Genomic DNA, 72089 nt, shown 5'->3' with positions numbered 1-72089 from the left:
GAACTTCACGTTAGATTATTGATAAATAAAATCATTCAGCCAAAAAAATAAGTCAGATTACGTAATTTTAATGATTATTTGTCTATTGGAAACTGTGGTTTTGCCTCTTTGTTTTATTCCTCAGAAATTTGGAGTTTTCATTTGGTTAATGATTGTGAAATCTAGTCGGGGGTACAGAGTAGTTTATTACTCTTGTATCACTTAATCGGCTTCTAGTTGGTGAAACTAGTTCTCTAGTTGTCCAAGAGAATGGCTTTTCCCAATCTAAGGAAATTCGAGTGTGGAGAGACTTACAGTTTAAAATAAAATTTAACTTACAGTTGAATTCGGTGATGGCGAATTCACCTTCTACCTTGTCAGGACCTGACACCAGTTAATCAAATTTATATTAGCGGATTAACACGCGATTGAATATGATATGGATTTGATTCATAGAGTTATCAAGAGACATTTCTTTAACAATAATAGAGCAAAAATTTAATAAACTAAAATAAACAACATCATACAAAAATGGAAATAGTTAAAGACAATCGATTTAGATAATGAATAAATCAAAATATACGCGCCGAGAGAGAGAGCTCACATATTTATGATAAACATACAACCTCTTTAGATGACTTTATCTTCTTAATTTGTTGATTTTACTTCATTTGTCCAGTTCTCTGAGTTCTGTTCATGGAGAGGTCTTGATAGGCACAATATAAAACATATCTTCCGTATTTCTAACTAAACTTAATTTAACATGGAAAAATTATGTCTATGTTCGTTGGCTTTAGCATACGATACTACTCCTGACTAAGGGTGTTCGGAGTTTGAATAGGAGTTTGAATGAACTACATTTTCCCTTCGTGGGATCTTCTGGCGTACTCTCAGAATTCTGCAAAACTTTGACTATATCTCATGATTTGTGACCAATCAGCTTATTGGTCTTCACTCACGTGAACGGATGAAAAAGGGGAATTATTGAGGGGTCGGCAATTCACAGTGTGGTGAGATTTCTAATACATAAGGGGAAAACAAAGGATGATTCAGTTTCCGTTAAAGAAAGTGGTTCTTTTATCAGTTTTCCCACCTTATAAAACTGTTAATTTCACACCAAAATGAAAGAGTAGTTTTCTACAATAATTTAATTTTATTTTAAAATTGTTAACTAGACCCAGGGGCTATTCGGGTCTCACATGATGATGGTGTACAGATTGAATTCATTAAAAACATATTTTGTTTACCTCGTTGTACAGCAGGTTATTTATTCATGGTGAAACGTGCCTATTAAACTTATATTTAGTAGGATAGGAAACTGAATTATCAGGAATTCTAATTTCGATAACTATCGTTTGATGACGTTTGTCTGAAATTTCTATTTGGTAAAAATTCTATAGATTGAACACTTTATCTTATTGGCACTTGTAACGATCACGATATTAATTTTATAAGTGATAATTTAGATATGATGGATTGGTCTTTTCTTTTCGTTGTCATCATTTTTGGTAATTTTTTATGTGGCATAAATGGAAAAAAGTGCATGTAATTGTTTGTATAAGGATTTAAATGATAGTTTTTTTGATAATTCCTTATATAATGAAGTTTCTCTTTTTATATTGTTTTTTTTTACAGGCTAGGTGTAATTCATTTTAAATAATTTCTTGAGACACTTGTTGTTAGTGTTGTATTATTGATACTGATATGTTTTTATAGGTAAGGAATATTCTTATTAATAAATTATCATATCTATTTATTTATTGGTATTATTTTTCTTATTTTATTCACAGGCGATCCCAAAATTTAAATATGAAATCTTATTTTTAACCTTAACCTAAAATTTAAGTTAAATATATGGGAGTAATTTATCACTGTATATTTTCGTCTGTGATTTAATGTTCGAAGTGTTTAAGTGTTCATAATAAATAAAATATAGTTTATATATATTTTAGTTTGGGTTTCGTCTCCGATACACTGATTTAATTTCAGAAGTAGAGTTTAAACGATTTTTTCGTTTGAAGACTTAATATATATTTTTAAAGTCTTCTACATCATCACACATTTTAAACTCTAATGTCAGGCCGAAGTATGATGTGTTCACCTAAAGTTTCGTATTGCAACAATGATAGAATACAAGTGATGGATTCTGATCCAATTGTTTCGCTCGTTAAACATTGCAATCCGATCAATTGCTCGTCTTTACTTATACTCAATGATTCCCGGATGTTAGTGAAATTTAAATCGTAATTTATATTGGTGAATCTATAGAGAGAATCATAACCATCACAATCAGTTACTCCAATAAAATAAACGTCTTCAGTATTTGCGTTCATTACATCAAGGAAATCGATAATGCATGAAACAGCTTCTCTTATATCGTATAAATCATTCGAAAATTTTTCGTAAAGTGTGAGAATAAGATAAATCTTACAATTTTTCGCTACACTCCAATCGTTCAAAAATTCACTTTCGCAAATTATCCAATTTCCGTCATCGTTCTCGGAAAAATTTACATATAATTCTTTAAATTCATACAACTTCAATAGTTCTTGAGTTAAACGAATATCCCACCATATATCGGATATAAATTTTGCGTGAGAACAAAATTGTTCCCAATTTCTCTTCAGTTTGATTTCTTTGTGAGCGCGAAGCATAAATCGCGCATCGTATCTACAATTCTCCACATATTTTAAGATGGGTTTGGGTAAAAAATCATCTTCATATAATCCAAGTAAAAATAATAATTCCATATCAAAAATACGATATCCGAGTGAATATACTGATGTATATATACGACATACCGATAAAGCGGACAGAAATTCGCCGAATGTGCGATGTACAAAGCTGTATCTAATGATATTATCGCACTTAGAAAAGCAATCGACAGTAAGAATGTCCAGTCCAATGATGAAATTTCGTTCATCGTCATTCGGAAATAAAGCCGTTAAATCATCTGATGTGATATGAGTTGACGATTTCTTTACTAAATCAAGCAGCAAACTTTCTCCCACGAAATATTTCCCTCTTTTAAACTTGCCTTTTTGATTAGTTTTTCTCACGTAACGTTCAGTTATAAGAGTAAATATTTTGATGTATAAATCAGCCATAGTTTCGAGCTTTACCATTTCTCCATTCTCATGTAGGCAACACAACATATGCAGCATCAGAGGACATTCTGATATTTCTCTGTAAAAGTCGTTTTGTTTCAGTGCAGAACAGAGTTCGTCGGCTTTACTTTTGTGTTCTTTAAACATTATTCGAATGTATTTTTCTTGATTTTGAGGCGAAAACCCTTTTATCGAAAACCTCATTTTTACCTCTTCTCTGATTTCTTCCGTTGCTTGAGGTCGACTCGTAACAACAATCGTCATTCGACGAGAAATATCGTAAGATTCTTCTCTTATAAATTTTAAAATTTTAGATTTATCTACGATCTCATCGAAACCATCCAAAATCACCAAAATATTCCGCTGCCTATCTTGTAGTTTCCAATCTTTATCAGTTGTGAGTATTCACGCATGTCATCGAGTAATGCATCTTTCACACTTTTATCGCGTAATTCTCTTAAAATTACAATAAAAGTTAACTGAAAATGTTGGAGATAATCCGTGGATGCCCAGTCGTACGCAATGATCTTGCACAGAGTGGATTTGCCATAACCCGGATCTCCAGTAACTAAAATAGTTTGATGTCCATCTTGTTCAGTCGAAAATATCTCGTGTAAACTTATATTGTCTCCGTTTTCCTTCCCAAATAAATCCGACTTTTCTACTGTTAATTCTACAAAGTAATCCTTTAGTGGAAAATCGTTCCTTTTACCTTCCCATAAGAAAGATCTCATGTAGGAAAAACAAGTCTTGTATTTCTCCTTCATCTTCTGGCAGCAAATGTCGAATATTTCTGTAATTTAATAATAATAATAGTAATTTATCGAAAATCCTGTTAGTAAAGTTTATAATAGTTGAGTATTAGAAATTACACAAGAATTTCATTTGTGTTTATAATGTAACGTCACTGAATGAAGAAGTGTGGTGTTTAGGCAAGTCAGCTCGCGTGATGTTGAATGTTAAGTTGAAAAATACATTCTGACCTAAAGCACTTTTAAAATTCGTGTAAAAACTCACGATCGCTTGAAGTTGTTTGACTGTCAGATGTAAATTTACATAAAATGTATTACGCTTTGAATAATCATTGAAATACCTCGATCAAATAAGTGTATTTAACTGAGTCCAAACTCTACAAACTCTATAGTTTCGGGGACGATCAACAAGAATTACTTGCTGCTAGCATTTAAAAAATTGAAAAAATATAATAGTAATTCTGTTTTCTCGTGCTTTCTGTCATATTAAAATCCATATTATGGATTCAAATTTTTATTATAGTGAAGATCTTTTTGCCGTTCCTTCCCAACTCCGTCTCGTTGAGTTGTTTTCTTGTGTTTCACAACTCGATGTAATGAATCAGGTTCGTTGGAAAGCACACCTCCACACTCAAATTGAATATATTTACAGTTTATTTACAGTAGTAGAAAGTACAAGTTAGAAAAGTAGTAGAAAGTACAAGTTAGAAAGATATGTACAAGATGACCATGCATGGTGAATTCACGTGCCAGATTAGCGTCTGGGAACTAATAACCTTTGGAGAGACCTCAGTCAGCTTGTGGAGTCGGCTCAACTGCACGGTCGGTCTGGTCTCAGCACTAACCGGTCCCTGAGAAGATCAACAGAGGAGAACACTCTCTCTTCACGCTCAGCGGGCTTCCCAAGTGCCTGAGACAACCGTGTATTAGTCTCTTGCCCTTCTTTCCTTGACTCTCGTTCGCCCCGCAATTTAAGGGATTTTGGAACGGGAACTTCCGACCAATCACAACCCTTTTTTATGCCCGAACAGCTTACACTCAGGTCCGCCGTCATCCGACAAGAGTGAAGCTTACACAAACGTCCGCCACTTGTTTACGTTCGTTTGTTTACAATATGGTAAACGTACTACCGTCTGACTGCAGGTGGGTCCAATTAACAAAGCCGGCGCTTTCTTTGTTTCCCCTTGTTTACAAGTCAATACCTTACAAGTGGTATTACCCGACCGCACGTGGGTCCAATTGACAAGGTCGCGCCTCTTTTGTTCCCACTCTGCTAAAACGTCACTACTTTACAATTACATTTTTAATTCTCGTCTCATATCACGTAAACTGGCAGTTTTTGTCACAGTCGACCGACTTAATTTTCAAAAAAAATTCAGTTCTCTACGTAACTGCAACTTCAATTAAGAATAGAATGAACAGAATTTTACTCGCAATATAGGTCCACAGCCCAACGTGACAATTCCGATCGCTTTATTGTACAGTAATGGAGTATACCAGGAGGATGATCTATATTCCCTCTTAAAAAACAATCTTTGAAGCAACAGCGAACCACATATCTTGGCGATCCGACATACAGGAATAGTAGAATTAAGCATGTTCTCCTTGCAGTACGGTAAACAGATCGTGTGTTGTTGATGCAATCTATTTTAACATTCCAAATAATAAAAACGGGTGAAGCAATGCCTTAAGGATCTAATGGATAATTCGTTTGTCTCTTTGTTTTGTTAAGTTATAACAACGCGACACTTGAGCAATCTGCCTAAAAAGATGCCTTCAGGAAGGATTTTTGAAGGGTAACTAGCTCTTATTTAAGTCTTAAAGACGTGGAGAAAACCCGAAAAACTCCACGTGGCCAGTCCGTCCGAGTGCGGAGCGAAACCACGATAGAACTCACACGGCCGATTGCAGAGACAGAGTTTACATTAAACGACGTTTACACATTGGCTCTTACTTACTTCGCTATTACTCCCCTGTTTTAGGAGTCGTTGGGCCAATCGGATTATTTCTTCGTGACGTCAGAAATGGTCGAGTGAGTCTAGAAAATAGGTCAAATAACTTGTTTCTAATCGCTGTCTACAAGACAGCGATTAGAAACAAGTTATTTGACCTATTTTCTAGACTCACTCGACCATTTCTGACGTCACGAAGAAATAATCCGATTGGCCCAACGACTCCTAAAACAGGGGAGTAATAGCGAAGTAAGTAAGAGCCAATGTGTAAACGTCGTTTAATGTAAACTCTGTCTCTGCAATCGGTTGACAGTGTTTAGGAACAGAAACCGCTTGACGGCCCGTACTTCGGCTATGGACATTCAATTTCATTCGCAAAATCTACAGATGCCAGACAACGTGTGCAAAGTCTTTGTGCAGTTTGTTTCCACGATCATCATAGACAACAAACAGCCGGTAAGTTCTTCGGGCGTGTGATACAGATGCGGATATTGCGCTCCATAAACTGTCGAAAAAATTAGTATATTGAGTCACCCACGGCCTACCACGCTAGTACGTTGTGTTAATACATACATCGATTGGTGAAGACGGTTTTCTTATAACACTTTTTCGTAGAAGTGTGAATTTTTATACTTTTATAATACGCCAAGATTACATTATTCCAATAGTCATTTTGAATCAACGTCTCAATTACTCTGTCAGCGACTATTTTGCCGTATATCCTGTATCGAAAAGAGCTTATAGAATACTGCTTGTAGGATAATTCAACTTTATCTATTTTGCATGTAGAATCACCAGCATTGAAGCCTCTTGTGTATTGTATTTTTAAAGTTTTGTGAGTATATGTGACTCGTTTACTCTTTATAAAAACATTGTTTTGGTAAAAAGGAAGTAATGTGCAATTGTAACTTTTTAAGCTTTTAATACTCTAAATACTTTTGATATTCATAAATTTAAAATGGATATTTATTGCATAACCAAATCATGAATAAAAGATTAGTAAAAGATACTTATTGTAATTTATTTTACATAAGGAACTAATACAGAAATAAACCTGAGTTTTGTAATTATAAATTAATTTAAAAAAAATACACTTGTTACAAATACTTTATCAAGCTGAAATATTTACTATTTTCTATTATTTTAGTTTCGAAATTTCGTACGCTACTTTTAAACACAAAAAACCGGGATTTTATATAATCTAAACAACAAAAATTTCAATTGTTTTCATTAAGCTTATATTCTGTATAAAACAGAGATGTCCAACCCACGGCCCACTTAATGTTTTTATGCGGTCCACTGCACCATACTTTTTTAAGGTACAATTTCATTCATTTTGGTAAAATATGTTGTAAAAGTTATTCTTGTTTCACTGGATACACTTTGATGTCGTGATGTCGTAATTGCATCTGGAAAATTGTTATATCTAGAAAGCTGTTACGCATTTGGGGTAGTACTTACGGTTGTGAACAATTCTTTTCGTCCATAAAAACCATCAAAACTGCCGACAAAAAATGGGTTGAGGGATTTTCATTTAACTTACATTTTTAAAATCAACTGTAAACCCATAAAACCAGATATTGACAATATTATAAAAAAGGGCGATGTTAAAATTCGCATTGAATTATTATTTCTTGTGAATGAGTATAATTTCTTTATTTACTGTCAATAATACAGTATTTTTTGTAATTATACATGTTCGTTATTAAAATTCGATATTCACATTTTGGACTTTTTAAAAGCAAATATTTATATAAGGTTCCTTTTCTGTCCCACTGAATACTGGACGTAAATTTTTAATTCGGTCCAGAAGGTGTGACAACCGTAGTGTAAAGCAGTTTATGTACTTAAGTATGGTTATTGTGATAAATTAATTACAAGTATTTAACCTCGACATAAACAATACTAAAATTATAAATGTAATAATGTTTGTTTAGTATGTTCATTGTAAAAACACGCACTTACCGTCTCTTTCTTCGTCTTCTTCCTTTAAGCAACTTGCTTTCGTTTGTTCACAATGAATCTCAAAATGGTTTTCAATTTTTGGTTCACAGTGAACACGTTTACAGTTCATCAGTATCGTAGGTGTTTGATTACAATTTTCAACTGAAATTAATATTCTATCAATATTTTATTTTTATCTAATTATTTTGTAAGTTTAACTTAAATGTATATAAATAACAATGAAAATTGTGCATGTATATCTGTATGTAATACGAATAACTTTTGTGTTCGAAATACTTTCGATAAAGAATTATCGGCGTTAAAAATATAAGACAGAAAAGTATTTACCGTTTAGAAGTTCCTTAAACATCCTTAAACAGGCATCTTGCCTCAGTCCATCTGTTGCCTGTAATTAAATATTATATTTATTACCCTCTTTAAAGTACTCTACAGAACAGTGTATAAAAAATAAATTAAGAACATAAACTGTATTTTATATTAATGCATCACTCTAACGTTATGAGGGCACACGATCTGAGTTAGAATGTCTAAAATTAATTATAATCGCTTCACTGTTTTATTGTGGGGCTATCTATTATAATGCATGAAACAAGATTAAATACAACGTAACATCGTATTTTGGACCCGTAACATCTTAACTATCACCGTTTGAAATGACATTTAATTTTCCATATAAACAAATAAAATTTGGTATATGCCAACAGTATATCATTGTTTACGGTAAACCAGGGTTAGATGATGACAAAACGTTTAGCAACCTGTAAGTGTAAAAATAATCTTTATTTGAAAAATCTAAAAAAACTCTGTCTTCCTAATATAACAAATAAACAACATCGAGCACAGTAATAATTAGTACTGTTTTTTTCGAAAATAATACACATATATTTCTCTAAATTACCGTCTTAACCACAGAATGTAGTCACGCATTTTTTGTCAAGCATGGCTTTTAAATAACAGAATATACCGATATGTGGCGATAATTTTCATTGATACTATGGGTTCGGTTAACAAACTAGACAATGGTTCAATTGTGAATGTTACGGGGAGAAGTGTTTGTAGGGATGTGTTGTAATGAAACCGTTGAAATCGTCTAAATAGCGAAATTCGTGCTTTTTTGTGCCGCGCGAACCGAAGTACTCGGTGTCTTTCTATCTTTTCGCCACGCCTCTGCAAACACCAGCGTTACGTTGTCGTCTATCTTGTCCATCCATTTGTTTCCGAATTTAATTAAAATTCGTTCCGATTGACAGACTAATACCTACCTGGCGCCGAGGACAGCTTATCACACTCCAAACCGGGTCAGACGGAGCGTGTAATTTGTGGTATACCTGGCTCTAAGTATCTAGTAATACTGTAAAAATAAATATCGTAACTATATTAAGAATCCGTTGATTCAAGCTCCCAAGTTTCACGTCAGATGAAGGCGTGCTCCCGAGCATTCGAAATCTAACCGCCCTAGCGTAAATCAGGGTTCGATGTATAAAATACATCGAACCCTGATTTACGCTACGTTGTGCAGTACTTTAGAAAATTTTCTAACGTAAAACAATACGGTTATTTTAGTTTCTTGAGCAAAATTAAAGAAAGTCTTTCATTCATTACGAAATTATAGATGTGTCACAAATCAATTATCCAGAGTTTACATTTAAATAAAATGCAATTTGCCGACTTACTTTTGCAACTTGTTTGTAATGAACGGGAGAAACTTCGACACTTTTCTTCACACTTGAAACTACTTCTTCTGCCATTTTCGTAATTCAACGTAAATAGTTTCTGTTTGTAATTTGATAGAATTTTTGGTTTCACTTCAATTTCATGGAAATATAATTTTAAACTAAACATATAACTATTAACCTTAAATATAACACTTGAATTTAACTACGCACACAAGTCTTTACATACAAGATTTAGTAGTCGTCGTTTCCTGCATCGATAATCAATACTTACAAGATATAAATATACGTTTTATACACAGTAATGTCTTGGAAATTAGCATTTGTCAGGAAGTCGGTGTACTTAAAATTTATTATTTTATGCAAAAAGAAAATAAAGTTACATTTAACGCTCACGTTTTATAGACGTGCATTATAATAACAATATTTCGCATTAAGGCTTTGTACAACGTTGAGGCTTCCAGTTATTAGCCAAATCTACATAATCGTTGGAATATGAAAACCCGGTAATAGCCAAAAATCATTATGCAGTAAAAAAATTATAGGAGCAAAAAAATGCAATTAATACTGCACATATTATCATAAAATTTCTTTATCTGGAAATTCCATACAAGTTATAATTATTTAATTACATCTATAGATTTACCATTGATTAAACTTAGCAACAGAAAGAAATATATTTGGTATTTCGTCGGAATGTATAGTACCGTAGATTGCCCCATTATATACGAGCTTATAAGAGTAGCAGTACAGACAATTCGATGTTTTCAAAATTTTGCAGACAGGCATACTTCGAGGGCCTTCAAAATTATGATAAAGCTAATTGGATTGTAATGGTCCTTGAGGTTTTGGTGTTCCAAAGACAGTATATACTGCAAAAACTTCTCGACTGCAGCTAATTTTCAAATTGCTTTGAGCTCTGGCTTTTATTACTGTCGCTACTCATAAAACATTTTTTTTTCTCATAGTGCAAATACTTTAAAATGTTCTATTACACAATTATGCAATATTTCATAATAATGAGCACTGTGAGACCCGAAAGGCCCTGGGTCTAATTTAATAATTTTTATTAATAATGTTAAAATATTGTCACAAAATATTACTTCATTTTTGGTGAGAAAACTAATGTTATGGACGTGGGAAAGATAGATAGCAGATGTTACTTCCTTTGAGGGAAGTCCGTACATCCTCTGTTTTTCCCTTATCCGCTAAAAATCTCGCTCAGATGAGAACTATCTACCCCTCTTTGATTCCCCTTTCATCCGTTCACATGAACGAGTTTCTAGCCGATGATTGGTCGTAAATCCTGAGATATAAGGGAAATTTGTCCGAATTCCGGGAGTTCAGCGACAGATCTGGAAGCGTCCAAACTCCACACATTTTTCCTCCTAATTAACAACGCCCTTAGTCGAGTCACTTAGAATAAGTCCAGAGTCTGCACTTAGAAAATATACTTTGATTTTGTGCACATATTGAACTCCCTTGGAAAGAAGTAAATGAACTTTAATTCCGAAGTGTCCCTAGCCTACAGAGAAGAAGACGAACAACTACTGAAACAGGTTGTATGTTTTATAACGATTTTGTGAGCTCTCTCTCTCGATCGCGCCTTGGGTATAATATAAGTATAGCTATCTCTCGATTTGTATATTATTTGTAGTAGTTCTGTCTCTCGTTCGTCCACATTTTTGTATGAGTTTATTATCTTGTTTTATTAAATTTATTATTTCGTTTTTAATTAAAATGTCTCTTAATTTTGTGTCCGAATCGGATCTCACTCGCGTGTTTGTCCGCGGAACATAATTGACAAACTGGTGTCAGCCCTGACGAGCATCTGGACTTCACAGTTCAGATCTACTAGCGATTATCGCTCTCCTATGAAATATTTGAAATCAGATCTAGTGATCTGCATCGTAGAGAACTAGTCTTATCGACTAGCTGCCTAGTAAGTGATACAGGCGTAAAAACCTACCCTGTACCCCAGGCTAAGATCTCACAGCACTAAGCGTCTTTATCTTCGGAATCATTAGTCACTTATTCCTGAAGAATTATTTGTAGGAAGTCAGGCATAGTGAATAATTCAGGGTGAGACAATTCGAAAGTTGTTATAAAACCATCGTTATGTAGCAACAGATTATTGCTATGTATGCTTGCAATAATCAAACAACTGAGATAGAAGTTTGGATACTTTCAGTTACGGCGTGATTTTAGTACTTGTAAAATATTGAAGAGTTTAGTAGAATACAGCCACACATTTTACAGACGAAACCGTTCTAGCCCTTTATATTCCTAATGCTAAACTTTACTGAATATTCGGTGAAAGTGTGAAAGCTAACTGATTACAACTTTGTCTTCCGATTGAAACATACTCGGGATTTTCTGTTCGATAATCTTAATCTTAATTTTCTGCATTTATATGACGTAAAGTCTGCCACTGAGATTTAGTTTTTAAATTGTGTAAATAATAATAGCTTATCGCAACGATAATATTTATTAAATTGTATAAATGCCTTATAATTAATTAATGATATTTATTTTGATTTAAAATCATTGTTATTTTAATTTATAGGCGAATATTCTCTTGTTGTGAGTTACTTTTACACGTTTGTGAACGAAGGTCGCGTATTGATGTGTAGATTTATGAGAGAACATAGAGAAATGACTACATACTATTTACCCGCAGGCTTTGGTGCATACTATATCAAGAGAATATGATTTGCCACATGCCATAAAAGTTTGAAGACTGAGATATGACGTGATTTTAATGCTTGTAAAATCCTTAAGATTTTGTAGAACACAATCAGTCATTTTACACCTGAATACGTTCAACTCAAAGTACATAAATGTTATTATATTATATAAAATAATTTAGAATAATATAGAATATTATATAAAAGCATTTACAGTAGACCCACCCTATAACACTAGATAATTCCGTGTTATATGAATTCCATGTTGTACGAGTCACTTAGATTTTACAAATATGTAAGCCGTTCACGACCCGGCACAAAAGCATTTTAACCCGTTTTAACAAAAGCAAAAAGAAAACACATGTTTTATGCTCAATTTAAAAAAATGTATACAGTAGATCCCCCTATAAAAGCGTTTCCTATAGTTATGATTCCTATAAAAATTGTGGCATTATCCGTAAACAATGGTAAAAATAACTCCTATAATACGTAAAACGTCATCGGGCAGCCGAACTACTTACCCGCCGTTCGTAGCGCCACGCTACGGAGAGATTTCTATCGTCTGGACAGTATTATATAAATTATATATAAATTAGGTACTGTACATATAATTATATATTAATTATATATAAATTAGGTACTGTATATATAATTATATATTAACTTAATTTATTGTAACTTTATTATAATTAAATATATATTTTTCGCCGTCTAGCGTCACGCTACGGCGAGTTAGGCGACCTATCGTCTGTTTAGTACTGTAATTTTATACATTTCTTGTGAAAGAAACATTTCTTATTTAACGGCCATAAAAATTATTTATATTAATGATGTCTCCAAAGGTCAACGAAGTTTTCGCAGAAAAATAATATCAGAAATCGCGTCTGCGGTTTGATGTGCTGTTCCGCGTCGAAACCAAGCTTTAGCAACGGGCGTAGTCGAACGGTACACACTCGGTAAGCAATCCTACAATTTTTTGTTTATAACGTAGTTTATACGGATTATTTTCAAAAAAATATACGTATTTTGGAAATGTTAAGTCGAATTAGTCTAGAATCGATTAATTTTATGAAAGAAAACCTTTCAAACAGCCGTAGTCCGTAAACTATGATTCCTACAAAATTGATTCATAAAGAACGGAACGTATCTACCGTCTTATAGGGGGATCTACTGTATTTCATAATTCAAGTTGCTGACTCGCGGCTCTGTAAGTATTATTTTGGTAAATATAATTTCTAAAATGGCTCTTTACGGAAAAAAGGTTGGCGACCCCTGCCCTACACCGTCAGTGACAAGCAGTTAACTAATTGCCCCTGGCAGTCGGTTTCTCACAAAAACACAGATTCCCTATCATCAATTGTCACGGCCCGCCACTGATATTTTAACCTTGCTACTTACTAACTGCTACCTTGACAGCATTTTTAGAAAATATAACTTAACTTAATAATTGTATATAAGCTGAAAGCATGCTGAAACGTTTATTTTTGTATTGCTTTTAGTCAATACAAGTATGTGTTATCGATATAATTATCATACATTAGGAAACTCTTCGTTCTTTTCACTATTGCTTTATTAATATTAAAACTAGTATTTGTGTTTGGTACTGTTAACTAAATAAATTTTGTTTCTTTTTTTAATCAATAAAAAAATTATTCTAATTATATTAGAAAACGTATAAAAAACCTCTATATTATAAGTATCGTTAGGAATTTACTTACAATATTTTACATATTGTAAGTAAATTTTTCAGTTCACAGAATTATACAAACTGTATATAACTATTTTTTCAATAGCAAACTACTAATATTTTTTATGAACAATACACACCCTTCTATTATTAATTATCTGCATTTTCTTCGGTAGTTTGGATACAAAATTTTCTTATGCTGTACTATAAAAGTATAGAGTACAAATTCACACTCTTTAACCTTATTTCCAGTGATTTGTAAAGTTTATAAAACGTAACTCGTTGGAATTTTACCATATTAATTACAAAAACCAATTCTCCATTAATTTCCAAAATGTATAATATATATGCCACTAATTACTTTTCTGCTTTATTGTTTACACTATATACTGACTAAAACTAACTTTTTCATTATTTTCCCTCAGAGAGTGGAATTTCCAAAAATCCGTTCCTAATGTGAATTTTATGGCATATCCTACAAAAACTCAGTCAAAAACGAAAAAAACGCATCTAAAATAGTACAATGGACGCTAAGTTTTTTTAGGATAAGCCTTAATTCTCTCCCTCTTCCCCGCCGAGGAATTTAAAAAAATCCCTTCTTATTGTACTGTACATTCGCGTGACATACCCTAAGTCTGTACCAAATTTGAACTTTTAACTCTTAACTGTTTGGGCTCTGCGCTTATTAATATTATCATTATTATTAAACTATCTGGATAATAAGATACTCATAAAGTTTTGTTCTTCATAATCATGCTTTATAATTACTTGATATATACTTAAACACCTACCTATATTTTATGCCTTTTCGGTAAGTACAACGTGTGGCTTACTGTATTGTTTAATTCGCATTTAGTATTTTTACTGACAACTTTTTAAATAATTTAAATAATCGCACACAGAGAAAAGATTTTTATATGTTTCATTACACAAGTATACAATATTTCATACAAATAATACATTCACTATAATTTATAAATAATTTACTAATTATTAAATATCTTACTTTTCCGAAGAGAAGATTCGTGCCACATCCGAATTTTGTATCAACATTTCGTACAATTAACCATTACAGCGTATTGAATGGATTGATATGTATCGCCTCACTCAAGCAGCTCGTAACTGCATCGAAGTCATCGATAAATTAAGTGATATCACTTAGCGATATTGAAAGTATTTAATTATTTCAACAAACATAAATTTTCAGGTGTGTTGAAATAATTAGGTGCAGTTGCCGAAAAAAAGGTAGATTGCAAGTATCTTCGATTAGAGAAGAAATAATAGCAGTTACTCGATAACCGGTATCATCAAAACGACAGTGATTAATACAGGTATACATGTATTAATCACTCTCTGTCAAACCAGCAGTTGGACATCTCGTCCTAACCGTAGTAACAGCAGACAAACACTACATCTAGACATTAAAGAGGATATACTTTAATGCAATTTTAAAATGTTTCGCTGTTAATAGCTGTTATCTCTGGACAAAGTTCTCTAACAATATCATCTGATAATAATAGATAAGCTATAAGCATGATAAAATGTTAGTATTTTGAATCGGTTTCATATTTACAAAAGTGTATTTAAAAAATTATGTATTGTATTTATTAAATTAAATTGTTTCATTTTTAGTAGAAAAAAATAAAAGTAAACATTTTTTTAATTCATTCATTTCACTTTTCTATTTGGTAAATCAAATTATAAGATATAAAAGAAAACGATAAATGTATTGTTTCAGTAGTTTTTAATTAATAATGTGTGTAATTTTCCATTTAGTATGTTAAGAATTATCATAGATTAGTGAAATTCCTTTAAAAAGTTTTAAGGAATTTCACTAATCCATGTGAAATAAGATTTAAAATCTCTTACACAGAACTATATGAAAGTATCACGTACAAATTTCCGTGCTCTTTAAAGTTATTTGAAGTGATTTGTAACCTTTATATAACATAAATCGTTGAATTTGTTTTCATATTTACGACACGCAACATATTAATTTTGCTATAGTAGCGGTTCTATATATATTTTTTGTTTTATTACAGAGAAATGAGACAAGTTTTTATATGTTTATGGCACTCATTTGTAAGAAAACTTTAATCAAATGACACGATTGGTGAACTTTACAGTTTTTTTCTACCTGCAGTTCGAGGCATTTTCTTCTTCCTTCTGTTATGTATTGGGCATTTTTATTTTAAATTCCAACGTAATAGACATTTCTCATCGATTGTGTAAAAGGAAATAAATAGTTTCAATCATATCAATTCTTTCTTTATTGTGGTTTACCTAAAGTATCAAGGTTCTTATTACTAACTCTGATACGAATTTAACCAAATCTATCTTTAATTCTATAAAATATAATTTAAGAAGACATCGAAAGAAAATCAATGATTGTTACTGATAAGGAGAGACGTTTCAAGAACGAAACAATTGCTTCCTTTGTTTGTTTTATTTGTTCTTCTTTGTCATCTTCTGTCACGAACGTGCAATGTCTTTCCTTAAATTCCGTTACTCGCGCTCAGTGGCATGGGCATTGTTAAATTGACCCACAGTATCTATGGAACAAAGACGAAGACCCCACTACAAATTACATTTTCAGATTTTTCTTGGCAACTAATAAAAATTCAACATTTTACCGAAATTGCTAGATGAAATTTTGAAAACTAGCGAAATTCTTTCGGCCATATAAAAGAGATTCGTAACCTTTTTACACAAATAAATATATGAATCTTACATTTGCTTTTCTTTGCCTGATTGTAATTAACACGGAATAACACAAACGTGATCATTGAGGAAACACGCAGTTGTATCAATTAAAATAGGGATTCAAACCGAAATGATTGTCATAAGAGTGACAAGTATTTAGTGAAAAAATTCGAAGAAAGTGCATACATAAAAATTTCTTTATTCGATTTTTTAAAAGTACATAAGTTGCCTGTAATTAAATAATATATTAATTACACCCATTAAACTATTCTAAAGTACAGTTTATACAAAGTTAAATTAACAGTATAAAGTCTATTTAATATTAACGCACCACTATAACGTTATGAAGTCACTCAATTTGAGTACTATTGACTGAAATTCTTCATCCCTTTATTGTTTTATTATGGCGGCTATCAATATATTCATACAAAACGAAGGAAACTTAAACATAATTATTGTTATATCTTTCTCTTGTTATTGTTAAAAAGCCAAAAATTAACATCAATAAAAATTTAAGCGTTAATATTTAACATTATTATAATGGAGTTAATAATATTATCAACAGCAATAATAATGAGAATATTAGTAATAATAATTAGAAAGATTAATTAAATAGAAGTAAACGGGGATATTTTGGATCAGGAACTTGCCGGCTAACAGCTTTTACTGAAGCCATATTATCGTTGACATACGAGAACTGAGTAAAAGCCAAAAATCAATTTACAAAGTCAAAAGTTTTATAAAAGAAACAAAATATAGGCTTAATTAATACTGTATTTAATACGGTAACATTCTCTCTGGTGCAGGTTTATCACTTTCATCAACAATGGAAGTGCTGAGTAACAATGGGAGTGCTAAGTAACAATGGAAGTGCTGAGTAACAATGAAGGTGCTGAGTGATAATGGAAGTGCTAAGTAATAATGGAAGTGTCAACAATGGACGTGTCAACAATGGAAGTGTTACGTAACAATGGAATTTGTAAGAGAAAGTGACGTGCAAGACACAGATGCAGTTTTTTTTTTTGTTTTTGCGGGAAATCGAACATTTTTAACCATCTAAAAATTCTGTAATTAGTGTGGAAATAATTTATTAATTTTCAAATATTCGAACTTTATAAATTAGTTTCAAAAGTCTTAAAAATACTTTAATCAATACATTTTTAAAAATATCAGAAATATCTTACTTTTTCGAAGTGAAGTAAATTCGTAAATTCGTAATTCACATTCCAGTTTTGTGTTAACGTCTCATACAATTGATAAACATGGCATATCAAATATACGTGTCACTCCACTCGACGTCATCACTTCAGTGATATTACTTTACGATATTGAAAGTATCTTCGATTAGGCAATCCAACAGTAGTTACTCGATAACCGGTAACGTTACTCCAAAAATATAGTAACTAGAAAAATACCTGTATTAGTCACTGCTCATCTCGTTCTAATCGTAGTAACTGCAAGCAAACACTACGCCCAGACATTAAATGAAGTAGTTTTACGCAATTCTGAAAGGAAACTGTATTTTAACTTTAAATTTTTGTATTGGTTTCATAGTCAAAAATAGTGTGTGTTATCAATATTATTATCATACGTTAAGAAACTCTTCGTTCTTTTTAGTGTTTGTTTATTAATATTAAAACTAACATTTATCTTCGGTACTGTTGTAATTATTGATAAATACTTACTTTTTTTAATCGATAAATAAAAGAGAAAACTATTCTGATTATATTAGAAAACGTATAATAAAAACTCTATATTTTATATACTGTATGCAATTTCCTAACGGTGTTTTCAGTTCACAAAATTATAGAAAATGTATATATAACTATTTTTTCAATAGGAAACTACTAATATTTTTTACCAACAATACACATTTTTCGATTATTAATTTTCTGCTTTTTCTTTGTTAGTTCGGGTACAATTTTCACAGCTTTCACCACGAAATGAAAATACAATTTTCTTATGTTGTACTATATTAAAATATAGCGTACAGATTTAAGCTTATTTCCAGTGATTTATAACTTTTATTGAACGTAACTCGTTGAATTTTACCATATTAATTACAAATACCAATTCTTTATAATTTGATATTGGTATGGTAACGGATATACCTTGTATATAATTTTTATTTTATAAAAGACAAATCGAGAGAATTTTTTAAGTGTTTATGGCCCTTATTTATGAAAAAATGTCAACCAAGACACATGTATGAGTAAACTTTATACTTTCTTCCATTTGCATTTTCATGTATTTTATTCATTGTTTTGGTCTTTATTTGATCACTGCTTAATTACTTAGATGAACGTTTATCTGTCGTAACATTAAAAAGAAACACGGCGCATTATTTGACCAAAAAAAAAACGACTGTATAAAACATTGTAACACCGAAATATTTTCGACAAGAACGATTTAAAGAATAAGAGTTACCCTGTGTACCGTATAAAAAAATCAATTATTTTACTTTTTATCTTAGTTACAATCTTACTAAAGTGTTTTAGCCGACGACCNGTGGTGTTACGTAACAATGGAATTTGTAAGAGAAAGTGACGTGCAAGACACAGATGCAGTTTTTTTTTTTGTTTTTGCGGGAAATCGAACATTTTTAACCATCTAAAAATTCTGTAATTAGTGTGGAAATAATTTATTAATTTTCAAATATTCGAACTTTATAAATTAGTTTCAAAAGTCTTAAAAATACTTTAATCAATACATTTTTAAAAATATCAGAAATATCTTACTTTTTCGAAGTGAAGTAAATTCGTAAATTCGTAATTCACATTCCAGTTTTGTGTTAACGTCTCATACAATTGATAAACATGGCATATCAAATATACGTGTCACTCCACTCGACGTCATCACTTCAGTGATATTACTTTACGATATTGAAAGTATCTTCGATTAGGCAATCCAACAGTAGTTACTCGATAACCGGTAACGTTACTCCAAAAATATAGTAACTAGAAAAATACCTGTATTAGTCACTCCTCATCTCGTTCTAATCGTAGTAACTGCAAGCAAACACTACGCCCAGACATTAAATGAAGTAGTTTTACGCAATTCTGAAAGGAAACTGTATTTTAACTTTAAATTTTTGTATTGGTTTCATAGTCAAAAATAGTGTGTGTTATCAATATTATTATCATACGTTAAGAAACTCTTCGTTCTTTTTAGTGTTTGTTTATTAATATTAAAACTAACATTTATCTTCGGTACTGTTGTAATTATTGATAAATACTTACTTTTTTTAATCGATAAATAAAAGAGAAAACTATTCTGATTATATTAGAAAACGTATAATAAAAACTCTATATTTTATATACTGTATGCAATTTCCTAACGGTGTTTTCAGTTCACAAAATTATAGAAAATGTATATATAACTATTTTTTCAATAGGAAACTACTAATATTTTTTACCAACAATACACATTTTTCGATTATTAATTTTCTGCTTTTTCTTTGTTAGTTCGGGTACAATTTTCACAGCTTTCACCACGAAATGAAAATACAATTTTCTTATGTTGTACTATATTAAAATATAGCGTACAGATTTAAGCTTATTTCCAGTGATTTATAACTTTTATTGAACGTAACTCGTTGAATTTTACCATATTAATTACAAATACCAATTCTTTATAATTTGATATTGGTATGGTAACGGATATACCTTGTATATAATTTTTATTTTATAAAAGACAAATCGAGAGAATTTTTTAAGTGTTTATGGCCCTTATTTATGAAAAAATGTCAACCAAGACACATGTATGAGTAAACTTTATACTTTCTTCCATTTGCATTTTCATGTATTTTATTCATTGTTTTGGTCTTTATTTGATCACTGCTTAATTACTTAGATGAACGTTTATCTGTCGTAACATTAAAAAGAAACACGGCGCATTATTTGACCAAAAAAAAACGACTGTATAAAACATTGTAACACCGAAATATTTTCGACAAGAACGATTTAAAGAATAAGAGTTACCCTGTGTACCGTATAAAAAAATCAATTATTTTACTTTTTATCTTAGTTACAATCTTACTAAAGTGTTTTAGCCGACGACCCACAAAGTTTAATAATTTAGTTTGTGTGGGCAGCATCTGTCAGTATTATCATCGGTACTAATATTTTTTTTTATATATATATAGGTAAGTCTTTAATATTAAGGCAGTTAATCAGAAAATAAAATCGTATTCACCGAGTTTCAGGAAAGGAGAGACTATAATAGGAATGTATTGCTTTCCGGTGATTTTAATGCTAGGATCGGATTGGAGAGTATAATCTCTGAGGCATTTTGTAATTGTTTTTGGTATTGTTTGTCTTAAGCAGAGGAATTTCAAACACTTACTTATTTACTTTTGTTTAAGGAAGCAGCTTCATTTATGTGACGATTTAAATATGATTATTGTTTATGGGAAATGTATAAGTGATGAAGCGGGTGAATATTCTTTTATCTCTAATCGTGGTTATTCTGTTATTGATTTAGTCATACTTCCTCCGTTAATTTTGAAAGATGTTGTTTATCTTACAACAGATTGTTCTTGGCTTCCGATCATCGTCCGTTGATTTTACGACAGGCCAGTGGCAACGAAACGTTGGTTTCTTTGTAGAAAAGGCAGAGGATTAATAGAATAATTTGGGACGAATTTAAAAAGCATGAATCGAGGTTGTCTGTAAAAGAAATATGTGTTTCGAACAGTTTTGATTCAATAAAAGATCTGAGCAATTTTCTTTTTAATTTGGCTTGTACATTAAGTTGGGATTTAATACTAGAAGACACAAGGATTGTTTTTCGTGGTTCGATTCAGATTGTAAGATGTTAATTTGTGCTAGGAATGGAGCATGGGGATAATTCAGGAAGAGCAATGATTCTAACGATCGTTTTCATTTTGTAATGTTACGAAGTTTGATAGAGCGATTTTGCATTGCGAAAAAATTATATCCTGGTAATATTCAGAATTGTTTTAGTAAAGATAATAAGCTTTACTGGAGTTATTTCCGACATGTTAAGAAAGTTTATTTTTATTTCCTTCCTATTAGTCAGTGGTTTCATCACTTTTTTAATTTATTTGGTTGTTTAAATCCTTATTTTGAGGATATTTCGATTTTTCATCATCGTGGGAATTGGTATGATAAACTTTTCGACAATGAATTTACTACAGGTGAGCTTAATTAATGATGCTTTGGCAAAATATAAGTCAAACAAAACTCTAGGTTTTGATGGGATCCAAATGGAATTTTGGAATATTAAGATGTTCGGACCACATCTTTTAAGTCTTTTTGAAAGATTTTTTATTCTGAGAAAATACCGGTGTATCGGAAGACAAGTATTTTAATTCTGATATTTAAGAATGGAAAAAGAGATGTACTGGTAATTATAAAGGAATCTGTGATTATCTTCTGTTTTGAAAATTTTTGTACTATTTTGTATGGAAGATTGACTCGATAGTTATGAATTAAAAATATATTGTATGAAATTTAGCAAGGATTCTGGACTAGTCATTCTACATTGGATAACGTTGTTTTATACACGATTATTCAAAAAACTTTATTTAAGAAAACGTAAGAAGACGTATGCCTCGTTGTTAATTTATCTTCCGCGTTTGATAGGGTTTGTAGGAATTTGTTATGGTCAATAGGTGTTGTGTTATGGTTTCAGTTATAAATTTGTATCTTTACTCGTTGTTATGTACATAAACTACTCGCTTATGGTGAGAGTTGATGGTAACTGTTCGCCGTTAATGTTTTCTAAGATTGGTGTTAAGCAGGGTTGTATTTTAAGCACAATCTTTTTTAGCGTTTTTTTTAACAATATTTTCGGTGTTATTAACTCTCCCGGTGATGGTATAGAAATAGGTTTCCAAATTAAAATACTTGCTTATGCAGATAATATTGTAATTTTATCTGATGTTCTGGTTGGGCTTTACAGATTATATATTCACAATTTATGTAGATAAAAATGGTTTAAAACTAAATTTGAATATGTCCAAGGTTGTTGTTTATCGTACAGGTGGTAAGAATGCGAAAACAGATAAATAGTGTTGTAGTAATATCGTGTTTGAACCAGCCGCTTCCTCCCGAGTGTTTTCCGTGTTTTATATATATGTATATATGTATGTATGTATGTTACTCTACAGTATATATACTTATCTTTAGAAAGAGTGTTCCAATTAAAGAATGTTTTAGAGGAGATGAAAGCACAAAATAATTATAATTCTGAAAAAATAATATTACATTGCGTACTAATTTTAGTACGGAATCAGTAATTAATCAGTGCAAAATAATTTCAGACCGGTATCCGACGATGTTGAAGAACTGTACAGAAGTTCACGTTGGGCCAAAAATTGAAATTCATTCCGCAAAATCGAAAGCTAGTCCCTCAAAGAAAGAAGGGGAAGAAAGAGATGGCAAGTGCGTGTCTTTACAATAAACATATAAAAGAATCATCATCACCATTATAATTTTTGTATGCTTAATTACGATATTAAATACTTAAGTACATAAAGTGCCTTATACCAGGATTGTCACAACTTATTGTGAAATTAGAAATTTACGTATATTCAGCAAGCTACATCGATACCTATAAATATATAAATACTAGCAGGTGGGCAAAAGTAACGATAACTAAGATAAAGATTATTACGTTACAGTCAACCTTACCCGTTTTCACAAAATGCAAGAATTGGATCCCCTTGTTTCCAGACTAATTAAAAAACTTTTAGATGGGTGTAAAAATATGTTCGATTTCCCGCAAAAACGAAAAAAAACTGCATCTGCGTATTGCACGTCGCTTTCTCTTAACAATTCCATTGTTACTTAACACTTCCATTGTTACTTAGCACTTCAATCGTTACTTAACACTTCCATTGTTACTTAACACTTCCATTGTTGATGGAAGTGTTAAGCCTTAATCCTGTCCCTCTCCCCCGTGGGGAGTAATTTCGAAAAATCCCTTCTTAGTATACGTTCTCCTAACGTACCCTAACTGTGTACCAAATTTCGACCTTCAACTCCTAACCGTTCGGGCTCGTATCCATAATGTATATAGAAGTTTTAATCCTGTCTCTCTCCCCGGGAGGGATTTTCGAAAAATCCCTTCTTAATGTGCGTTTTCGTGACATACCCTATCTGTGTACCAAATTTCGACTTTCAACTCCTAACCGTTTGGGCTCTGCGTTTTTTATTATTATTATCATTATCATCAACCCGTCTCGATTATATATTAGATACGCTTTTGAAAAACCCCTAAAAGTAAATATCAAATTTCAATATATATAATTATATACAGTAGACCCCCCTATGATGCTTAAATACGTTCCACGCTAATCGAATTTTACGTTGTAGGAATGATTAAATACATGAACCAATCGCAGCTCGATAGGTGTGAACTTTACGGATTAAGGCTGTTTGAAAGGTTTTCTTCTATAAAATTAACCGATTCTAGACTAATTCCACTCAACATTTCCAAAACACGTATAATTTTTTGGGAATAATCTGTATAAACTATGCTATAAACAAAAAATTATAGGATTACTTACCGAGTGTGCACCATTCGACTACGCCCGTTGTTCAAAGCTTGTCATCGTCGCGGAACAGCACACGAAACGGCGGCCGCGATTTCTGATAAATAATTTTTCGCAGAAAAATAACTTGACCTTTGGAGACATCATTAATATAAATAATTTTTATGGCCGTTGAATAAGAAGTGTTACTTTCACAAGAAATGTATAAAATTAGTGCTGTATTAGACTTACGGTACCTAATTTACATACTGTACAGACAATAATAAACTCAACTTACAATTAGACAACTTACCCTAGACTAAAATCTCCGTAGCATAGCGCTACGTATATATTTAATTATAATAAAGTTACAATAAGTTAATATATAATTATGTATACAGTACCTAATTTATATATAATTAATATATAATTATATGTACAGTACCTAATTTATATATAATTTATATATAATACTATACAGACAATACCAACTCAATTTAGCCGCTCTGTAGCGTGGGGCAGGGTCAGAGGGAAGTAGTTCGGCTGCTCATCCATTATTGGTCCAGACTCTATCAATCTTGTCGCGAAACGAGTCGGCGAAGACGTTTTAGGAGATGCTTTATACGAATGTTGCTACAATTTTTTCGCTACGTTATAGGAATTGTCGTTATAGGAACGCACGTTATAGGGGGGTCGACTGTATATTGAAATTTGATACACAATTTCAAAAAATACTGTATTATTGACAGTAAAAAAATTTTACTCACTCAAAATAAAAAAAATTGAATGCGATATTTGACATCGCCTTTCTTTCATAATATTGTCGATATGTGCATTTGTGGTACTACTATTAATTTTAACTATGTTACTTAAATGAGAATCACTCAACCTATTTCGACTGTTTCCATGGTTTTTTTTTTTTAATCCATTACAGTACAGTATTACTCCACATGCCTAACAGTTTTATGGATAAAACAATTTTCTATAACCAGTTACGTCATTACGACATCAAAGTGTATCCAGTGAAACAAGAATAATATTTACGACATACCTTACCAAAAATGAAAGAAAATGTACCTTAAAAATTTAGGGTGCATTGGGCCGCATATAATATAAGCAAATTGATTAATGTTAAAATCATAAGATTACCAAATACATGTGTTGGATATTTACCTGGAATTATCCTCACTTCACATTTTCACATGAGATCAACTGTTCTCTCAAGAAGCAGTCCCAAGTTTATTATACCTGCAACTGAAACAATATTTTCCAAGATGGAATTAGAAAAATTGCAAGAGAGTTTAAATACTACGGAGAAACCTGAGAAGAATAAGGAGAATTCTAAGAAGCAAAAGGATGATGATATTAAAGAAGCAGAAAAATCCTACGAGCAAATGAAGAAGGATTTGGATAGATTATTGAAAGAGAACGAAGATCTTTCAAATTCATACACTCCAACCATTTCAACCACGACCTTATGGATCATCCTTGGAAGTATAGGAATATTAATCCTACTCGTCTACGTATATTATACAATCAAGCATCGTTGTTGAAAAAAGAAATTAAAAAGGAGAATGAAGAAAATGACACAACAAGACATTCCACTTCAAGAAATTTTTCAAAGAAATAATTCAGTGGAAGAAGAAGAACCAAAATTGGTCGAACCTGTTGAAAACTCAACTGAACAGGCTTCAAGCTTGACTCAGACAAACAAGCATTTTGTTCGCACATATCAACTTTATTTCCAATTTGTTTTTTCGAGATGATAATTTCATTTTTGATTAAAAATTTTTTTTTATTATATAATGGTCGATTTTGTCTACATATATCTTTAGTTTGTAAGTTAGCTTTACTAGCGATAACATAAAGTTTATATAAAAGAATGTATACCCCACTCAAATTGATAATCCAAGATGACTGATTAAAATAAAGATAATATTATATAGAATAGTCTAGATGTAAGACTTAGTGTAGTAATATAAGAGAGAGAGAGACATAAATCGAAATGTAATAATTGTCTGCATACTACCTACTTTGAAAATACTTTGATTTCCATGAATATTGATAAAACAATTTAATAAATTAACATGAACTTGTGTGATTCCACAAGACATTGAATGGAAGAAAAGAAAGTGCATCAAGTGAAGAAAGAATACACATTTCATCATTTTAAACTGCACAGTGAACTTTGAACTTTTAGAAGGTGCTTTTTGAAACAAGAAGACATCATGTGATCTTCTAATATACCTGAAATTGCTACAACTATAAGAAGTCAGCCAAAAGATGTGCTGCCGTGCATTCGAAACCAGTGACAAACTATGTCCACTTTTGCTGTCGATTCAAGACGAAGAAACATATGTTATTTTGTTTATTTTAATACTACTAATGTGATGAATTGTTTATTATATTCTATCAATGTATTTTAATTTTGAAATTGATTTCTATTGTATAATTTTAAGATTTTTGATTTGTGTAATACAATTTTTCAGAGAGAGAGAGAGAGAGAGTCAATTGAACTTCTGTATTACTGTGAAAAATCACGCCTCATTTAATTTTAGTGTGATTTTTGAAGATAAGGGAGTAATGTGAGATCCGAATAGGCCCCGGGTCTAAATTAATATTTTCAAAATAATATTAAATATTTTGTTATAAAATATTCTTTTGTTTGGGTGAGAAAAATAACGTTTTAGAGTGGGAAAAATAGATAACAGATGCTACTTCCTTCTAGGGAAGTTAGAACATCCTCTATTTTTCCGTTATCTGCGAAAAATCTTGCTTTGATGGTAAATGTTTACCCCTCACATATTCCCTTTTCCGTCCGTTCCCACGGAAGAATCTTTGTATAATGATTGGTCGTCGATCGTCAGATATAGCAGAAATTTATCAGAATTCAGAAAGTTCATTAACAGACCTGGAAGAGTCAGGACTCCATTCATATTTCTCCTGATGGCCAACGCCCTTAGACAAGTCGCATAGCATAATTTCAGAGTTAGCACTGAGAAGATATACTTTAATTTTGTGCACAATTCGACCTCCTATGGAATGAAGTTTGAGAACTATATAAACGAAGTGCCTTTGCCAACCGATGAAAAAGACGAACGACAACTAAACCAGGTTGTATGTTTAATAACGTTTTTGTATACTCTCTCTCTCGATCGTGTATGGGTTAAATATAAGTCCATATATCTCTCGACTTATAGGTTGTAATTTGTATTCATTATCTCTTACTACGATATATTTGTACTATTTTTATTGGTTTATGTTTAATTAAATTTATTCTTGTTTATTTGTTAAAGAATGTCTCCTTCAGAGTCTCTGAATCAGATCTCTAAACCAATCACACGCGTGTTTGTCCACGGATCGAATAATTGACAAACTGGTGTCGGGAACCTGACAATTTGGATAGAGACTTCATAGTCTTTAATCCTACCGCCTTCCTATGTAAGTTTTCAAGATCAGATCTAGTGATCTGAAACTTAAGAGATCAGATTTTGGATAATATGTGCCGATTAAGTGGTACCCACAATCCTAGCGGATTAGTACCCCAGCTACTCTCACAGTAGCATTAAAACGACGTTTATGTGTGTAGATAATTTTCTTATGGATATAAATTATTATGTTAAACGATTAATTGTTCATTTGAAATGCTGTAAAAATGATATCTTAATGTATAATAGCCGACTAACAATAGATCCTGAAAAAAATATGTAATGACTGTATTATGCTGGTACAGAAAACTTAGGAACATGTATGTCCTCATTGTGTTAAATTTATAGTTAGTAAGGACAAGTATTTCGTAAAGTTACTAACTTAAAAACATTTTGTTATTATAACTTGCTTTTCAAATACTGATTATTATTCTATATTTTATTTCGTGTTATTTTTAGTAAGTTATTTACATCTTAAATAATATCAGTGATTTTTGATGCTTTTAAACCATCTGTAACGTACTCATGTAAATTAATATATGGTTCTTGTAATTTTATTCTATTGTAAGTAAATCTAATGAATAATTATTCGATTTAAACTAAAAATGCAATTTCCCAATTGTCCTAACTTCCTATTATGAGCAAATGCAAACCTTGAAACTTGTCCAAACGGAAAACTTGAAAATTTCGAACCTGAAGCATTTTATAATAATTAAAATGTTTTGCTAAAAATAATAGAAATACGTATTAATTAAAAATCGACTGTTTCTAAAGAATATTAAAAATTACAATTAAATTCCTTTAAACTTTCAATAATAATAAAGAAATGCCGGTTCTATTCTTGAAATAAAAAATGTTTAATCGTTTTGTTGGTACAGCATTATTTTAATTTATAAAGTAAATATTTTCTTCGAAATAAATATATTTGAAAAATGCTGTGTTTGATTAATTAAACAGAGAAATTTTATACTATTCCTACAAATAATAAGTGAAACATGAATTAAGACTAAAACGCAGACATTTTACATTTCAAAACAAGTTTGCGTGATAAAATACGATTAGGGAAAATCAAGTGCTGTTTCTACTAGAAGATAATTTAAAAACAATGGAGTAGAAAATTTTTCTCACGTTAGTTTTCAATAATAGATTATAGCACTTATATATAATATAATATAATATAGCACACATATTTAAATATTCAAAAAAACCATGCGAAAACATGGTTTCTTTTGAATATTTAAATATGAAAATCTAGGAACGAGTTGATTATTTTTTTTCCAACACTTGCTGGCGTCATTTTATTATTCAATCTTTTATATTTTTATTTAATATAAATGGCAAAAGGGTTAATTTTGACGGTAGCAATGGGTTTTATTAAAAATTGTAAATCCTGATGACAATAGAAATAGTCTTTAAGTTCGACCCGACCGGAAATACGCACGACCCCCATTGTCTTCCAATTCTTTCGATCTTTAACACCCGAAACTTAACAGCACCAATCTCCTAATAAATATACATTCTTGCAAAATTTCAGAAATTTTTGACAGAAAATGAGAGTTATTCACCTGTAAACAGGGTAAACAATGCTGTGTCTTCCACACACACTAATATGCATACATACAGAAATAAAAAACATACATTTTGCACTTCTCGACGATTCAAGGTGTCACGATTCAAAAAATGTAAAAATTCTTTGGGGGTCATTTTTTGACAGACTGCCGTACTTTCTCTCTGTTGTATATAACAGCCGGAAAAGTAAAATACTTATTAATTTACTTATCGGTAATAACGGTCGAAGTTTTCCTCATTTATCAATGAACATATGTGTCGAAGAAAACAATAGAAGTTTAACTTGTACGACTTTTCTATTATTATTTTCTCTTTAATATTACAAGCATTCGCATTTTTGTCATTTATTACTTATATATAGTTGTGTAGGATAATTAAGTAGTTTACCTGAAATTATATTAAATAGAAATTGTTTAAATTTGAATTCTCTCTCTCATAAGTCTTTAATTTCGTGACTGAGAGATATCATTCGACTTCCTGATGAAGCAATATTTTCACTTTCCTGTTGGCGTTGTTTAATAACGTAAATGTACTGCGCTTGCTTTCGTGAATTGTTTATCTGTTTACTTAGCAAATATTATTTGATATCGAATAACTTTGGAAACGTACAAAGTAGGCGACGTCATTTAAAATGCATTGATTATTGTGTATATTTTTACAAAATCTCTCGGCCTGATCGATGATTTCATTTAATTTTTATTTATCTTACTGAAAAAACCACAAACTACTTAGAATTGCTATATTTATTTTTTTGATTGATAAATACGAATGCAAAAGAAAAATTACTCACCCTTAAGGGTAATTGTATGGAGGAAAAACGATGCTTTCCATAATTATAATTCATATTTTCATGCAATCCCTAAAATTAATTAAATGTTTAGTTATTTCCTTAAATGTTTTTTTTTCTTTTTTTGTATATATGATATCACTTTTTCTCGCCATTAACTAAACCTCACTACTTACTTATAGACGTGAAATTTTGCAGATCGGTTTTTATATTAAGGAAATCGACGGTATTAAATTTTGGTGGGCTCCTTCAGAGTCTCTGAATCAGATCTCTAAACCAATCACACGCGTGTTTGTCCACGGATCGAATAATTGACAAACTGGTGTCCGGAACCTGACAATTTGGATAGAGACTTCATAGTCTTTAATCCTACCGCCTTCCTATGTAAGTTTTCAAGATCAGATCTAGTGATCTGAAACTTAAGAGATCAGATTTTGGATAATATGTGCCGATTAAGTGNGGAGGGTAAAACTTCATAAAATTATTTGTTATTAGCGTTTAAAGTTTATTATAAAACTCATTTTAGCTTTGAAAATGTGACTTTTGCCATTTTATAATACTTGAGAATATTAAAAATTTTTAAATAAAACACCATTAATAGAAAAACACAAAGCAAGTTGCAAATGTTTCCGGGAAAGTTAATTAATAATACTGTTTGCATTTTCTGCAGAAATATTCGAATATTTTTGATTAAAAATAAAAATTTTAAATAATTAGATTGTATTTTTTTCTGAATATCGGTTTAAATAGTTTGATGCTCTACGAAAAATAGATTTAAGAAAAACTTTTACAAAAACAAACAAAAATTTAAAAATTTTCTATACGTATAGATTTTATTTTTAACTCGAAAGACAATTAATAATGTGAAGGTTGCAGATAGCGTGGTAGAATTCGGAGAACAACGTTATCAGTTCAAATCAAGACAACTGCTGATAAGACGTAAAAGTTTTCCGTGAATTTCGAAATGATTTTTGCTGACGTCGTTGTCGTTTTGCCAAAAAATATGCATACAATTTCCACTGAGAAATTAAATTTATTTGGAAACTTTTAAAGGTGCTAATTTCATGATTAATAAACATTAATAGTTCTGTTTTATTATGAACGATATAAATAGGAAAGTGCGTTTTATATAAACCGTAATATTTACACCGACACACAAGAATAATTAAATACATTTATTTTCGTATAATACTTGATTAATATTCTTATTCATCAATATATTCACTAAAAAAAATTATAATAATTCATATCAAAGTGTTATTAGATCGATGTGTGTATTCTAGACGTTTCAAACAGGTTTAATGAATAAATTCTAAATATAAAATATAATTACTGTACGAATGAAATAACTATTGTTGTTCATCAATATATTCACTAAAAAAAATTATAATAATTCATATCAAAGTGTTATTAGATCGATATGTGTATTCTAGACGTTTCAAACAGGTTTAATGAATAAATTCTAAATATAAAATATAATTACTGTACGAATGAAATAACTATTGTTGTAGATAATGTTTAAAGATACAATTCGTTCGTCTTTGTGGATGATCGCTGCAATATTTTAATAATTCTGAGTTAAATTTATTAATATTAAATTTATAAGAATCGTAGCAATTACGAACTTGCGAAATTGCTTTCGNAATATACAATTTTGTATGTATACATTAATATATGCTTATGATTTGTAGCTATCCATATTTTTATTTTATTTTCAATTAGATGATTTGTATATTAAATTTTTATTAACAAGCACACTGTTAATATGAAATATGAAGACATGTTAATTAGTTTGAGAGCATAATATATTCTCAGAACAAAATGAAATGCATAGCAAGTGATGCTATATTAACCAACTTACCATTTATACTATACTTGTCAAGTGTAATTAATTAACATAAACTTCAGTAAAGCATAATGTATACGATAGAAATGTTTTTATAAAAATAAAATTGCAAAATCTTTTAACGATTGTACTATAAATAAAAAAAAGTGCCCATTCGCATGTTGTGATTCGCTTCTGTCGCCCCCAATTTGTTGTTTGCTTCGCTATCTCAACAAAAATACTATCGGAATTTTTTTGTATGTATTAGAACGGGTTGTAAAAAGAGTATTTATAAAAAAAGTTCCGCAACTAATTGGATAAGTCTTCAGGCTGTTATGAGTTTTTATTTAAAAATTACTATTACGTTATTATGCAAAATAAATAAAATTGTTTGTGGTGCTATTTGTTGTTATATTTTGTTATAAAACTTTTTATATTTTCAATGAATACAAAATGATAAAAACCTTACTTTTGGAGATAACGGTAAATTTTATGTAAAGGTATAAATAATAACGAATAAAATCTCTATTGCATCCCGACCCTCTGGAGATATAACACACGACGTGCTAGTGGCCAATATTTGCTATTTATGGTGAAATTTCTTAACAGTACAACACCGGTTTAACTGCAGTGTATGTCCGTATAATACATTTAGACAATAGCGTAACATCGTCTTTAAATCGATAAACACAGCCTTATGTTTTTGCCTTAAAAAAAACTTGCCTCCGACTCATCTGGTCAGAAATTCTCCTTCTCCTGACTCCGACTCTGACTCCACATCCCCGCTTACAGTATTGGAACTTTAGTATTAAAGTATTAAAAAATTGTACTTTTCTAAAAGCCTGGATTATTATCTCAATATGTTAAAAGGCGAGGTTGAGGATCCGAAAAATTATTGTCCTATTTACTTGGTTCCTGTAATTGAGAAAATGTTCTCATTCTTATTAAATAAAATATTAGAAGAATGTATAATTAAATATGAGGTTTTGTGTCCGGATCAGGCAGGTTTTCCGTTCGGCCAATATTGTCACGATCAAATATTTATATTAAACCCACTACTGATACAGTTAACATTGCACAATAGAGAGAAAAACTTTGTGCTGCTTTCGTGGACATTCGGTCTGTCAATCATAAATTTTTATGGGTTCTACTAGAAAGTATGAGTATAAATAAGCAGTTTCTTGGTCTTGTTATTGATGTATATTTTAAAGCCACTGCAAAAGTGAAAACATTATCTGAAACAACTGATTCGTTTGGTGTCGACATAAGAGTTTTGTTAGGTGAAATTCTGAGCTCACAGCTATTTAATTTGTATGCTAGTAGTGTGATAGTTCGACTTACTAAATCTAATGTCTCTGGACTTTCTGGTCTAATTCTGCACTAATGCAACAAAAAAGATGTAATCCTAGAAAAATTTTGTCGTTACTACGGGTTAACTATATACATGTTTCAAAAACAAAGATAATTGTATTCAAAAAGGGAGGTCAAACTTATGCCATAGAAAGAAGATTCTTTAATAAACAATCTATGCACGTGGCTTCAAATTATGTATACTTGAGAGTTTTATTTTCGACTTCTGGACAGTTTTTAAAGATTAAAAATTTTAGTACACGAAAAGCTACAATAGCACTGGGTTCTATGTGGTCTAATCTCTCACGATCAAAAGTTAACTCTATTTATACTTATATAAAAATTTAATTAGATGATTTCAACCGTGTTACATTATATCGCTCCTATGTGGGCAATCACTTACTATCATAAACTGGAAATCGTTTTTGCTTTATATTTTAGAAAAATTTTCATGTTATATACTAATAAAATTCCAGCGTAGATGTTTCGATTAGAGTTTGGAGTTTCTAGAATATCGGTAATTACAATAAGAGTAATAATAATTCTTTAAATATGTGTCTTAAAATTAGTTAAAAAAGCTACGTTAAATTCAATGTCAAACGATTACACACATAATTGGACGTCGGCATAGGAAAATCTATTAGATCGACTTGGTTTTCCTTTTCTATCTCAGGTTCCTCGTTTGAGAAATGTTATCAGTCGTTAATTATATAACCATTCTGTGAACAAAGTAAAGAAGAAGATTGGGCTATGTTAGTAAAGAATAAGCACTTTCAATTATATTGTAGCATTAAAACGACGTTTATGTGTGAAGATTATTTTCTTATGGATATAAATTATTATGTAAAACGATTAATTTTTCATTTGAAATGCTGTGAAAATTATACCTTAACGTATAATAGCCGATTAACAATAGATCCTGAAAAAAATATGTAATGATTATATTATGCAGGTACAGGAAACTTAGGAACATGTATTTCTTCATTGTGTTAAATTTATAGTTAGTAAGGGCAAGTATTTCGTAAAGTTACTAACTTAAAAAAAATTTTGTTATTATAACTTGCTTTTCAAATACTGATTATTATTCTACATTTTATTTCGTGTTATTTTTACTAAATTATTTACTTCTTAATTAATATCAGTAATTTTTGTTGCTTTTAAACCCCTTGTAACATACTCATATAAATTAATATACGGTTTTTGTAATTACATTCTATTGTAAGTATATCTAATAAATATCATTTATAAGGCAGGATTTAATTGATAAACGATAAATAAATAATTATTCGATTTAAACAAAAGAAAGCAAATTTACAACCATCCTAACTTCCTTCTGTGAGCGGATGCAAACCTTGAAACTTGTCCAAAGGGAAAACTTCAAATTTTCGAACCTGAAGCATTTTATAATAATTAAAATGTTTTGCTAAAAATAATAGAAATANTACTACCTACTTTGAAAATACTTTGATTTCCATGAATATTGATAAAACAATTTAATAAATTAACATGAACTTGTGTGATTCCACAAGACATTGAATGGAAGAAAAGAAAGTGCATCAAGTGAAGAAAGAATACACATTTCATCATTTTAAACTGCACAGTGAACTTTGAACTTTTAGAAGGTGCTTTTTGAAACAAGAAGACATCATGTGATCTTCTAATATACCTGAAATTGCTACAACTATAAGAAGTCAGCCAAAAGATGTGCTGCCGTGCATTCGAAACCAGTGACAAACTATGTCCACTTTTGCTGTCGATTCAAGACGAAGAAACATATGTTATTTTGTTTATTTTAATACTACTAATGTGATGAATTGTTTATTATATTCTATCAATGTATTTTAATTTTGAAATTGATTTCTATTGTATAATTTTAAGATTTTTGATTTGTGTAATACAATTTTTCAGAGAGAGAGAGAGAGAGAGTCAATTGAACTTCTGTATTACTGTGAAAAATCACGCCTCATTTAATTTTAGTGTGATTTTTGAAGATAAGGGAGTAATGTGAGATCCGAATAGGCCCCGGGTCTAAATTAATATTTTCAAAATAATATTAAATATTTTGTTATAAAATATTCTTTTGTTTGGGTGAGAAAAATAACGTTTTAGAGTGGGAAAAATAGATAACAGATGCTACTTCCTTCTAGGGAAGTTAGAACATCCTCTATTTTTCCGTTATCTGCGAAAAATCTTGCTTTGATGGTAAATGTTTACCCCTCACATATTCCCTTTTCCGTCCGTTCCCACGGAAGAATCTTTGTATAATGATTGGTCGTCGATCGTCAGATATAGCAGAAATTTATCAGAATTCAGAAAGTTCATTAACAGACCTGGAAGAGTCAGGACTCCATTCATATTTCTCCTGATGGCCAACGCCCTTAGACAAGTCGCATAGCATAATTTCAGAGTTAGCACTGAGAAGATATACTTTAATTTTGTGCACAATTCGACCTCCTATGGAATGAAGTTTGAGAACTATATAAACGAAGTGCCTTTGCCAACCGATGAAAAAGACGAACGACAACTAAACCAGGTTGTATGTTTAATAACGTTTTTGTAAACTCTCTCTCTCGATCGTGTATGGGTTAAATATAAGTCCATATATCTCTCGACTTATAGGTTGTAATTTGTATTCATTATCTCTTACTACGATATATTTGTACTATTTTTATTGGTTTATGTTTAATTAAATTTATTCTTGTTTATTTGTTAAAGAATGTCTCCTTCAGAGTCTCTGAATCAGATCTCTAAACCAATCACACGCGTGTTTGTCCACGGATCGAATAATTGACAAACTGGTGTCGGGAACCTGACAATTTGGATAGAGACTTCATAGTCTTTAATCCTACCGCCTTCCTATGTAAGTTTTCAAGATCAGATCTAGTGATCTGAAACTTAAGAGATCAGATTTTGGATAATATGTGCCGATTAAGTGGTACCCACAATCCTAGCGGATTAGTACCCCAGCTACTCTCACAGTAGCATTAAAACGACGTTTATGTGTGTAGATAATTTTCTTATGGATATAAATTATTATGTTAAACGATTAATTGTTCATTTGAAATGCTGTAAAAATGATATCTTAATGTATAATAGCCGACTAACAATAGATCCTGAAAAAAATATGTAATGACTGTATTATGCTGGTACAGAAAACTTAGGAACATGTATGTCCTCATTGTGTTAAATTTATAGTTAGTAAGGACAAGTATTTCGTAAAGTTACTAACTTAAAAACATTTTGTTATTATAACTTGCTTTTCAAATACTGATTATTATTCTATATTTTATTTCGTGTTATTTTTAGTAAGTTATTTACATCTTAAATAATATCAGTGATTTTTGATGCTTTTAAACCATCTGTAACGTACTCATGTAAATTAATATATGGTTCTTGTAATTTTATTCTATTGTAAGTAAATCTAATGAATAATTATTCGATTTAAACTAAAAATGCAATTTCCCAATTGTCCTAACTTCCTATTATGAGCAAATGCAAACCTTGAAACTTGTCCAAACGGAAAACTTGAAAATTTCGAACCTGAAGCATTTTATAATAATTAAAATGTTTTGCTAAAAATAATAGAAATACGTATTAATTAAAAATCGACTGTTTCTAAAGAATATTAAAAATTACAATTAAATTCCTTTAAACTTTCAATAATAATAAAGAAATGCCGGTTCTATTCTTGAAATAAAAAATGTTTAATCGTTTTGTTGGTACAGCATTATTTTAATTTATAAAGTAAATATTTTCTTCGAAATAAATATATTTGAAAAATGGTTATTTAGGAACGAGTTGATTATCTTTCTTTGCACCATTTTCTGGCGTTAAAACATTTGCTATATTTTTATATAATATAAAATGGTTAGTTTTGACGGTATCGATGGGTTTTATTAAAAATTGTAAATCCTAATAAGAAAAAAAATCATCTTTTAGTTCGACCCGAACGGAAATACACACGACCCTCGTTATCTTCCAACTCTTTGGACCTTTAACACCAGAAACTGAACAGCACCAATCTCCTAATAAATATACATCCTTGCAAAATTTCAAAAATTTTCGACAAAAAACGAAAGTTATTAACCTGTAAATGACCAATATTGTGTCTTCCACACACCCTAATATGCATACATACAGAAATAACCCATGACTTTTTGACTTCTCGACGTTTCAAAGTTTCCCGATTCCAAAAACGTAAGATCTTTAGGGTCATTTTTTAACCAATTCCATACTTTCTCTCTGTTGTATATAACAGCCGGAAAAGTAAAATAGTTATTAATTAATTTACTTATCAGTAATAACGATCGGTATTTTTCCCGTTTATCAATCAACATGTTTCTTTAAGAAAACAATAGAAATTTAGCTTGTAACACTGGCTTAGGTATGTGCGATTAGCAGTGGGCCACTGGGCTCATCCTAAATGACCACTTACTCTGCGACAGGTTGGTAAAACCCGTTCTCGGCTTGTCGGATGGCTAGGAGGGCAAAAAATTGAGCGGGGAGTGCGTCGGTAAGTCGGCAGATGTCCTTCAGAGACAGGAGACAGGTTTAAAAACTGAACAAGCATTTATTTATATAACTAAGCTAGGATACATAGGTTAAATGCGATTAAATAACTTCACTATACAAAACCTCTAATAGTCTGAGAGAGAGTTCACAAAGTTCTAAAAGTACAAATACCTCTATGCGGATATGTCTAATATGTGTTCGTTGAATAGGTTCGTTAATGGCGATGGAAGTTCAAATGGCTGTGGTTGGTCGTATGTCCTTTCGGTCCGGAGTATGAAAACAAATATGGCACATCTACCAAGTATAACTTCCGAGGGATCGCTCGGAGCTTCCGGGGACTCGAGCCTTTATACGTTATTCGTGGGAAATGAGTCACGTGATCGACTTCTGTTGACACTTACGGAGCATTCCGATCAATTAAGTGTCAACTTTCCCACCTTAATGTGAAACAATCGGTGACCTCCGATATACTTCTCACCAAGAGTGGGTTTTTCCTCGGAGTTGTTTACAAAGTTTTTAAATAGTATTTTCTTGTTTCTGTAAATGTAGTCTAATGGACAAATTAACAGAAACCTGACAGAAGATCATACACTATTCAAGATAAAGTTCTACATATTATCAGCAATTATCTGAACTATAAAATAGCTGAAACTGTTCTTTGAGTCTTATCATCTGATTTTCAACTGAAAAATAAATAATGGTTCTTAATAAAATTAAAGACAAAACTGTCCAAAAAAGGATCACAATTTATTTAATTTTTTGTGTTCCAAGACTAACACTTTCTCTTTCTTTGTAGGAAACCGACTGCCTTTATTCATAAACGTGAAATTTTTCGGAATGGTTTTTATATTAAGGAAATCAACGGTATTAAGTTTTGGTGGGTACAGGTTGAAGGAAAAGCGTATATTAAGAAGTCACCTCAAAAAGGGTAAAAATTCGTAAACTTATTTGTTATTAGCGTTTAAAGTTTATTATAAAAGTCATTTTAACCTCGAAAATGTGACTTTTGCCATTTTATAATACTTGAGAATATTAAAAATTTTTAAATAAAAGACCGTTAATAGAAAAAGGCAAACCAAGTTGTAAATATTTCCGGGAAAGTTAATTAATAATTCTAATGCTCTTTGCATTTTCTGCAGAAATATTCTGATATTTTTGAGTAAAAATAAAAATTTTAAATAATTAGATTTTTTTATTATCTGTTTGCATGCTCTACGAAAAAAAAAACAATTAAAAAAAAACTTTTACCTGTAGATATTATTTTTAACTCGATAGACCATTAATAATGTGAAAGTTGCAGATAGCGTGATAGAATTCGTGGAACAACGTTATTAGTTAAAATTCGAGACAACGGCTGATAATACGTGAAAGTTTTCCGTGAATTTCAAAATGATTTTTGCTGACGACATTGTCGTTTTGCCAAAAAATATGAATAAAATTTCCACTGAGAAATTAAATTTATTTGGAAATTTTTAAAGGCATTATTTTCGTGATTAATAAAGGTTAAGAGTTCTGTTTCATTATGAACGATGTTAATAAGAATGCGTGTTTTATATCAACCGTAATATTTACTCCAATGCACGAGAACAATTAAATACATTTATTTTCGTATAATGCTTGATTAATATTTGTATTCATCAATTTATTCACAGAAAAAATTTATAATAATTCATATCAAAGTGTTATTAGATCGATATGTGTATTCTAGACGTTTCAAACAGGTTTAATGAATAAATTCTAAATATAAAATATAATTACTGTACGAATGAAACAACTATTATTGTAGATTATGTTTAAAGATAACGATTCGTTCGTTTTTGTGGATGATCGCTGCAATATTTTAATAATTTTGAGTTAAATTAATTAATATTAAAATTTTAAGAATCGTCGCAATTACAATCTTGTGAAATTGCTTTCGTAAAATAATTTAATTAAATTTACATAAAACTCTTATTTAATTACGTGATTAATTTTTCGATAATTACAGGTAAAGCCCGTATAACACGGGAGTTACGTTCCAAAAAATTGCCGTGTTATGCAAATCCGTGTTATACGAAACAAAGAACTAATGCGAAAAGGGGGTTGGGTTCTAAAAATTAAAAAAAAACATGCTGTTAAATCCCTTTTTAAATCGGATTTATTACTCATTTTTTTCTTAGGTAAAATACTTAATTATTGTGAGATTAGCAGTAGGTCAGGGGTTAATTCCCAAATGACCACTTATTCTGCGACTGGTTTGTAAAACCCGATCTCGAGGTCGTAGGATAGTTTTTTATCGAGTGGCGAGGGAGGTGAGTAAGTCGGCAGGCGTCCTTGAAGCAATGATAGACAGGTTTAACAAAGTAAGAAAGCATTTATTGAATAACTAAATCTAAGTTACAGGAGGTAAAATTAATACTAAAATTAAATGCGGTTATATTAAAATATTTACAGAATATGGCGACGAATTTCGTAACTATGTCACTGACCTAATTTCTAGTTCGAGAGAGAGCACTTTGACAAAATCTAAAGACTCTAAAGACCCTAAATACCTCTCGGTTAAAGGGAGAATTGGCGAACGTCGTCTGTATTGAAGGGTGTGGTGTCTTCTCCGACGGGATCACCGTCCTTGGCATGGAGACCGATGAGCACAAGTACCAGGAATGACTTCCGTGTGCGGACTCACGCTGAACTTCCGTTGTAATGCCCTTTTATATCCTTGTCGCCAGAAAGCTGCCACGTGATTGACTTTTATTGACGATGACAGTGCATTTTTTCAAACCTAAGTGTAAACTTTCCCAGCTAATTGTTATTACAATCGGTGAACTCCGGTCTAGTTTCAAATTCTTCGGGTTTTTTTCCGAAGATATTTACAATTGATATAAAATTTGGATTTTTAAAAGTCCCGTAAAAATCTGCTGGCTCACATTATTATTTAAGTAAATATTTTACCAGAGAATTATTCATCCTGTATGACGGATGATCTCAGCACGAGCACCATCAACTGGTAACAGTTTCTGGGTGCTTTCGTTAATAGCAGTCCACTGCAATGGGAGTGCGCTGCTGTTTGTAGGCATTTAGGAACGACTGTGAAAGAAAGAAAGATGGCGGCGCCCGCACTATCGATAGTATCGTGATGGAGGAATCTATAATTCTAAAATCAGCTTATAGAGGCAAAAGAAGAGTCCCAATTGTAAAATTTAACTATTAAATGGATTATTTGTTAAAAGAATATTTATGAAAGTAGCCACAAAAACAATTAGAATGCTCGCGAGAAGTTACGTGGAGGTATAAAAGAACGAACACTTTATTACATTCCATGTTGTACGAGAGTTTTACCCAATTCCCGAACCGTGTTAGAGTGAACCCGTGCTATAAAAGCACCGTGTTATACGAGGTTTGAAATATATTAGGGATCTACAAATAAGTTTAAACCACGAATTCATTAAAGCTTACAAAAAAAAAAAAACTAGCAACGAGTAGCATAAATTTTTAGGCGTAACATTGAAAATGTGTGGTTTTTTTCCAGGTAATTTTTAATTACCTGAAAAAATTAAATTTTTCCAGCTAAATAAAAAAAAAATATATGGTCATTTGTCTTTGTTCATATGTCTTTGTCACGTAACCTCCGAAGTGAAGTATTTTGGTTCGCCATTCAGTGTTATTCGCGAAGTCTCGAGAGAAGTCACTTCGAGAGGCCTGTTAATGGTAAACAGACCATATTTGGGTGTTATAGACATAGATAAAATGTGGAAAATTTCTTTAAGCAGACTGTCCTGGCAAAACGCGAACAAACGAGCAAACTATTAGAATACAAAATCTCGTGGCACTTATGAGCCTATATACTGTTCTTAGCAGTTTCTAAGTTAAAAATACTTACTTTCCTACGTCATACGGTGAAAACACAGAGAAAAGCTACCTCCGGCCCCGTACAAGATCTGTACGGCTTCTAATAATGACCTGTACGATTGTAATTTAAATATACCTGATAAGGAAACGTTTAGCTTCGTATGTTGCAGGAACTAAAATAATCTTTATAACCACACCCGTCACGGGTTCGACCAGATTGTTCAGGTTGGATCGAATGCGGAAATTCGGAAAGTGGTATCATTATGTTTTTTAAACATATTTAAGAAAAAAATTAAATTTTCAACATTATTTTTAATACTATAATTTTTTTAAGATATTAAAAAGGACAGCACAAACGAAAATACGTTTTCTTTAATTTTTACAAATGTAAATGCAAATAAATGTTTCACGCAGGAAGAAATCCTGTATTTTTCTCACATCAAAGTATAAAGTAATCATTCAGGAAATAAGTTTTGCTTTTTAAAGAATTAAAACCATCGTTTGTTTCTTGTTAATCGCATGAAATACAGTCAAACCTCTATAAGGCGGACGGTAAGAAAAATAAAAAGTAGCCGTTCTTTGAACATTATTTTGTATGCATGTTTATTGAAAAACATAACTTTGAGGCTCCTCAATTAAAGGGTTTTTTATGCATTCATATTATTTTACATATATTATATCAAATAATATTTTAGTAAATTTTATTTTAATATAAATGTGCAACACTCGGTGAAAACGTTTATGACAGAAAAAATAACTAAAACTATTTAACAGAATACCTTCAATTGGATAACGTCAACCAATTACATGTTAAACTGAGAGACGATATGACGTCACACAGCGCAATTACAGTTTATAATGGACTGGTTTTCTATTCAGAATTTTTAATACTTGAGGAAAATATTTTTAAATGTGAGAGATTCTTCATTCAATCTGATATAATCGATCGTCGTAAACCTTACGCTGAATATTATTAGGACAATTCAGGATTCTTAATTCAAGATAGCAATGAATAAACAGGTAAAAATCACTTCACTAAACAAAGCATTCAAATGCGCATGATAAGGTAATTTATATTTAAATTTTTTAGGTAAGAAGAATCGACACTTCTAAGAAAACAAAATGTTCGTGTCTGACAAACACCGTGTCTAGTAAAATTGGTCGACTTGGTGTAATAATTAGTCGATATCCCCTTTATTTTGTCATTGCTCCTGTTATTCTCTCTGCTTTATTATCAATTGGGCTGATTGGAATTCAAACCAACGACGACACCGATTCTCTCTTTGGTGCAGACAGAGGTAAAGTTTTTGATGCCAAACAGTTTATACATAAGACATTCCATACCAATTCGGATAGTTTCGATTTTTTACGACTTACTAAACGACCGCTTTTTCCAATGATCTACATAGTAAATGACAGAGAAAGCAACATTTTACGCAAAGAATTTTTAGACGAAATACAAATTGTAGACAAGGTTGTAAAAAATACCACAGCTTCTGTAGATGGAAAGATTATTGGTTACTCTGACGTCTGCCAGATTGTAGATGGCAAGTGTTTAGAAAATACTCTTATTGATCTGCTAAACGACTCCGAAAATGTTATCCATAAAATATTAAAGATGAAGTATCCCGTTAATATAAATTCTGTAACATACGCGTACAAAATCCTTTGTCTGAATTTAGGAGGGGTGAAGACAGACGACAAAGGATACATAAAGGAAGCAAAAGCCGTTCGTTTATTGTATGAACTAGATGAGTCGAATGCAAATAAGAAAAAGTGGAATGAAGAATGGACAAAGGCAGTTTACAACAAGTTAAGAGATTATACTTTCGAGCATATTAAAACATTTCCAGAACCATTCTTTTCTACTGATTTTCAACTAAAACGCATTTCACAGAAATTAGTGTCTTTGATAAGCGTGGCTGCACTCGCAGTGGCCATTTTCTGCGTGTCGACGAACATGACTAACAATTGGGTGAAGTCCAAACCCTGGTTAGGCGTAGCTAGTGTCGTATCCGCCAGTCTGGCTGTTGCCACGACGTTTGGTTTATTATCTACCTGTGGAGTAGAAAATCTTCAGTGGAACGTCAGTCTTCCTTTCATTATTCTTGGTAAGATAAACCATAAAATACTTTCAAATACCGATACATTTTGCTTTAGTAATTTATAGTTTTGATATATTAAAGCTACGGAAGTGGACGACTCGTTTGTCGTATTGGCTTGCTGGAAGGCAACAGATTGCGGTGACAGCGTAGAAAAGCGAATGGAACAGACGTATCGCAACTCAGCAGTGTCCATCACCATAACGTCTCTAACGAATTTCATCTCCTATTGCATTGCTATGACGTCACCATTTCCGGGTGTAAGAATATTCTGTTTGTATGCCGCAACGTGCATCTTCTTCAGTTATTTCTTTCAGTTGTTTTTCTTCGGCGGATGTTTAGCATTAAGTGGATACAGAGAAGAGAAGGGTCTTCATCCTTTCACATTTAAACCAACTTTTGGTAAAAATTTTAGATTTATTAACTTGTATTAGTAATTTTGTCCATATATTTTCTAATAATAGTGTAGTGCTACACACTCTTCTCTTTATTGACAGGGCATTATACTTAAAGCATTATAGAGACTCTGGTTAACTCACTTTATTTACTAAGAAGTTTGTTGTAGATTGGAAATTACAGCAATAGTAAATTTAAATATTATGTATTAAGTGTTTCACTTTTACTTATGACACAGGCACATAGTCTACGTACTGGAGTTGACAAAAAACCTATGAATATGTTAGTAATGGTTATAATAACTGAATGTGACAAGGTAATAATAAGGATAAAAATATTAGTATTCAAATAAATTACTTAATAATTTAGGCTTAAGTATATTGGCTTAATTACGTGGGCCGTGTTTTGGCTATGCCTGGTATACTGTTAAATATTTTCCTTATTAGGAACGTAGAAAATATACTTATTAAATGCTTCTTACGTGGCGAAATACAAAACGAACAATTGAACGTCTGGTAACAAGTAATCTACAATATGCTTGTGGTCAACACTGTGAAAAGATCCAAATTAAGCAGGAAAATCTCACACTAGATAGACAAATACTTACTAAAACATCTAGTCAAACTATATACAATTTACTATTAAATTATAATTATTTATTTTTGCAAATAATTATAATTTAGCTCTATAATCTTAATGGCAATTAGAATAGAACCAACAAGTGAGAGTTGGTATTATTATTACCATTTGCACTGACATGGAATCCATACTTTGAGTACGCTGCTGCTAATATTTTTTTAATTGTCATTAATATGTTTCCATTCCCCTGTAGTTTGTGGGTTCCTGTAATAGTCAACTGCCAAATAGGCTTTTGTTATGGTGCAGAATGGGTACAGATTCATACAATATTTCTGCTTAATGTTTCATATAACTTGTGCGTAAAATTTAACTCATTATTCTAAATTCATTTACAATATTTTGAATTCTTTAATTTCATTTCAATGCTATAATTATGATTTTAAAGACATGAATATACGAATGTTTGTAATGATTGTCATATTTCACGCGTTAACATTTATGGTTCTTAATTATTATAAAATTTCATCCAGATCGATTTAATTCAACTTAATATAATATTTTAATTTTACAGAAACTATTAGACAAAGTGACTATTACAAACAAGAAAATGAAGACTGTTTTACGAAGTTCTTCAGATATACATTTTCAGCTTTTATTTTTCATTCTGTATCACGGGTATTTATTATTTTATTGTATTTTATATTATTGTCAATAGGTATATGGGGTGTTATGTCCTTACAGGAAGGACTGAATGTTTATAAATTGAATTCAGAAACATCTGAAATTACACGGGGATTTCACGTTTTCTACAAATATTTTACCCAATACCCTTTCACGGTGCACGTCGTAATTAACGAAACGTTAGATTATTCTAATCCACGAGTTCAAGAGTCAGTTGAAAATTTTATGCATAAATTTCACACTATTGAAAATATAGCCGGACAGGAGTACGAATTTTCTTGGTTAAAATACTATAAAATATTTCAAAATCATTCTATTTCGAAGTATTCCTTGAGAGGTTACGATCTCACTCAGAAGCAGGATTTTATGGATGCACTTAGAAACGTCTTCTTGAAAATCATAGGAGCCAAGCAGTTTAACAATGACATCATTTATAATCACAATTACACTGATATTGTGGCCAGTCGCTTTTTATTCTTAGCGAAAGATGTTTCGGATAGAGTAACCGAATTCAAAATAGTAAACGATTTATCGAAAATAGCCGAAGAAGCGCCATTTAACGTTGTAATCCATACAATGATATCACCTATGGCAGAGCAAGGAATCGTTATCAGACAGATAACGTTCCAATTGTTCTGGATAACTTCTTTGTTAATCTTCGGCATTTTCGTTTTATTAATACCTAATTTGCATTGCGCTCTTATTGTCGCTATCTGTGTCGGGTCCATCACCGCACAGACGATCGGCTTTATGTCTTTATGGGAAATCAATCTGGACATCGTGTCTTTAATGTGCCTGATTCTCTGCATCGGGTTTTCCGTTAATTATCCCACTCACATATGCTATTGTTTCATTACTTCACCACAAGTAACGACTGAAGAAAAGTTAAAGGATAGTTTACGTTACGTAGGTTTTCCGTTAATTCAAGGGGCAATATCTACTGGATTAGTATTGTTAATCATCAACTATTATAATATATTTGTATACACTAGTTTCGTTAAAATCATTTTCGTAATTGTACTGCAAACAACATTTCACGCATTATTAGTTATTCCTATACTAATCTCGATAACTTCGTTATTTACAAGAGGATGTGAAGAAAGCAGAGCATCTATATTCTGTGGGTGCATGTAGATGTTACTATTAATAAATGTACGCTAATGTAATTTTTTGGTATATTTAATTATTGTGAATGGGTATATAGTAACGAAAACAAACAGTTCTCGTAGTTGCTTTGATGCTTTAAAGTATGACAGATGTTTAAACACGCTTCTGTAATCTAGAAAAACGTTTCGTTATATTTAACGATAAAAAATGAGCAACCTTTGTTTTTTGGTTTATTCAATACTGAATTTCTATTGTCTCTGTAAGGATGCTTTTGTTCAAAGTTTTTTTCGAATTTATGTAAATTTAGTTGTTGCATATCACGCAATAAAAGAGTATTCTGAATAAAGTTATTCCAGAAATGTTTATAATAAATAGTTTGAATTTAATTCATTAAACAAACGTCGTTTTTCGTCCAATAAGAACGTATTAAACATTAATTTAACATCATATTAGTATCAACGTGATTATTCTAGTGAATTATGACCTAAAGTGATCAGAATTAAATGGAATTATCGATGTACATCGATGTACAGTCGGCCCTATAACGCGGTAGATAGGTTCCAATTTATAAGAGTTTCACTTTGTAGGAATCCTTAAATACATGAGCCAATCACAGCTTGGCACGTGTGCAGTTTACGGACTACGGCTGTTTGAAAGGTTTTCTTCCATAAAATTAATCGATTCTACACTAAATTGACTGAACATATCCAAAACACACAATATTTTGGGAACAATCTGTATAATCTATGCTATAAACAAAAAATTGTAGGATTACTTACCGAGTGTGCACTGTTCGACGACGCCATTGCTTAAGCTTGTTTTCGTCGCGGAGCAGCGCACGAAAAGGCGGGCGCGTTTTCTGATAAGTTATTTTTCTGCGAAAAATTCGTTGAACTTCGGAGACATCATTAATAGGAATAATTTTTATGGCCGTTGAATACGAAATGTTTTTTTTTACAAGAAATGTATAAAATTACAGTACTGTATTAGACTTACAGTACCTAATTTATATACTGTACAGTAGGGTGGTCCATATTTAAATAGCAAAAAAAAAACAAAAAAATTTCAAATCGAAGTCTCGCCACCCCGTTGATTTTTACCTATGCCTATTATGTGTTTAAAATTTCAGCCCCTTATCTTATATACAAGGAAATGCTCATCGACTTTGAAATATCTGAATTTTATGAAAAATATCCTGAAAAAGAACTAGTTAGGATATTAAGTAAAAAACGTATACTATGTATTAAAAGTAAGTTTCTTTTTATTCAAATATAGTATTAGAACACACACAAAATGTTATAAACAAAACAATACTTAAAATAATATTAATTACAGTTTTTTTTGCTCAACCAAAAACTAAGTTCATTAGCAATTTTTGGATGTTTCAGTAGAAACGATCTTTCTGTTCTTTTCAACGACAGAAAGTTAGAATTCTTTTTCTTCCTCGTTCTTAGTGAGTATCGTATTGCAATCTTCAAATAGTTTTACACCCCTCTTATCAGTGTCGTTAACCACGCCCAAATTTCTTACGCAACTTTGTCTTGTAGGTAATCAACATTGTCACCCCAAGTCTCGAGAGATAATTGCAAGAAAGAGTCTTTGATGGTAAAACAACCACTAAATAATCATCTCGCTTATTTTTCAAAGTGCTATCGGCAGTAGAAGTGCTACTGAAGCTGAAATCGAGTTCTAGTTCTTGACTTAACACTACCGAAATTGAAGCATTACTTTTAGCGGTATTTTCTCTTAATTCGTCAGCTCTTTGTTTTCGTTTTACAGAACGTTCATTAGTCTTTTCCAGCTTCTTGTCAATCGATGTCTTACGCTCACCTCTTTGATCAAAGAGAAACTCACTGTCTTCCGCAATTTTGATTGAGTTCATGGCCTGTAAATGGACAATATCAAAAAGTTTGTCTAGCTCTTCTGTAAACAAATGCTCTCTATTTTTCTGTGCTTCCAAATCTCTTGTTTTATTTTTTTAAAAAGCAGCCATTTCTTATGAATTTTTATAAATTTTTCAACGCAGTGATTTGGTTGCCTAGTCGGAATACCAGGGGCTATATTCTGGTCAGCGACCGGCTTGCGAGAGACGAGAGACCAGAGACAGTGACCAGAATACGGCCCCAGATTTCCTACACACCTCTATGACTTATTGAATGAGCATATGAGCATATTATTTAATGTGTGGTTATAACAAAGTAGAACTTGCCGAAGAGTTGGAAGTTGGTTAATAATTTATTGTGTTAATAGTTAATTATATTATAATTATTATCGTATGAAATTATATCGTCTTAATAAAAATATAAAATTTCATACCATAAAAATAAATTTATAACAATTTGTTATAAAAATAATTTTAAATATGAAGTTATTTTTTTCTTTTTCATATTCGTGTATTAAATTATAATGATAAAAAGTTTATTACAATAATAATTTAATTTTAAGTTCTTGAACGGTATAAGTTGACAAAAGTCATAAGATATTCTTAGTACTAAGAAATTCTGGAGCAAATATGGTAGCTGGAATCAGGAATTGCAACTTAGAGGTATTATCATGCTTTACACATACATTTCAGCTGACACTAAACGAATGCATATTTTCTCAACAAGATGTGAAAACTATAATGACACTTAATAGAAATATTGTCACACATATTAATCATTCTGCTGTAGCTGTAAACAAATTGGAAGATCTGATAGACAAGTTATATTTGCAGAAACACAAATTAATTCAAGATGTTCCTACTCGCTGGAATTCTACATGTTGCAACGAAACTTGGAACAGCAAAAAGCCCTTGTCACATATGCTATAGATAATGAGATTCCTACGATGAGTACATATCAGTGGTCTCTCATTGAGAAAATTGTTCTACTTTTAAAACCATTCAAAGAAATTACTGTGGGAAGCCAGAAATCAAGAAACCACTTCATCTTCAATAATTTACACAATAGAGACTCTGAAATTATTCTTATTATCAAAAGTAAAGAGCAGTAGTTCCCTTAGTGGGCGGCCGGATGCCGAGCGGTCAAGGTGGCAGCCCACTGCTCTGGGAGACCAGGGCTCGAATCTGAACGGATCGAAAACACCCCAGGAATTTTTCGGGGGGCGGTCCGTTCGGATATGTCGGGCCCCATCTTTCACCACCCGGCAGCCCCATTGTGGGCCTGGCCGAACCCATAACGGACTTGCAAAAAGAAGACCTCTTAGTGCCCATAGGGCGAAAAAAGTTTAAAAAAAAAATGATCCTTTAGTGTTAATAGAAGAACCAGAAAATTCAAAAAATATAAATTTTCAGCATATATAGAAAACAAGACTTTATGATTGTTAGCCTTATTAGATCCAAGATTCAAAATTAAATTTCAAAACAAAAAAGATGGTAGAGGTAACAAAAAAATGGGCAATCGATAGATTAGATCGTCCTTTCTCAAGGTGGGCTCTGAAGATTTTTACGGGGGCAGTAGAAGGCTAAGTGATTAAATATGAGTTTTATTTATTTTCATTGAAACATTCTTTGTTCTCAGAAATAGGATATGGGTCACACCCTATCTATCCTATCCATTTAATAATGCATGTTTATCTATNCTTTTACAGATTCATGTATTAAATTAAAATGATAAAAAGTTTATTAAAAAAGTCATTTAATTTTAAGTTCTTGAACGGTGTAAGTTGACAAAAGTTATAAGATATTCTTAGTACTAAGAAATTCTGGAGCAAATATGGTAGCTGGAATCAGGAATTGCAGCTTAAAGGTATTATCATGCTTTACACATACACTTCAGCTGACACTAAACGAATGCATATTTTCTCAACAAGATGTGAAAACTATAATCACACTTCATAAGAATATTGTCACATATTTTAATCATTCTGCTGTAGCTGTAAACAAATTGGAAGATCTGCGAGACAAGTTATATTTGCAGAAACACAAATTAACTCAAGATGTTCCTACTCGATGAAATTCTACATACTACATGTTGCAACGAAACTTGGAACATCAAAAAGCCCTTGTCACATATGCTATAGATAATAAGATTCCTACAATGAGTACATATCAGTGGTCTCTCGTTGAGAAAATTGTTCTACTTTTAAAACCATTCAAAGAAATTACTGTGGGAAGCCAGCAACTAAGAAACCATCTCATCTTCAATAATTTACACAATAGGACTCTAAAATTATTCTTATTATGAAAAGTAAAGAGCAGTAGTTCCTTTAGTAGTTCCGCCCACTAAAGGTGGCAGCCCACTGCTCTGGGAGACCTGGGCTCGAACCCGAACGTGTCGAAAAATCCCCAGGAATTTTTCGGGGGGGTTCGTTCGGATATGTCGGGCGGGACCCGTCCCTCACCACCCGGCAGCCCCATTGTGGGCCGGCCGAACCCATAATGGGCTTGCAAAAAGATGACCTCTTAGTGTCCACAGGGCAAAAAGAGTTTTATAAAAAAAAACTTTTAGTGTTAATAGAACTAGAAAATTCAAAAAATATAAATTTTCAGCATATATAGAAAACAAGACTTTATGGTTGTCAGCCTTATTAGATCCGAGATTCGAAATTAAATTTCAAAACAAAAAGATGGTAGAGAAAATATTAAAAAAATGGACAATCGATAGATTAGATCGTCCTTTCTCAAAGTGGGCGCTAAAAATTTTTACGGAACAGTAGAAGGCTAAGTGATTAAATATGAGTTTTATTTCTTATCGTTGAAACATTCTTTGATCTCAGAAATAGGATATGGGTCACATTCTATATATTTGTCTCTTTCCTTTTGTTGGCACCGTTTTACGACTTACCGTTCCTGTGCATTATCACTAGGTTGCTCTTTAATAATTTCTACGACTAAGGTTTGCAATCGGACAGCGTAAGTCTGCACGTCCTCTCCCGGCGCTTGCACGCAAGCGTGAAACTTCTGTAATTGTAAAGAGATAGGTTCCTTTTCAAATCTTTTTATCATAAGCTTTTTGAACTCGTCATAAGTTGTTACATCTTTCATCGTGGCATCCTTCCACGCAAAATCTCGGGCTATCCCCGTTAATCGCAATTTAGCTACTCCTAAACATTGCGCCTTGGTCCAATTTGTCAATTTACCAATCTCATCTAAGGACTCAAAAAAATCCGTGACCTTAAGGCCATCTGGATCTCCGGCAAAAGAAGGTATGAGAGGAATCATGCCCCCAAGTCCGCCTACCGCAGCACTTCCTGCTGTCTCTCCACGCGGCGCGCGACCTTCTTTCCCTTCCATTTTCCTAGCTAGTCTCCGTTACTATCTTAAATTCCCACTATCTTAAAATCCCGCGCTCTGACACCACTGTGACCTTTCGGGTCGGCACCTCTTTGGTACCCTGTCAGGAGTGACACCACCGTGTTTCTCGAAACACGGAAACCGAGACGGCGATTACGTCACGCCGTCGCGCGAGCGGTTCCGTATGTGGTCAGACGGATTCTTAATGTCGATTCGAGAGACAACATTGGAAGTGACTCAGATACACTTAATTAACAAGGGTTTATTTACAAATCTATTGGATGAAGAATTTTCGCGGAGAGAGAGAGTGCACATACACTTCGCGGGATGATAAATACCTTTGTTAATAGATTCGGGTCTTGTTCGGATCTTGTTCGGATTATAACAGCTTCCGATGGGTTTAAGGTTTCTGATTCGTTATCCAGGCGATTCACACACACACACACACACACACAGACAAGTTTATCCTATGGCGATTAATTCGGATTCCTTAATGGATGATAATTGAAGGGAGGACGACTTCTTTCCTCTCCGAGGACTAAGGCAGCGACTGACTCTTTTCGGCCGTCTCTGATGATATTCACGAGCGATTTCGGCCGTGCAGAGGTTAATAGTTCACGAGAAAGCGTCATGTTGCTTTCGAGAAAATGTAACGGGAGACTTTCTCAGGTAGCTAAAAACAACAATTGTTGCATAATTCGCGAAACGTTATTATTAAAGACTATTTCTAATATAAGAATTTCTGCTATCTTACATATCCTATTCATATAATAATGCATGTTTAAACATTATATTTGCAATAACTGTTTGTAAGATATTCAGCAGATGGTAATGTAAAAACGTAAGTTAAAAAATATGGGAGCAATAGATTTTTTCTTTAATCTCAAAGTGGGCGGTGGTCGAAATAAGTTTGAGAACCTGTGGATTAGATGATGTTGATAATTCAAAATGTCAAGAAAATTAAATTCTGAAGCTTCTACTTATGGAGACAATCAAGATGGAAGATAATCTCTGAGTTTTTCTAATTTATTTGATGAATTAGCTTCTGGTAAACGAAAGAATGAATAAGAGTATGTCTTTAAAAAGGAAGAAAAAACGAAACAAACAAACAAACTGTGAAATCCGCGATTTTTACGCCGATGTGGAAAAAAAATCTTTGTAAACAACTCCAATGAAAAAAACATTCTTGGTGAGAAGTATATCGGAGGTCACCGATTGTTTTCATAATTAGGTGGAAAAGTTGACACTTAGTCGATCAGAATGCACCGTTAGTGTCAACTTAAGTCGGTCACCCGACTTCTTTCTCACGAAGAACGTATAAAAGCTCGAGTCCCCTGAAGCTGCGGGCGACCAAAGAAAGTTATACTTATTAATGTGTGCATCTTGTCTCCATACACTGGACAGTGCGACCGAAAGGACATCGCCATACGACAGACAACAACTTCGAACTTCCATCGCCATTCAACAGTTCCTGCGCCGACTATGATTCATACGGACCATTCAACGAACGTATATTAGTCATATCCTCATGGTGGTATTTGTATTTTAGAGCTTTGTGAGCTCGCTCTCTCTCTCTCTCTCTCTCAGAATAGCCGTTAGAGCTATTAGAGTGGCCCTTTTGTATAGTTAACTTATATTTATTCCCTGACCCTCTGCTTATCACAAAACGTTTCGATCAAGAATTAGAAAAATATTTACATTTACCTCATACAAAGACATAGCGACCCATTTTTGTAATGAAGAAGTTCAAAAGAATTTTTTTTCTAATTTGAGCAAAATAGCTATGAAATATCCAAGTCCCCCCAGCATCTTTCATTGAAAGTCAAAGAATTTTCAGAGCTGGAGGTAACATTTAAGATCTCTGAAAATGGTGAATTTTCATATTTTTGTATTGCAATTTAAGGGTTTTAACGTTTGAATATTAAATTTTTATCTGTTTTATATATTTAAAGTTTAAACTTTAAATAAAACAGATAGTTTTGAATAGGTTAACGATTAATCACCCTTACTTAAAATAATGAAATTCTTGCTTTCACTTCTTGTTTGCCTATAATACAGTAGAGCCTGGGCTGGGTTATGGATGAAAGAATTCAATGTTTTCCGATCTTTCCACCACTCCTTTTCAAACACATTTACGCCGTTTATACATATAGTCCGTCCTTTTTCTTACGTCTTCATCCATGTTGTTTGTTTACCTGTTTCTGGGTCTAAATTTCTAGCCGATTGATGGATTAATTAATACCTAACTGGCGCCGAGGACAAATTTATTGTACTCCAAACTGGATCAGATGGAACATGGCATTTGTGGTATAGCCTATCTGTTGCTAAATATTTAGCAATTCTGTAATAATAAACGTTTTATCAATTACGTAACAATATTAACAATTCTTGAATTTTAATTTTCGGATTCCACGTCAGATGAAAGCGTGCTCCCGGGCACTTATCTACTGTACGAAATCATTGGAAATCTAACATCCTATGGCATTCTAAAATAAACATTCCTAAATAATTCAAAAATGCAAGAATTGCCTTTATTGTTACTATAATAATAATATCGAAACAATTATTACATTTTCAAATGAATTATATGAATTATTAATTTTGTTTCTTGTATCAAAATTACTGTATTTTTATAGAGTGTTTGAATAATTCAATATTATATCTTTTTTCCATACAGTATCAAATACCTAACAATGGCTTATATAAATTGCTTTGGATGAGACGAGATAAAATAATGTATAAGTGTGCTTAAAACCACTCTTGTGTCATTCCTTGTAGTTCTGTTTCCAGATAGAGTAAAAAACAAACAAATTAATTAATTAAATTTATCGTGACTAAAGAATGACAAATTATTCATGAGCATGAGTGACAGATTTCAGTACCGCTTCTTGTTAAAGGTGTCATATGGACTAAGATCGATCCCGTTGACAATAAAATTGTATAATAAATTATCAAACCAATATTAATATCGCAGTGTTAAATGGCACAAAGCCTCCTTTTTCGACATTATAATTCCTTAGGTACGACGCTGTAAGCATGTGTGACCGTATGGTGGATACCTCTTCGTTGCCCCATCAGAATGACACCACTGTGCTCCTTTTCACACAGAAGCGGCGTAGGCGAATTGTTGTTGTTAGAGAAGCCGCAAACTACAGCAAAACGCTAGGAAACGAGCGCTAGCCCACCCGATGACGTCATAGTCCCGCTGCGGTTAACCCTTTGTTAGCGCAGTGATACATAGCAATTACTTCATTTAACGAAATTTTGATTCTATAATAAGATTCGTTTTTGACACTTAAACATAGCTTCATGGCTGATTTGTCTATTTAACGTTGTTCACTCACATTGCTATAATTCAGAAGCCGTTGCAGTGCCAATCTCGTATCTTCTAATCATTCCTGTTATTGTACCTTTTTTGTATCTTAGGGCTTCAGCTACTTGTACAATTCTATTGATCTCTCTTGCTCTGTCCATAACTCTGTCACAAAATCCCTGATAATTAGGGCTCGGAGCGCTGCCAGCTTATAACGGTACGGATTATTTGATTGTGAGGAGATGTAAAGCGGGCATCAACCTATAAGAACGGTATTGGATTATGAGAATTTGTATCCTTCCTTAAAAATCGAATCTTGCATGAAAGCAATATTAGAATTCGTGTTTAGTAAGAACCCGAATTGGTTCATTACAACAATAAGGTAGTAAGGCTGGCTAATCTGATGTTACCAGTCTTGCTTTAGCTTTAAGCATTGTTTTTTGTCCAATATGAACATATTTAACATTAACATCCTGTCGGTATTTACGTCATTATTCTAGTGGATTATGAAGTAAACAAAAATGGGAATTATAAATTTGAAAACATTGTAAACTGATAGTACAAGTACTGTAAAAGGAATGAAGAAACATGTGGGATATCTTAAGAACTGAAGAGGGGCTGAAAAATTAAACTTGCCCAAAATGCATATGTAGATAAACAATAAAGGAGTTTTATAACCTGTAGAGCTGTGAGAAAGTCTACCGAAAATTTGTTCGGATTGAAGAGACATTTACCTATTGAACACATAATACAGCTACAATTAGAAAATTCAACAAGTAGAACTTTTTCTTGAATTGTATATGATCTTCTGTCAGGTTTCTGTTAATTTGTCCATTAGATTACATCCACAGAAACAAGAAAATGCTATTTAAAAACTTAATTATTATTATATTATTAAATATAACATTGTTACCATCGACAATAGACAAATAGCTGCGTAAAACTATAATCATTAAACAATAAATTGTTAAATGGCATCAAGTAGCATATGCTAAGTAAACAGATAAACAATAAACGAAAACAAGCGCAGTACACTTCAGTTATTAAAAAATGCCAACGGGAAAGTGTAAATTCATGCTTCATCGGGGAGTCTATTAATATCTATCGGTCACCAATTTAAAGACCTATGACACGGAAATAATATTCAAGTTTAAACAATTGAAACTTATATAATTTTATGAAAACTAATTAATTATCCTACAGAACTGTATATAAGTAATAAATGAATAAAAATGCAAATGCTTGTAATATGAAAGAGAAAACAATAATAAAAAACGCAATATTTTACGTACCTATGCCAGTATTAAAAGCTAAATCTCTATTGTTTTCTTATAGACGTATGTTGATTGATAAATGAGAAAAACATCGATCGTTATTACCGATAAGTAAATTAATAACTATTTTACTTTTCCGGCTGTTATATACAACAGAGAGAAAGTATGGCGATCGATCAAAAAACGACCCCAAAGATTTTTACATTTTTGGAATCAGGACACCTTGAAACGTCGAGAAGTGCAAAAACATTTGGGGGTTATTTCTGTATGTATGCATATTAGTGTGGGTGGAAGACAATATTGTTCACCCTGTTTACAGGTTAATAACTCCCGTTTTTTTGTCGAAAATTTCTGAAATTTTGCAAGTATGCATATGTGAGCCCGCGGATTTTTACGGGGGTCTTAAAAATCTAAATTTTATGTCAATTGTAAATATCTTCGGAAAAAACCGGAAGTATTTGAAACTAGATGAGAGTTCACCGATTGTAATAACAATTAGCTTGGGTGTGAAAAATGCACTGTCATCGTCAATAAAAGTCAATCGCGTGACAGCTTTCTCACGGCAAGGATATAAAAGGGGGAAGCTCAGGGCACGTCCGCAATACGAAAGTCATTCTTGGTACTTGTGCTCATCGGTCTCCATGCCAAGGACTGTGATCCCGGCGGAGAAGACACCTAAGACACCACACTCCTCCATACAGACGACTTTCGCCAACTCTTCCTTTCACCGGGAGGTATTTAGAGGAAAATGAAAAAATACATGTTCCCAAGTTTCCTGTACCTGCAACTTTTTCGTAGGTACAGGAAACTTGGGAACATGTATTTTTTCATTGTTTTAAACTTAAAGTTAGTAGGAACAAGTATTTAGTAAAGTTAATGACATAGAAACATATTACAGTAGAGCTTCGATTATCCGACCCCCGATTAACCGAAACCTCGGTTAACGGACCGTCCTACTTGGCAAATTTCAAATGTCCGCTAGTGATGTGGCGCTACAATATTTGGCTGTGTCTTGGCTACTTTAATATTATTTTTACGTGTTTTAGCTGGCAACACTCATTCGACCATGAAAGGGAGTCAGTATTTAAACGTGGCTTAATTTTCTAATTTTTAACGATACAATAGCGACGATTATTATTTAAAAAAAAATTGATAACCTTAACATGGAGGAAAATTCAACGCGAAGTAGGTTAATAGCGATATACTAATATACTAATATACTAACTACATGGGATATAATAATATACTACACTAATAATGGATTTTTTCATATTTTTCGGTTATCCGACTTTTCAATTATCCGACCAACCCCAGTCCCCAATTGGGTCGGATAATCGAGGCTCTACTGTATTATTATAACTTTCTTTTTAAAAACTGATTATTATTGTACGTTTTATTTTCTGTTATTTTGTAGTAAATTATTAACTTGTTAAATAGTATCCATAATTCAATTTATGTTTCTGTTAAACCCCTTGAAACAAATACAGGTTCATATAGATTAATATACGGTTGTTGTAATTTTCTTGTATTGTAAATAGATCTAACAAATATCATTTATGAGACACGATTTAATTCAAGAACGATTAATAAATGTTTATTCCATTTAAACAATGATAGCAATTTGTCAATTCTCCTAACTTTCTTCTGTCAGTAGATGCAAACCTTGAAACTTGTCCAAACGGAAAAGTTTCAAGGTGCAGGCTTGGCATTGGAACGTTAGGAAACAGTCACATCACTCCTAGAGTCGATTACTCTTACACTATCGATATAGATTTTTTCAGAGACTCTAACTATATCTTCACCCAACTAAACACTACAAGTAAGACGGAATTATCAGGCAGGATTTAATTTAAGAAAGTTTAATAAATAATTATTCGGTTTAAGCAATAAAAACAATTTATCAACTTTCCTAACTTCCTTCTGTGATCAGATGCAAACCTTGATACATCAAATTATGACAAAAACGCAGAAGAGATATTTCCATTTCAAAACAAGTTTTGCGTGATAAAATATGATTAATTAAAATTAAGTTCTGTGTCTACTAAAAGTCAATTTAAAACAAGGAAATGACAAAATTTTTCTCTCGTTAGTTTTTAATAGAAAATAACACTTTTGCGCTTGATTATTTTTAAATATTTAAATATAAAAATCTAGCAACGAGTTGATTATCTTCCTTTGAAACATTTGCAGGCGCCATTTGTTATATTTTATTATTCAAACTTTTATATTATATTATATTATATCAATCAACATATGTCTTTAAGTAAACAATAGAAATTTAGCTTGTAAAATTGGCATAGGTACGTAAAATATTGCGTTTTTTTATTATTATTTTCTTTTTAATATTACAATTGTTCGCATTTATAGTCTTTTATTACGTATATATAATTCTGTGGAATAATTAAGTAATTTACCTAAGTTTATATAAGTTGATATTGTTTAAATTTAAATATTCTTTCTGCGTTATAAGTCTTTAATTTCGTGACCGATAGATATTAATAGACTTCCATGATGAAGCAAGTATTTCCACTCACCCGTTGGCGTTTTTACTAACTTACGTGTACTGTGCTTTCGTTTATTGTTCATCTGTTTACGTAGCAAAGGCTACTTGATATCATTTAACAATTTATTGTTTAATGAGTATAGTTTTACGCAGCTATTTGTCTATTGTCGATGGTAACAATGTTACATTTAATAATATAAGAATAATTAAGGTTTTTAAATAGAATTTTCTTGTTTCTGTGGAGGAAATCAATGGTGTTCAGTTTTGGTGAGTAGAGGTTGAAGAAAGAGCTTATAGTAGGTTATCACGTGTCAAACCTCGAGAAGGGTAAAAATTCATAAAACTATTATTCAATGTAAGCGTTATAAAACTCACTTTAACCTTGGAAATGTGGCTCTTGGCATATATACCTTATAGCTATAAATTTTATTTTTAACTCGAAAGACCATTAATAATGTGAAGGTTGCAGATAGCGTGGTAGAATTCGAGGAACAACGTTATTAGTTAAAATCCAAGAAAACGGCTGATAATACTTAAAAGTTTTCCGTGAATTTCAAAATGATTTTTGCTGTCGATTTTGTCGTTTTGCCAAAATATATGCATAAAATTTCCATTGAGAAATTTAATTTATTTGGAAATATTTAAAGGTATTATTCTCATGATTAATACACACTGATAATTCTGTTTAATTAAAAATGATATTATAGGAATTTGTGTTTTATGTTAAACATAATATTTACTTCAATGCACAAGAATAATTCAATACATTTATTTCCGTATAATACTTGATTAATATTCGTATTCAGCAATTTATTCACAGACAAAATTTATAATAATTTATATCAAGGTGTTATTACATCGATATGTGTTTTCTAAACGTTTCAAACTGGTTTAATGAATAAATTGTAAATATAAAATGTAATTACTGTACGAATAAAATAACTATTGTTGTAGATAACAACTACATATGTTTCCAGAGATCGTTCCCTTTGCATATCGTACACGTGTAGCGTTGCCGAATCCCTAAATTAAATGCAAAAAATTATAAAATTGTATAAACAAACAAAATAAATTATAAAATATCGTAAGGTATGCAGTAAATGAAGCACAGAGCCCATTTTGAAGATGTGCAAGCTTTATTTGGTGTTCCCACTGAGCATTGTTTCTCATTATTTGTGTTCTATGTATACTTATATTTTACTCCGGACAGTAAAAATGACAACCAATTTGTTTATTAATATTTATTATCAGGGCTGTTCAGCCTGATGCGACCGCATCTCTGCATCATAGCACGGCACGGCCATGGGTCTATTAAGGGTAAATAGCCCATATTCGGGTATTATAGACATGGATAAAATCCGGAAAATTGCTTTAAAGAGACTATCCTGGAAAGGCGCGAACCAATGGCCAAAGTATTAGGGTACAGAATCTCGTGGCAACTTACGGCCCATATACGGTTCTTAGCAGTTTCTTAGTTACAAATTCCTACGTTTCTACGTCATACGGTGAAAACATAGCCTTCTACCAGATAATATTTTAGTAAATTTTATTTTAATATAAATGTGCAATGCCCAATGAAAACGTTTTTGACAGATAAAATAACAAAAATTATTTAACAAACCCTAGCTTCAATTGGCTAGTTTCAAAAGAAATCAACCAATGAGACGTACAACAGAGAGACGATATGACGTCACACCGAACAATTACAGTTCACAACAGCACCGATTTTCTACTCCGAACTTTTAATACTTTAATAAAATATTTCTGAAGGTGAAAGGAAGTTCATTTAATCTGATACAATCAATCGTCATATATAATTCAGGATTTTCTTAATTCAAGATAACAATGAATAAACAGGTAATAATATCTCCACTATACAGTAGATCCCCCTATAAAACCGTTTCCTATAGTTATGATTCCTATAAAAATTGTGGCAGTACAGTAGATCCCCCTATAAAACCGTTTCCTATAGTTATGATTCCTATAAAAATTGTGGCATTATCCGTAAACAACGGTAAAAATAACTCCTATAATACGTAAAACGTCATCGGGCAGCCGAACTACTTACCCGCCGTCCGTAGCGCCACGCTACGGAGAGATTTCTATCGTCTGGACAGTATTATATAAATTATATATAAATTAGGTACTGTACATATAATTATATATTAATTATATATAAATTAGGTACTGTATATATAATTATATATTAACTTAATTTATTGTAACTTTATTATAATTAAATATATATTTTTCGCCGTCTAGCGTCACGCTACGGCGAGTTAGGCGACCTATCGTCTGTTTAGTACTGTAATTTTATACATTTCTTGTGAAAGAAACATTTCTTATTTAACGGCCATAAAAATTATTTATATTAATGATGTCTCCAAAGGTCAACGAAGTTTTCGCAGAAAAATAATATCAGAAATCGCGGCCGCAATTTGATGCGCTGTTCCGCGACGAAACCAAGCTTTAGCAACGAGCGTAGTCAAAGGGTACACACTCGGTAAGTAATCCTACAATTTTTTGTTTATAGCATAGTTTATACGGATTATTTTTAAAAAAATATACGTATTTTGGAAATGTTGAGTCGAATTAGTCTAGAATCGATTAATTTTATGAAAGAAAACCTTTCAAACAGCCGTAGCCCATAAACGATGATTCCTACAAAATTGATTCATAAAGAACGGAACGTATCTACCGTCTTATAGGGGGATCTACTGTACTGAATATCTAAAATGCGTATGCTAAAATAATTTATACTGAATTGTTTTAGGTAAAAAGAAATGACACTTCGAAGAAAGCGAAATGTTTGTTTCTAACAAACACCGTATCTAGTATAATTGGTCGACTTGGGGTAATAATCAGCCGATATCCCCTTTATTTTGTCATTGTTCCTGTCATTGTCTCCGGTTTATTATCAATCGGGCTAATCACAATTCAAACCAATGACGACATCGATTTTCTCTTAAGTGCGGATAGAGGTAAAGTTTTTGATGCCAAACAATTTATAGATAAGACATTCCCTATCAAATCGAATAATTTCGATTTTTTAAGAATTACTAAGCGCCCACTTTTCCCCATAATCTACATAGTAAATGACAGAAAAGGCAACATTTTACGCAAAGAATTCTTAGAGGAAATACGAACTGTAGATAAGATTGTAAAAAACACTGCAGCTTATGTAGATGGAAAGAATATTGTTTATTCGGACGTGTGCCAGACTGTAGAAGGCAAGTGTTTAGAAAATACTCTTATTGATATGCTAAACAAGTCCGAAAATGCTGTTAATGAAATACTAAAAATGAAGTATCCCATTAATATGGATCCTGTTACATACGCGTACAAAATTTTCTGTGTGAATTTAGGGGGTGTGACGACAGACGATAAAGGATATGTAAAACAAGCAAAAGCCGTTCGTTTATTATATGTACTAGACGAATCGAATGCAAATAAGAAAAAGTGGAATGAAGAATGGACAAATTCAGTTTACAAGAAGTTGAAGGATTACAGCTTCGAGCATATTAAAACATTTCCAGAACCATTCTCTTCTACCGCTTCTCAAGTAAAACGTATTTCACAGAAATTAGTGTCGTTGATAAGCGTGGCGGTGGTCGTAGTGGCCATTTTCTCCATGTTGACGAACATGTCTAACAATTGGGTGAAGTCAAAACCCTGGTTAGGCGTATGTAGTGTTGTATCCGCAGGTCTGGCTGTGGCCACCGCTTTTGGATTATTATCCGCTTGTGGAGTAGAAAACCTTCAGTGGAATGTCGGCTTACCTTTCATTATTCTTGGTAAGATAAAATATTTGCAAATACTAATATATTTTGCTTTACTAATTTATATATTGTTTTCATATATTAAAGCTACTGAAGTGGACGACTCGTTTGTCGTATTGGCTTGTTGGAAGGTAACAGATTGTAATGACAGAGTAGAAAACCGAATGGAACAGACGTATCGCAACGCAGCCGTGTCCATCACCATAACGTCTCTAACGAATTTCTTTTCCTATTGCATCGGCATGACGTCACCATTCCCGGGTGTAAGAATATTCTGTTTGTATGCTGCAACATGCATCTTCTTCAGTTATTTCTTTCAGTTATTATTTTTCGGCGAATGTTTGGCATCGAGTGGATACAGGGAAGAGAAGGATCTTCATCCTTTTACGTTTAAACCAGCTTTTGGTAAAAATTTTAAAATAATTTAACTTGCAATTGTTTTTATATTTGTTCTGATAATAGTTTATAGTTAAACTGAAGTGTGCTACACAATTCTATTTTTATTGAAGGGCATTTTACTTGAAATATTATTGATCGGCTGTTAATATGTCTTTATTCAATGAGACTTTTTGCTGATGAAAAATTATAGAAATAGTTTTATAATTTATGTTATATATATATTTTTAATGTGGAAATGTAAGAAGTGAAACTAATTTGAGTTTCAAAGTTATATTTTTGAGTATGCATGACAACAAACAAAAAACAATTTAATTTTATAATACATTTACACATTACATTACATACACATTATAATATATTTACTTAACCGGCGCTGTTATCTAGATATATATATAAAATTACATGTCATCACTGACTGAGTGGTTTATTTTTTATCGCCCAGACCTAACCGCTGAACTGAAAGAGGTTAAATTTGGTACACAGTTAGGGTACATCATAAAAATGCACACTGAAAAGACATTTTTCGAAATTCTCTACTGCAAAGAAAAGAGAAAGGTAACCCTTAATCTGAAAACAAGTTTATACAGTCGACCCCCCCTATAACGTGGGTTCCTATAACGGAAATTCCTATAACGTAGCGAAAAAATTGTAGCAGTATTCGTATAAAGTGACTCGTAAAACGTTGTCGCCGACTCCTGTCGCGACAAGGAGTCGGCGACAAGATTGGTCGAATCTGGACCAATAGTGGACGAGCAGCCGAACTACTTTCCGCGCCGAGCGCCACGCTACAGAGAGTTTAGGAGGCTAAATTGAGTTTGCTATCCTCTGTACAGTATTATATATAAATTATATATAAATTAGGTACTGTACATATAATTATATATTAATTATATATAAATTAGGTACTGTATATATAATTATATATTAACTTATTGTAACTTTACTTTAATTAAATATATAATTTCCGCCGTCTAGCGTGGCGCCACGCTACGGAGATTTTTACGCTAACTATCGTCTGTCAGTATGTAAATTAGGTACCGTAAGTCTAATACAGTACTGTAATTTTATACATTTCTTGTGAAAGAAACATTTCTTATTCAACGGCGATAAAAATTATTTATATTAATGATGTCTCCAAAGGTCAAGTTATTTTTCTGCGAAAAATTCGTTATCAGAAATCGCGGCCGCCGTTTCGTGCGCTGTTCCGCGACGAAAACAAGCTTGAGCAACGGCGTAGTCGAACGGTACACACTCGGTAAGTAATCCTACAATTTTTTGTTTATAGCGTAGTTTATACGGATTATTCCCAAAAAATTATACGTATTTTGGAAATGTTGAGTGGAATTAGTCTAGAATCGGTTAATTTTATAGAAGAAAACCTTTCAAACAGTTTTAGTCCGTAAGCTTCACACGCGTCGGGCTGCGATTGGCTCATGTATTTAATGATTCCTACAACGTAAAATTCGAATAACGTGGAACGTATCTAAGCGTTATAGGGGATCTACTGTACTATACTATTTTAGATGCGACTATTTGTTTTTGATAATAACTTAATTTTCAAACATGGAATATTTACCACACCATTTAAATCGTCTGCCCGAACTACGCTGGGCTCATTTTCTACTGTATCTATGTATATACACATGTGTTTGTTCGCTATACATTGCTAGGCCGTTCTCCCATTTCTACGAAACTCGGCAGTTTACCGCTAACTTAAATAATTATTTATTAATATCTATTAGATTTCTGTCTCCATTTGATTTGCTAGTTTACACGTAGCCTTATCTTTTGGAAAAAAAAATTGTCAAAATAATTAACTAAATATAATTCTTACAAAAACAAAGTATAATTTTAAAATAATTTATTATACCCACTGAGTTACTGCGAGAATGATATAGCGCGAAATAGATGCTCCATTACACTATTTTTGAGACAGCATCCGGTTGCATGGACTGTAGTAGTGTTTTGCTCCCCGTACAGTACATCATACTTTACCTGGTAGTCGTGCTGGTTATGTATCTATCTTTGTTCGCGACAAAATTTTTGTATTGAAATAACGTAATTTTTTTGTACAAATATAAAGGTCATATATATAGATGTGAGATTCTGAATTTTTTTAGATAAAATATTTTAGAAAATCAATAGAAAATCTTTTAAAATTAAATATAATAATTCTAAATTTTTATCAAAGTTACACATCAAAGAGAACAAGGAACAAATGTTTCCTCTGTTGACAGTCAGTTCCTGAGAGAGAACAATCTCCCATGGCTAAAGAGCAGACTAAACCCAAAAGACTCATCATGATACCCAGTCAGATGATCTTAATTCTTAATTTTTATTAGAAGAGAAAAATATTATAAATACAAGTTACGCCCCAAACTCCGTGCACAGCATATCGTCCAGTATCCTATTATTATGAATTTGTGTGCCATACTCCCTGGGATGGGAACTTCCGCTCAAAGAAATTGATTCACATAAGCGCAATTCTTAGAAGACAGAAATTGCCGTAATAACTAGGCAGTCCTCACAGTATTTGAAGGCGCCATATAGAAGATATAAACCATAATGTATAATGAGCCCACAGAAGATTGATTCATTTGTCTACATCATCCTCATAGAAGACCACAACTACGAATATTACATAATTAGAGGTAGTATAGTTTAATGTACATGTAAGCTCTCTTTCTCGTGATTAGAATAGTTATAAGATATTAGAGATCTCTTAATTTTTGTATTCAGTTCCTGTTATTGTTCTAACATGGTCTCATTCTTGACTCGAATCCGAGCAAACAGCCTTTCCACTTACTCGCGACCCTCCTACTCGAAATTCCTCGCGAACGAATATTAGCATGCCTAAAGCTATAACTAGGCTGGTGTCAGGAAAAACAACTCACAGGGGAGCCTTGCGGAATCCCGTTTCTCATTAAAATCTTAAGAAGCCATCCTTTGACGCAGAGGGCTAGTTTTCTCGACTAGACAGCCGATTAAGTGGTATACGAATATACCCGACTCTATATCTCCTGCTAGCCCCTAACATAGGTAATCTGGTCCTTTAAGTCATACAAAGTGTTTAAATATTTGGTATGTTTTTTCCGAAATTTCATTCGTTGGCAGATCACTGTTTGATATTCGGCTGTGAATGGTACAGTTTCTTAGAAAATATTTTGACATTTGGTAAATTTAAAATATATTTTCGATTTCTGTCTACTTGACCATTGAATATGCGACAATAGCAGGCTATTATCGCGTATTCAATGGTCAAGTAGATAAACGTGACAATAGCAGACTAAAATAACCACACTCTTTATATGGTTTTCATTTTAAATATTTACTATATTATCTTATTATATAGTAAGTGATTTATATAAGTACATAAGTTATCTTAGTGTTAATTTGTTCATAAAATTATTATTTTTTCTTATTATAGTTTAAATAATATTACGTATCATAAGAATTCTTTATTATTGTCAAATATCCTACAAATGTACAAATGCCCTTAATTCATCTATAAAATCATTTACTTTTACAGAAACTATTGGACAAATTGACTTATACCCGGAAGAAAATGAAAACTGTTTTATGAAGTTCTTCAGATATACATTTTCGGCTTTTATTTTTCATCCTGTACCACGGGTTCTTATTATTTTATTGTATTTTATATTATTGTCAATTAGTATATGGGGTGTTATGTCCTTACAGGAAGGGCTGAATGTTTACAAATTCAATTCAGAAACCTCTGAAATTACACAGGGATTTTATGTTTTCTATAAATATTTTACAGAATACCCTTTTATAGTGCACGTCGTAATTAACGAAACTTTAGATTATTCTAATCCACGAGTTCAAGAGTCAGTTGAAAATTTTATGCAGAAATTTCATACTATTGAAAATATAGCCGGACAAGAATACGAATTTTCTTGGTTAAAATATTATAAGGAATTTCAAACTCATCCCATATCGAAATACTCCTTGAGGGGTTACGATCTGTCTCAAAAGCAGGATTTTATGGATGCTCTCAGAAACGTCTTCTTGAAATTCATAGGAGCCAAGCAATTTAAAAACGACATCATTTATAATGACAATTACACTGATATTGTGGCCAGTCGTTTCTTATTCTCAGCGAAAAATGTTTCGAATAGAGTAACCGAATTCAAAATAGCGAACGATTTATCGAAAATAGCCGAAGAAGCGCCATTTTCCGTTGTAATCCATACATTGATAACACCTGTTACCGAGCAAGGAATCGTTATCAGACAGATAACGTTTCAATTGTTCTGGATTACTTCTTTGTTAATTTTTGTCATTTTTGTTTCGTTAATTCCCAGTTTGCATTGCGCTCTTATTGTTGCTATCTGTGTCGGGTCCATCACCGTGCAGACGATCGGATTCATGTCTATATGGGCAATTAATCTGGACATCGTGTCTTTGATGTGCCTGATTCTCTGCATCGGGTTTTGCGTCAATTATCCCACTCACATATGCTATTGTTTCATTACTTCATCACAAGCAACGACTAAAGGAAAGTTAAAGGATAGTTTATGTCACGTAGGTTTTCCGTTAATTCAAGGGGCAATTTCTACTGGATTAGTATTATTAACTATCGCATTTCACAATATATTTGTATGCACCACTTTCGTTAAAATCGTTTTCATAATTGTACTGCAAACAATGTTTCATGCGTTATTTGTTATTCCCATAATAATCTCGACAATTTCGCCATGCACAAGAGCATGTTATGAAAGCAGAACATCCGTGCTTTGTTCTTGCATGTAGATGTTACAATTGATAAATGTATTGTAATGAAAAACACGAATTTTAATGTAGAGTACATGTAATTTCCTGATTTACTCAATTATTGTAAATAGAAAATATTAAGGAAAAAAAGTATTTCTTGAATTTGCTTTGATGATTTAAAATATTCCAGATGTTTTAAAATTATTTTCGATATTTTGCTTGCTTGAGTATTTTGTATATATGCTTTTTAACAGCAGCAAATCAGATATTGACTGGATCGAGAAAGTAAAGTACAGAAAGAAATGACAAAGAATTGCTCATAGCCATGGATTTTGAAGGAGCAACGAGGTAATTAATTAATGTAAAACGGTTTATAAATTAAATCTGTTTTACAGTGCAGAAACTCACCATTACCCGGAATTATATTGATAACAGCAACCTTTAACTAAAGATTTAAGAATTTGTTTCCGATAAAAATATAATGTGATTAAATTGCTGAAATAAAGAACTTAACCTTTGGAAAATCTGCAATGATATCTTGGCCAATTGCTCAGGTGTTGCATAATAAAGAAACAAGGACTCATCTACGTGTTACACAATGAAAAGAGAATTGTAAATAAAGTTACTGAAGAAATTTTATAATCCGTGACTTTAATTTATTGATTTTATTACATTGAACAAGTATCGTTTTTTTGTCCAATAAGAACGTATTGAACATTAACATCATGTCATTATTTACCTTATTATTCTAGTAAATCATGACGTAAAGTGATCACATTAAAAGTGAAATTATGGAAAAAGATTATTTAAATCTCATCAACTAGTAGATATAAACACATTAACATTATGAGAAAATATTTTTCAACATTCGATTTTTTAGTACTAATGGGCACGTTGCCTATAAACCGGCTTTAAAATACCTGAATAAGCAAACCAATAACTAACCTCATTTTATACGAAACGGTCTATCCGATTATATTTCTTATTCATTTATTCATTTCATGCTACATCACGCAACCAACCTGTATATTATAAAGTGTTCAACTGATTGGTAAATTAAAGTCTTTTACAGTCCATGTGAAAAAATTACTTAATTGCAGGCAATTCTATTGTAGTGTTGACGTCAGTTAATTCTCTACTGAGTTAACAAAGAGCAAAATAATTAGTTATATTTGATAATTAAAGATTTTTCTTATTGTTCGTCAACGACATTGTACTGTATAATTGTACTGTATAACAGAATTGTACTGTACAAGTAGCCGAAGCCCTAGGATACAAAAAAGGCACAATAACAGGAATGATTAGAAGATACGAGATGAGTACAGCAACGGCTTTAAAACATGATCCCAGCAAAGTCACAAAGTTTATATACAATAGGAATACGAAAGGCATTACGAAAGAGATTGCAGACCGCAAAGAGTCAAGAATGGTTCTGAAAAGAACTCCGAACCTATATACAATTTTAAGGAATGACAAAGCTAACATTAAGAAAAAAGAAAACAAGGTGTACAAGATTTCTTACGAAAATGTACAAAAATTATTTGTTAATGTGTATTCCTATGATGTACCCTAACTGTGTACCAAATTTCACTTTTTAACTCCTAACCGTTTGGGCTCTGCGCTTATTACAATTATTATCAATCCATTTCGATTATATATGTATATATATAGATGCATACATATGTGTTTATACATATATATAGAGAGATAATGTAGAAAGAAAAACGAAGAAAGGAAAAGAAAGAATAATTTATAAAAGGGGAAAAATGGTGATAGAAATGCAAGAAAAAGAAGCAAAAAAGAGAGAGACCCTGCTAAACAATTAACTAACTAATCAAATTATTGAGTTACCTTGTCTACACATTTTCCACATTAACGGTTTTGTAAAGGCGTCGGCTACGTTTTCTTCGGTTTTTATATATTTAAGTTGAAATGTTCCTTCTTCCATCTGTTGACTTAGATATGATGCCAGTCTGATTAAATGATTCGAGTTGTTACTCGTGTAGCCTGATTTCGCTATGGAAATCGCAGATTGGTTGTCGTATAGAAGTTGGATTGTTTTTCGAGTTTTCCAAACAGTTCTTCTAGAAAGAATTTTATCCAAATCCCTTTTTTAGCACAGCTTCCTAGGGCGAATAGTTCTGCGTCGCAAGTTGAGAGAGGGGTGATGGGTTGTTGCTTCGAGGTCCAACTTAATATGTTCTTTCCTATTGAGTGAACGTATCCTGTTATACTTTTTTCTGGACGGGTTCTCCAGCTGGCGTCAGAAAGGCCCCTGACATCTAGTCTGTCTGGTGTGTAGCGCAGTCCTGTCGATTGTGTTCCCTTCAGATATCAGAGTATGCCCTTTAATGCAGTCAGGTGAATAATTCTAGGGTTCTTTGGTATATTTGGAGAGCAGGGTTACTGCACACGCTATATCGGGTCTTGTGCGCGTTGCCAGGAACATCAACGAGCCTAGCATTTCCTGATATAACTTCTGATCGCACGGTTTTGAGTCGTTATATTTTTCTAGTTTAACGTCGGGATCAAGCGGGGTACTTCTCGGCTTACAGTCTTGCATTGTGTATAGTACTTCTCTAATATGTATTTAACGTAATTTCGTTGTTTGATCAATATCTCTGCCTTTCCTTTTATTATTTCCATGCCTAAAATATTCTTCGTGTCTGACCTTGAATTTTCTTCGAAGTTTTTTTAGTAGCTCCTCTAAGATCTTCCTGTCAGTAGATATAGTTATTATATCATCTACGTGGATTCCTAAGATAACTTTTCTAGTTCCTCGTTTATAGATGTACACACACTTGTCAGATTGGAAGTTCTTTGTGCCGATCTCTATTAGGTATTTGTTAAGTGTTTGATACCAGATTCGGCCACTCTGCTTTAATCCATATATAGCTTGATTCAACTTGCATACTTGCCTTTGGTTTTTCGTATTTTCTACGTATCCCTTGGGTTGTTCCATATATATTGTTTCGTTTAGCCTTCCGTACAGATATGCCGTTTCTATGTCTAGGTGGTTGACGTCATAGTTGTGTATAGCAGCGTATATTAAAAGTCCTCTTGGGCTGTCGGCTTTTATGACAGTTTTGTGGAAGTCTATCCCGTATTTTTGGGAGCAACCTGTGACTACCAGTCTGGCCTTGTATTTTGTGCATGAGGTCACGGGGTCGTGTTTAAGGTTGTATACCCACTTGCATTTTATGGGTTTTATTCCCTCTGGAAGGGTTACAGTTTCCCATACATTATGAGCCTTTAACGATTGCATCTCCTTTTGCATGGCTTCAATCCATTTGTCCTTGTCCAGTAGGTTCAACGCTTCCTCATAGCTGTTTGGGATTATGAGTTTGCTCTCTGATATCAGGACTCTGTTGTACGGTCGATATGTTGGATCGTTTGTGTACTTCCGGTACGTCTTCTTCGACATTGAAGCCATATAGAGGTGGTTCGTAATAGAAATTTAGAGGTAGTCTGGGTCTTTTTTCTTCTATTGGAGAGAGATTTTCCTCTGTAGGTTCATTTAGGTCGTAGTCTGTCTCGATTTCGTTATCGGAATTTGTGACTTCTGTATCCTCTATATCCTGAGCTGTGGGAGTGGAATCAGTGTACTCTCTCTCTATATCGACTAGGGTATAGTCCTGCGTTGGATTTGCTTGATTTTGGAAGTCTTTGCCCCTTTGGTTTTCTAGGAATTTTACATCACGTGACTCGATTACAGTCATAGTGGTAGGGTCGAATATTCGGTACGCTTTTCTACAGGATGAGTATTCCACAAAGATTCCTAGTTCCGCCTTCGAGTCAAGTTTATTTCGCCTCATTTTGGGGATCCAATAATATGCCTTACAGCCGAATACTTTTAGATGTCGTATAGTGGGTTTTCTTCCGGAGAACAATTCCTCGGGGGTCCTTTTCATGTCATTCTGGGTGGGTGTCCGGTTACGTACATAAGTGAAGCAGTTCATTGCCTCAGCCCAGAAGTTTTTTGGCAGTTCTGCTTCTATCAGTAACGCTGTAGTACACTCGATAAGAGTTCTGTTAGCCTTTTCTGNGGAAATGATACTCAAATTGTTTTTTTCAATACACTACTGCAGCGAAAAATTTGACAGATTCTAAAATATTATAGAAATATACATCAACAGACCTATTTATATATAGATTTATTACTTTGAATTTAATAGCTAGGCTAAGATCAAAATAATAAAAAATTTCATTTCATATTAATCAGCAACATAAAGTAACTATTAAATGAAAAATTATAATCTATCTTACGCTATAAATTAGGATTTTTTGGTTTTCTTATAAAATACAAAATATGGCTGCATTTAAATTAAAAAAGAAATAACAGTAAAAAGTATTCAATAACATTTTTATGTAAGTACCTCCTAAGAAAATGAAAATATAAAAATATTTCGTATTTAAAATTGTATACATCTTTACCTTGTACTGTAATGAAACAAAAAAATGATGTAAAGAAAACGAGTTGAAATATTCTATTATGCATGACCAAAGCCGTCTGAATGAAACAATATTTCACATCATATATTTTTATTGTTGTTGTGTCAAGTTTCATATATTGCAATAAACTGCACGAATATTTACAAAGGATAGTTGCTTTAATAAAACTATGACTTTGATGTATTATCATGCAACATACTGGAGTTAAAAGTAAACAAAATTTATAATTAGT

The 72089-nt window shown here is 32.2% G+C and overlaps 3 protein-coding genes across 5 annotated transcripts; 2 read left to right on the top strand and 1 right to left on the bottom strand.

Moving 5' to 3' along the window:
- The first annotated feature begins 42197 nt into the window (after window positions 1-42197).
- LOC111626314 (patched domain-containing protein 3-like) lies at window positions 42198-46414 on the top strand. The gene is made up of 4 exons (XM_023369636.1): window positions 42198-42322; window positions 42393-43413; window positions 43489-43806; window positions 44951-46414. The coding sequence occupies exons 1-4, from the start codon at window positions 42311-42313 to the stop codon at window positions 46192-46194; spliced, it is 2595 nt and encodes an 864-aa protein (XP_023225404.1). The 5' UTR covers window positions 42198-42310; the 3' UTR covers window positions 46195-46414.
- Window positions 46415-47449: 1035 nt separating this feature from the next.
- Window positions 47450-55581, bottom strand: LOC111626304. 3 transcript variants are annotated; one of them, XR_002756869.1, is made up of 3 exons: window positions 55451-55581; window positions 53413-53744; window positions 47450-48052 (listed from the first exon to the last, which is right to left on the bottom strand). XR_002756869.1 is itself a non-coding variant. In XM_023369627.1 (2 exons), exons 1-2 carry the CDS (start codon window positions 53120-53122, stop codon window positions 47675-47677), a joined length of 393 nt encoding a protein of 130 aa, XP_023225395.1. In that variant the 5' UTR covers window positions 53123-53231; the 3' UTR covers window positions 47450-47674. The 3 variants fall into 3 exon arrangements, 1 of the variants encoding a protein (XP_023225395.1); XR_002756868.1 differs by lacking the exon at window positions 55451-55581 and having other exon boundaries at window positions 53413-53864; XM_023369627.1 differs by lacking the exons at window positions 53413-53744; window positions 55451-55581 and adding an exon at window positions 53108-53231.
- A 4757-nt stretch (window positions 55582-60338) lies between these two features.
- Window positions 60339-69231, top strand: LOC111626313 (patched domain-containing protein 3-like). The gene is made up of 5 exons (XM_023369635.1): window positions 60339-60350; window positions 61267-62287; window positions 62360-62677; window positions 66468-67216; window positions 69109-69231. The coding sequence occupies exons 1-5, from the start codon at window positions 60339-60341 to the stop codon at window positions 69229-69231; spliced, it is 2223 nt and encodes a 740-aa protein (XP_023225403.1).
- The last annotated feature ends 2858 nt before the right edge of the window (window positions 69232-72089 follow it).

The sequence above is a fragment of the Centruroides sculpturatus genome, unplaced genomic scaffold (genome assembly GCF_000671375.1).
Source record: "Centruroides sculpturatus isolate CEXI.00-Female unplaced genomic scaffold, Cexi_2.0 scaffold182, whole genome shotgun sequence".
NCBI lineage: Eukaryota > Metazoa > Arthropoda > Arachnida > Scorpiones > Buthidae > Centruroides > Centruroides sculpturatus.
This window is presented reverse-complemented; position numbering and strand designations above follow the sequence as displayed.

Excerpts from the sequence above, each read along its gene's own strand:
- LOC111626314 (XM_023369636.1), top strand. Across the intron at positions 43,414-43,488 it reads TCTTCCTTTCATTATTCTTG|CTACGGAAGTGGACGACTCG; the intron begins GTAAGATAAACC and ends GATATATTAAAG. Across the intron at positions 43,807-44,950 it reads CACATTTAAACCAACTTTTG|AAACTATTAGACAAAGTGAC; the intron begins GTAAAAATTTTA and ends TTAATTTTACAG.
- LOC111626313 (XM_023369635.1), top strand. Across the intron at positions 62,288-62,359 it reads CTTACCTTTCATTATTCTTG|CTACTGAAGTGGACGACTCG; the intron begins GTAAGATAAAAT and ends CATATATTAAAG. Across the intron at positions 67,217-69,108 it reads TAAAGGATAGTTTATGTCAC|AGAGATAATGTAGAAAGAAA; the intron begins GTAGGTTTTCCG and ends ACATATATATAG.